Raw genomic sequence first — 72089 nt, 5'->3', positions numbered from 1 at the left:
CGGGGCAGGCCGAGCTAGGCTGGGCCGAAGGGGCAAGAGAGAGGGGGAAAGAAATTTGCCTCATTCATAAAGGCGCACACGGTGCAAATTCATGTGGAACTTGCTACATTGAAGAAACATGATATGTTTGTCGCCGACTTCCTCCACAAGATCATGGGCTTTCTACCAAGCTCGCCACCATTGACGCTCATCTACATGATGAGGAGGTCCTAACCTATCTGCTATCGGGGCTCCTAGACGACTATGACTCATTCGTCACCTCCATGACGATCAATTGGGCCACTCTCCCTCGTTAACATGTTCACACACCTAGTTGAATCTGAGGCTCGCCAACTCCAACATGTTGTTGAAATCATGACTAAGCCTTTGGTTGGTCCATCATTTGGAAAGATTTATAGCAATCTAAACTTAATTTCATACCATCTAGATTGAGTGTGTGTTGAATATATAAGGTTATATGTGTTTTAGACAAAGAGTTATATATGTTAAAGATAGAAGGTTACATATAGTAGGAAAAGGTCAAAGCCCCTAATCTTGGCAGTGCTATTACCTAACATATAAATGCTTGGGGCTACATATTTGTAGTAGATTTTGATTCAAGAGAAGCGCAACTATCAACATGTTTGTTCTCTAAATCAAGTTTGGGTTGGCTATGGCTTAGAAGATTGGCATATTTTAGCATAAAACAATTGGATAGACTCATCAAGCACGATCCAAACAAAGGATATATTGAAGGATGTGAAATTTGATAAGGATAAATTGTATATATTTTGTTAAACCGAGAAACAAGTTGGAAATACTTATCCCAACAAGAGTATGATGAGCACTAGTAGGACATTAGAGTTGTTGCAGGATTTGTTTGGAGCAGCTACACTATACTGTTGACACGGATTTTGGCCTCATCAAAATATGTGTTATGCAGGCTAAATGACTTCGATTAATGTGGCCTTTAAATTTCGATGCATACGAAATAAGCAAATGTTCTATAAATAAATAAATGAATATTTAAAGTAGCCATTGATTTGTAATGTCCATGTGCTCTAAAAGTTTAGCACACCAAGATATTAAAATATGTATGGCTTCAAATATATATCCGTGTAAATATATTACCAATAAGCAGTCATCATATAATGTGATTTTATATGCGCGCACTAATTGAAGATTTGTTGAAACTACTAGCGAAAAATATGATATGTGTAGATGACGAATTGATGGTATAAGTGTAAATAAAGCAAATATAAAAAATATTTAGCATAATTTTACCAGCATGTAAATATTGCATGTTATCAAAAATGAATAAAACAAAACTATATATATAAACAAATAAATAACAAAAAAAGATAGATAAATAAATAGAAGTGATGCACGAACGTGCACACGACCATCTCAGGTGTTTTCTAAAAATGAATAAAGTAAAAGGAGTATATATGAAATAAATAATATTGAACAATAAAAAAATAATAAATGAATAGGATCAATGCACGAGCGTGCATGTGGCCAACGTCCATCTCAGTGCACATTCCATCGTGCGTTGTCTCCAAATCCGGGAGACGTCTCCGCGCCTGCGCGCCAAACCAATCAAAACCCATCATTTGTTTTCTCTCTCCCGCCCAAGCCACAAAGCCAGTTTCTCCACGATCACGCACGTACGCACGCCAGTATCTTCCCGTGGCCTTCTCCCACTCACGCACACTTCAGTGCAACTGCTGCCTAGGCGCATGCTCCTCCAGCTTATAAATACACGACCGGACTGCTGGGTTCGGGGAAGGAGAAAAAATTGAGACAGCGTCGTCAGGCAGCCAGAGTACTGCTGCTCGCATCGCTTCCGCCAGGCTACTGCACCGACGCAACGCGAAAAAAAAGTCGTCAGGCTGCCTCTCGGCTGCGCCAAACGCCGCCAGGCTGCATCGCCGGAAGAGCTCCATCAACCTGCTGTCGACAATAAATTCTTCATCAAGCACCCATGTCTAAAGCATACCTTAGAGAGAAACTGGTTCTACAACCTTAAGGGCATACCCTTGAGGAAGGTCGCATCGTCGGGTTATACACAATCTCAAGGGCATACCTTGAGAGAGATCACACTGCACGGGCATATACGCCGTTGTGGCCTATCAGAAAGGTCTACTGCAAGGTAAGAAAAGCTCCCATGTTGATATACCGTTTCTTGTCTTCTTTGCCATAGTGGAAGAATTATGTTCTTCGACTCGTGTTGTTTATACGAAATCAGGAACAAGTGCTAAGGTCGATATCATGCCAAAAATAATTATACTCCACACATATGTATAAATTATCGTGAATATATGCGGTAAGTTGTACGTGGAAATTGAAATTTTATGTTAATAATGTTTAAAAAATATATTTGCGCGCTCCATCGGCAGGAAATTCCCCGTCAAGCACCTCTCTCTAAGGCATACCTTAGAGAGAAGCTGGCTCAAGAAACCTCAAGGGCATACCCTTGTCCCCGTCAACCACCTCTCTCTAAGGCATACCTTAGAGAGAAGCTAGCTCAAGAAACCTCAAGAGCATACCCTTGTCCCCGTCAAGCACCTCTCTAAGGCATACCTTAGAGAGAAGCTGACTCAAGAAACCTCAAGGGCATACCCTTGAGGAAGATCGCGTTGATCGCTCGTACACGCCATTGTAGCCTGCTATAAAGGTCTGCTGAAAGGGCTATTAATTAAATAAAGGAAAAGAAAGAAAATACATACGTTGCTATACATGTGTCTTCCACGATGTGTGCAAAATTTGGCTACAAAATAAACGATTCCCCATACCCATAAAAGTGTCTATATCTGACCAATCACAATAAATAAATTCTCTATACAATTGATTTTGTTCCCACCAAATTAATCAACTTTATATATCTTAATGAAGTTCGGCATAAGCTAGTCGTGCTTGTAATAGAGTAAGTCCAGGTACTGTCAAATAAATCCAGACACTCTCAAATAACAAAAAAAATCATCATCTACAGTAAAGAAACCAAAAAAAGGAAATCACATATATAGTCTTATGCGCATAAATGGTTAGCGTCTTTATATATTATATGGTCAACTAGTGCCTCATGTGACGCTTTCTTGACATTTGCGTGTAGACAACTATAGTCCAAATCAAGTTAATGGTAAAAAAACCCCACGACATAAACATATGCATTTCGCATGTCTACATTTTATAAATTAGCCTCGATAAATATATGCACCATGATAAAGTCCCGCTTATATGTATCGAGTTAAATCGTAACTGTTTTAACCAAAGCATTAAATGTATGTATTTATCCATGTATATAGCTTAAAATGAAATGCGGCAGATGTGTTGTGCCATCATCAAACCATCTGCACAAGATAAACAAAAAGTGTCAATTTAGTGTTGCGCCAAAATCAACACATGTTGCAATCACCCAAAACTTGTCAAATGAAATCATATAATAAAATAAACAAAATAATCTCTCATATGCAAAATTCTATATCCTATTTATTCGCAATCAAAGAAAAAACTGATTACCGAATAAATACCGTTTCCGACCGTTTTCATCCCTATTCATCTATACCTAAATAAATTGGTATATTTATGCTAAATCTCAAGCCATGGCTGCCAACGCTAGTCGACCTGCTATGCGCGCCATGGTTAAAATAACTAAATGTGTTACAAATATTGGAACAAGCCTAGCAAATAAAAAATGCACGCTTGGTTCATCAATTATCGTTCCGCCCAATTAATAAAAAAACAGCAACTCTATTAAGTATTTAAATTAAACTAAATAGGTTATATATGTAAGCTATGGTCAAATACTATATCATGGCCATATATCTGGCTATTATAACTAACTACATACACCATGGACGCCACATCATATCTTGCTAAGCCTAAATAAAAGTAAATAAATGATTTAGCTTGGCTTAAATAAATCTCACACCACATGTCAAGTGCATTCATAAACATGCGTCTCAAAACATCTTCATTCGTGATCTTATATAATCCGATAAGATTATTAAATTTAATCCTCAAGGTAAACCATATAAATATATAACATAACGTGTCTTCCATTAAAGAAATAAACGTTGACCAAATAAATCTTCTTGGTCTAACATGCATATGAGTCATATTATATGATTCAGATGCCTACCGCTCAAATAACTAGATAAAGATTGTATGCTAAGTTATCAAGGCTCAACGCCATGTCATAGCTTGAACAAATAACAAGATATTCATAAAAGTATGCATGAATTAAAATACATATATATTATAGTTCGACAGAGAATTGACCAAGCCAGCAATAAAGAGATATTTGTCAGCTCGTCAACAATGAGATCATGTCGTATCTGACATACGCATGCACCATCCACGACTACATAAGGCGAAGACTTTTTTTGTTTCTTTTGTAGTTTGTAATAGGCTAGCCATATGATGTAATTTTATTTTTCTTTTATGTATTCATGTTGGAACTCTTAATCAGGGGTTTTCTCTACGGAGATGTAATTAACATAATTTTTATGCAAATATAAGAATTATGGAAGTATGAGCCTGCAATACCTGTATTATTTACTTTATTATATCTAAATTAAAACTTGTCTCTGTTGACGTGGAGATGGTGCTTTTGCCGCCCGTTTTCCCGACATCAGATTCTGGCACGCCCGGTGGGACCTACTTTTCCCCTCATCTTCGAGTTCCAATATGATCACATAAAATAGCTTCGATATGCTATTATTTTTCAAATATGTGGATAAAAATATTCCCCACATATATTTCAAAATGAAACTTATATATGATCCTCTAAATGAAGGTATGGCTGGACGCGTTCAAGACTTCATCACGCTCCGCATCGGTTCGCTTTGGCTGGATGTGCCACTGGGACCTCTCCATGCTAGCGATAGTGCTGGCTCCCTGCGTACCACAGCTGCATCACCAGCCATGATTGGGCTTGAACAGGAGGTCAACTCCAAACCTCATGATGGATTCATTCCAGTTGTGTCTAAAGCTGCAAAGCGAAGGGCAAGGAGGATGGCTGCGAGGTCAAGAGTGTCAGTCTCCCAAGAACACCCTAACAAGGTGCACAAGGTTGCGTCCTCCAGCTCAGGTCCTCCTGGTTTCTCCAAGCCGAAGGTCAATAAATCTGTCGGCCTCAAGATAGAAGCAAGGTTTCGTCATACTACCCTTGGGGAGTGGTCTGTCTGCATCAAGCAGGCGCCTCCAACCAAGTTTGTACAGTCAAGGGCTTCCTCTACATCAACTCCAAAAGAGACAACTCCTACTTTGACACCTCCCAATATGCTGGGGGTGCGGTCATCAAAACTTGTTCCAAGCATACTTGGGGCACCACCAACCAAAATAGTGACAACAACAAATCCAATTAGTCCAAATGAAGAGGTGGTATTGGTAGATCAACATCAACATCCACAACCCTGTAATAAGGGAAAGGCCGCCATGGTGGAAAAGGAGGTTCTTCAACCGTCCATGGACAAAGGGAAAGAAGTGGTGATGGAATATAATACATCATCCTCTAAAAACGAGTCACATACTAGAACTCAGCTACGAGTTGAGGCTCCTGAGTTCATCCCATCTCCGGTCTATAATCCCGGTTTGGTTGAACATGGACGTGTGCTTAGGTGGCAAGGAATTGGTCTCACCAATGATGACATCAGGAAAGGTCATGTCGACCCAACTGCAACCCTTTCTGATCCCATATCATCAGAAATTATGGTTTCAAAACCTTCTGTCCAAGGTTCCATGTCACCGAAAAGGCATCGCCGCCACCGTCGAAATAATCGTCGTGCGCGAGCTAACCTCATTGTGGTCGACAGTGCTGCGTTGACAAATGCACATCGTTCATCCATTGTGGATATGATTTTAACTCAACACCAAGAAAGTTGTCATAGAATTCAAGATGCGGCAAGACGAGCCATGCAGGCTTCCTTGGAAAGAACCATATGTCAAGATTTGAATAAGTTACTCCCTGGGGTATCAATGTCTAGAGATGATATTAATGGTGAGATCATGCGGCGTGCTGAAGCATTTTCACAATGGCCAGAGTACCAAGAGTGGGTAAAGAGAAACCCACAACGCAAGAAGTATGTCAAACAAGCTGTTAATGTGCGCGCTAGTCGTGCTGCCAACAAACGAAGAGAGCTGGCACTTCCAGCTGACTCTCTGGCTAGTAGGGGGGATGTACTAGTAACTTGACATCCAACCATGCTCGCCCTATTCATGAAAGGTTGGTTGGACGGTCGAGAAGGTCAACATCATCACGCGCTCCCTTCTCAACTCAAAAGAGAACCTCTTCTAATTCATTCGAAGTCCTTTCTGCCATGCCGGTAGGGATTACTGAAAAGTATAGCGATGCTAGTCAGTCTTCCTCTGCTTCAGCTCATTTCAAAAGAAAGAAGCCTCGCAAGCAAATTCCTTCTGGTCATCGCCCGATAACTCGGAGTTTGTCAGGCTGTCGTTCAGATGATTCAAATGCTATAAGCAACGACGACTTGTGTTCCCCGCTAAATAATGAGGATGGGCCAAGCCGTGTGGAGCAAGTCCTTACAGCAAATGATGGCCACTCAGTTGAGCAGCAAATGGCCCAACTTATGGCTACTCTTCAACAAAAGGAAGATGAATTGGTTGCTCTTCGTGAACAAATGGCTCGTGAACAAGTGGCTAACCACAGCCATAATAATGACAGGGATGCCTCTACCAGCCATAACCAACAACGTTCTGAACCTGCACTCACTCTTGAGGCGATACAAAGAATGATTTCTGAGGGTGTGAGAGCACAATACATGCAAACACATTATTCCATGCGTCCAGGGTATGTGAAACCATATCCACCAGAAGTTGACATGGTACCCTTCCCAAACAACTATCGCCAACCACAGTTTAGTAAGTTCAATGGAACTGGATCTCCACATGAACATGTGGCTCATTTCTTAGCTGCTTGCCAAGACACCTCCCATAATGGCGCTCTCCTCCTCTGGCAATTCGTACAAACATTGTCAGGACCTGCTTTCACATGGTATAGTAAGTTGGCACCGGGCTCTATTAGAACATGGGAACAAATGCAAGATGCTTTCCTTGAGCGTTTCTATAGCACACAAAGGACAGTAGGGATCACTGAGTTGACCCAGACTCTACAAAGGGCCAATGAAAGGGCAGCTGATTTTATCAATAGATGGAGGAACTTAAGCCTTCATTGTCCTCAGCCCATTACTGAACCAGAAGCGGTACGAATGTGCATGAACAACTTGAGCCCTGACATGGCCATATATTTGCAAGGGGTGCGTCCAATCACCTTCGAAGAGTTAGCATCAAAGGCAACAGATATAGAGAACTATATGCAACATATCTCTAGGCAGGCAAGACCATATAATAAGCCTGTGATGGAAAGAAATGGACCACGGGATAAAGTTCCCAGTAAACCAAAACAGATGCAGGCCATGGAGGCTACAGTAGTCCCTCGAAAATTGCAAACTGGGGGCGTCATTGAAAGAAATCAACACAGAGGTGATGCATCAGCTCCTAGAAGGCCAACTTTGAGTGAGCGACAAAATCAAACATATTCCTTCCCTGTGGAAGAAGTAGATGATCTTTTCATAGGCTTAAGAGAGTTAGGCCTCATAGAACTCCCTAAGCCCAAAAGGCCAGAAGAGGCCTCTAAGTTCAAGGAACCGAATTTTTGCCACTATCATCGTATCTTGGGTCATACCCTTAAAGATTGCTTTGTGGTGAAAACATCATACAGAAATTGATAGATGAAGGCACCATAAATGCTGACCTCCTCAAAAGTATGAAGAAAGGAAAGAAGGTGGCTACATCAAATGTCGCCACTTTTCAAAATGATTTGGTGAGTCATACAACTTTAAATATGTCACCAAACTATGATCAATACATGTATGATCAATTTATGATGATATCAAACCCTGAGAATGTGAATGTGACTATGCCAGGATATCCAAAATAGCAAGTTGAGTCCAAGCATGAAAGCAAGGCTCTCCGCCGGTGGATGCACACCCCAAGAGGTGGAACCTCCACGCCACAAAGATCAAGAAAGCGTCGACAGCAATTCTCAAGACGACTTGCTCTATGACGAGTGATGGAAAAGGGTGAAGGCCCGTGCATCTCCTTAAATGTAGAGAAGCACGAGCACAACCCAATGGAGGAGTATGACACTTTCGCCATCGGAGTATTTGAAGATGATGATGAACCACTTTACTTCCCCGAGGAAGAAGTGCCAGAAGTTGATGAAATACAGCTTAGATCAGGCCGCCAACTGCCTAGTTTGTCTCAGCCACGAAATCCCCAAAATGAGAATGTAACTCCGAGAAGTGTGACTGGCCATGTATCAAATGTGTCGGTCAAGTATGATGTAGTTGCACACTTGAAGAAAATACCAGCTATGCTTTCTGTGTATGATGCCTTGTGTCTTTCTCCCGATTTGCGTAAAGCATTTGTTACTGCATTATCCTTTCCAGAAGATTATAGAGCCGAAGTTTCCCAAGTGGAAGCAGAATTAGCTCAAACTCAAAACATGACTTTTGCTGATAAAGATTTGTTATTGGGGAACAAGAAACATAACAGACCCCTTCTCATGCTTGGTGAGATTGATGACTTAGTCATTAACCGTATCATGATTGATGGTGGTTCAGCTATTAATTTGTTACCTCTGCGTACTCTTAAAAGAATAGGGTACTCCGCTGGTGATCTAAGCCAGTCTAACGTAATTATTCATGGTTTTAACCAGTCTGGCCAGGAAGCATTGGGAATAATTTCCCTTGTGCTAAAGTTAGAAAAGCTTGTGACATATGTGAATTTCCATGTGATTGATGCGGCTACCTCGTACAATGCATTGATCGGTCGTCCATGGTTGCATGAAAATAAGGTTGTTCCATCTACTCTCCATCAATGTATTAAATACAAAGATACCTCGGGGGACATAGTGCGAATTTTTGCGGACAAAAAGCCATTCACAGTGGCAGAGACTTTCTATGCTGATGCCAAATTCTATTTTGAGCCAGTTGATAAGATCTCAAAACCGAAAACAATATCATCGTCAGTTCAAGACTTGCCTGATAGGGACACTGGGAAGTCTTCAGTAAATCAAAAGAGATATCAATACATACCAAGCGACCAAAGAAGAAAAGGAGATCCAATATTTCGTGTTATAAATAAAGCACGCAATTATAAAGGTACCACGTTCCCAACACCTTTACCTCCTTTGGTACAATATAGAATAAATCAAGCGAAAATTGAGAAACACGATAAAAATAAGGTGGTTGCACAAGTCACATTACTGGATAGGGATGATGAAACTTTACCTATCGCCTTATATGATAATAGAGTGCTTTATATGATGCAACAGATGGACTATGATACATCTACTGGCCCTTCACTATGCGATGGCCGAGGGCAGCTTGCGCCATTTGAAAAGATGATGTCCCAAACTCAGCTTGATGCATTACATGAAGATCAAGCCTTAAAGGAAACAAAATATGGGCTTGGTTATGAGGTTCATATGACCTCTATCGAGCCAATTAATGCTACAACAGCATCACCCCAAATGGAAGATGGAAACCAGCCAACTATTGATGAGTTGGAGGAAATTAATATTGGTACACCTGATGACCCTCGACCAATCTTTATTAGCGAACATTTGTCTATAAAGAGTAAGAAAGAGTATCATAAATTTCTTTCTGCTAACAGGGATGTGTTCGCTTGGTCATATGAAGAAATGCCAGGTTTGGACCCAATGGTTGCGGTTCATAAATTGGCTGTAAATAAGGACACTTGTCCTATCAAGCAAGGGCAAAGAAGATATCGACCGGAGCTCCTTCCACAAATTGAAGCTGAAGTTGATAAACTCATAGCTGCAAATTTCATTAGGGAAGTAAAATACCCTAAGTGGGTTTCTAGCATTGTGCCTGTGCAAAAGAAAAATGGGCAGATTCGTATATGTGTAGATTTTAGAGATTTGAATAAAGCGTGCCCAAAAGATGATTTTCCGATTCCAATTTCTGAGATCCTCATAGATGCCACCATGGGATATGAAATATTTTCTTTCATGGATGGTTTCTCAGGATATAACCAAATAAAAATGGCCCCAGAGGATGAGGAGTTAACGGCATTTCGAACACCCAAAGGCATATACTGTTATAAGGTGATGCCATTTGGATTGAAAAATGCGGGCGCTACATATCAAAGAGCCATGACTATCGTCCTCGAAGGTTTATTATATGATATCGTTGAGTGCTATATAGATGATATAGTCGTAAAATCTAAGCATGAGCAAGAGCATCTAGAACATTTAGCAATAGTATTTAAACGACTTAGGCAACATAAGTTGAAAATGAACCCCATGAAGTGCGCTTTTGGAGTTGCGTCGGGCAAATTCCTTGGCTTCATAGTCACAAAGCGTGGCATTGAGATTGACCCAGCCAAAATAAAGGCAATCGTAAATATGCCACAACCTAGAAATTTGCATGAATTAAAAAGCCTCCAAGGTCACTTGGCTTATATTAGGAGATTTATCTCAAATTTATCCGGGAGATGCAAACCTTTTTCCCACCTGATGAAAAAAGGGGTCCCATTTCAATGGGACCAAGCATGTCAAAATGCGTTCGAGGATATTAAACAATATTTAACAAATCCTCCTGTCCTGTGTGCCCCAATCAAAGAGCAACCATTGATCTTATACACAGCGGCCATGCCTACCTCATTAGGTGCCCTTTTAGCACAAAACAATGACACAGGGAAGGAAGTATCCCTGTACTATCTCAGTCGCACCCTACTGGGGGCAGAGTGTAATTATCCTGACATGGAAAAAATATGTTTAGCACTTGTATTTGCTGCACAAAAGCTTCGCCATTATATGTTAGAACATACGGTACAACTTGTTTCGAGAGCAGACCCGCTCAGATATATTTTAAGCAAAATGACATTATCGGGTAGGTTAGCTAAGTGGGCGATGTTACTCTCACAATTTGACATTGTGTTTGTGCCTCAGAAGGCCATTAAAGGACAAGGATTGGCCAATTTCTTAGCTGCACACCCTATCCCTGATGATTTTCCCATTGACGATGATTTGCCTGATGAAGAGGTTTTTGCCATTGAGATACCTGATCATATATGGCAGATGTATTTCGATGGCGCAAGTCGAAAATCTGGCGCAGGTGCTGGGGTCGTCTTTGTGACGCCTGATGATGGAATCATTCCATACTCCTTCACATTAACCTCAGCGGTTTCGAATAATGCCGCCGAATATGAGGCTCTCATCATTGGCCTCGAAATAGCCCTTAGTATGGGTATAAGCACACTCCATGTCTACGGAGATTCTCAATTAATAGTTAATCAATTATTGGGAGTATATACTATTAAAAAACAAGGTCTTATACCATATTTTAGAAAAGCAAAAACGCTTATATCCATGTTTGCCGATTTAAAAGTTCAGCATGTTGTACGGAATAAAAATGAAAAGGCAGATGCACTAGCCAGTCTAGCTGCTAGCATGTCACTAAATCCACATGACACAATGGATGTACATGTGGAGGAACGTAGAGTCCTTCCTATATTGGAAGAGGAAGAAGACATATCATCCATCTTTGCAACAAATATAGAAACTTGTGAGATTGAGATGGGGGATTGGCGAACGCCATTCCTCGAATATTTACTCCATGGATACTTGCCCCTCAATTCAAATGAGAGGTCTAGGCTTAGGAAAAGATCAATTAACTACACCTGCATAAATGATACGCTTTATCGGCGTTCAAGTGATGGCATGCTACTTCGTTGCCTTGCTGGAGATGAAGTGATAGAGGCCTTAAAAGAAGTCCATGCTGGAGTGTGCGGAGCGCATCAATCCGGACCTAAACTACATTATCAACTTAAACATTTAGGCTATTATTGGCCTACCATGTTCGATGATTGCATGAAATTCGCGAAAAAATGTCATGAGTGTCAAATACATGGCAACTTTATACACCAACCACATGAACCATTACATCCCACTAACATGTCCTGGTCATTTGAAATGTGGGGGATGGATGTAGTTGGACCGATTCACCCACCATCATCCAAAGGACATAGATTTATTTTAGTCGCTACTGACTATTTCTCCAAATGGGCAGAAGCTGTGGCATTAAAAGAGGTAAAAGCTGAAAATGTAGAAAATTTCATAAGAACTAATCTCATATATCGATTTGGTGTGCCAAGTAGAATGATATCTGATAATGGGTCAAAATTTAGGAGTAAACAAATCGAGAGGATGTGTGCCAAATTTAAAATCAAGCATAGTTTCTCTACTGGATATAACCCGTCTGCTAATGGTCAAGCGGAAGCATTTAATAAAGTGTTATGCAAATTGCTTAAAAAGATGGTCTCACATAATAAGAGGCACTGGCATGAAAAGCTACTAGAGTCGTTGTGGGCGTATAGAGTTACGACGCGAACGGCAACAGGGATGACCCCCTACTCCCTTGTATATGGGGGAGAAGCTGTCCTACCATTAGAAGTACAAATCGCTTCTTTACGAGTTGCCATTCAAGAAAAACTCACAGAAGAGGAAGCGAGAAAATTGCGCTTAAAAGAATTAGACAACTTGGAGGAAAAGCGGCTTCATGCATTGCAAAACTTGGAGGCATACCAAGCTAGGATGTCTCGAGCTTTTGATAAGCGATTAAAAAGAAGATCATTTAAACAGGGGGACCTGGTGCTAGCAGTTATCCGCCCCATGAATATTACTCATCGAATAAAAGGAAAATTTGAGCCTAAATGGGAAGGCCCGTATGTAGTAAAGGATGTTTATTCAAGTGGTGCATATCGAATTATTTCTGCTGACGGCGAATATTGCCCTCCGCCAATAAATAGAAAATTCTTAAAACGCTACTATGCTTAAAAAATATTATTATTATAATGCTCCATCGCTCATGAGCTTAAACTGTTAGTGAGAAATAAATAATAAAAAATAAATCCATCATATGCTCCATCGCTCATGAGCTTAAACTGTTAGTGAGAAATAAATAATAAAAAATAAATCCATCATATGCTCTATCGCTCATGAGCTTAAACTGTTAGCGGGAAATAAAAAATAACAAAAAATAAATCCATCATATATGCTCCAACGCTTTAAGAGCCTAAACTGCAAGCGCCAAAAACAAATATAAATCCATCATACTCCAATGCTTTAAGAGCCTAAATTGCAAGCGCCAAAAAAAATCATCATATGCTCCAATCCTTTAAGAGTCTAAACTGCAAGTGCCAAAAAACACAAAAACCTTCATATGCTACATCGTTCATGAGCCTAAACTGCAAGTGCCAAAAAACACAAAAACCTTCATATGCTACATCGTTCACGAGCTTAGACTATCAGCGAGAAAAAAATTCACCATATGCTCTAACGCTTCATGAGCCTAAACTGTAAGCGACCAATATAACTATTGAGCAACATGCATGTGTGCAAAGGGATATGTGTACTCCTATGGCTCGAAAAAAAAAGACGTCGAACAAATTGTTGTGTTTCAGGGAGTTTTAAAAAAAACTTCAACAAGAGATAATGACTGCAGACACAAAATCCTATTTAAAAATGATTGATCAAACTTCGGTTATGAGCTATGTACAAAAAAATGATCTATATAGTCACAAGACACAATGTACGCCCTTGTCGGATAAGTATTATAATGGCATAAGATATAGTCCATTAAATGATAAATTAGCAAAATAATGTTTTGAGATCCGGATCCGTTAACATAAATTATTCTTCGCATCCGGACCTCGAGGGGGAATCTGTTGACACGGATTTTGGCCTCATCAAAATATATGTTATGCAGGCTAAATGACTTCGATTAATGTGGCCTTTAAATTTCGATGCATACGAAATAAGCAAATGTTCTATAAATAAATAAATGAATATTTAAAGTAGCCATTGATTTGTAATGTCCATGTGCTCTAAAAGTTTAGCACACCAAGATATTAAAATATGTATGGCTTCAAATATATATCCGTGTAAATATATTACCAATAAGCAGTCATCATATAATGTGATTTTATATGCGCGCACTAATTGAAGATTTGTTGAAACTACTAGCGAAAAATATGATATGTGTAGATGACGAATTGATGGTATAAGTGTAAATAAAGCAAATATAAAAAATATTTAGCATAATTTTACCAGCATGTAAATATTGCATGTTATCAAAAATGAATAAAACAAAACTATATATATAAACAAATAAATAACAAAAAAAGATAGATAAATAAATAGAAGTGATGCACGAACGTGCACACGACCATCTCAGGTGTTTTCTAAAAATGAATAAAGTAAAAGGAGTATATATGAAATAAATAATATTGAACAATAAAAAATAATAAATGAATAGGATCAATGCACGAGCGTGCATGTGGCCAACGTCCATCTCAGTGCACATTCCATCGTGCGTTGTCTCCAAATCCGGGAGACGTCTCCGCGCCTGCGCGCCAAACCAATCAAAACCCATCATTTGTTTTCTCTCTCCCGCTCAAGCCACAAAGCCAGTTTCTCCACGATCACGCACGTACGCACGCCAGTATCTTCCCGTGGCCTTCTCCCACTCACGCACACTTCAGTGCAACTGCTGCCTAGGCGCATGCTCCTCCAGCTTAGGGCCTGTTCGTTTTGCTCTCAATCCATGTGGATTGGGTGGGATTGGATGGGTTTCAATCCCAAACAAGTCAAAATCTTTCACAATTTTTTCCAATCCCATCCAATCCACATAGGATAGGAATAACCGAACAAGCCCTTATAAATACACGACCGGACTGCTGGGTTCGGGGAAGGAGAAAAAATTGAGACAGCGTCGTCAGGCAGCCAGAGTACTGCTGCTCGCATCGCTTCCGCCAGGCTACTGCACCGACGCAACGCGAAAAAAAAGTCGTCAGGCTGCCTCTCGGCTGCGCCAAACGCCGCCAGGCTGCATCGCCGGAAGAGCTCCATCAATCTGCTGTCGACAATAAATTCTTCATCAAGCACCCATGTCTAAAGCATACCTTAGAGAGAAACTGGTTCTACAACCTTAAGGGCATACCCTTGAGGAAGGTCGCATCGTCGGGTTATACACAATCTCAAGGGCATACCTTGAGAGAGATCACACTGCACGGGCATATACGCCGTTGTGGTCTATCAGAAAGGTCTACTGCAAGGTAAGAAAAGCTCCCATGTTGATATACCGTTTCTTGTCTTCTTTGCCATCGTGGAAGAATTATGTTCTTCGACTCGTGTTGTTTATACGAAATCAGGAACAAGTGCTAAGGTCGATATCATGCCAAAAATAATTATACTCCACACATATGTATAAATTATCGTGAATATATGCGGTAAGTTGTACGTGGAAATTGAAATTCTATGTTAATAATGTTTAAAAAATATATTTGCGCGCTCCATCGGCAGAAAATTCCCCGTCAAGCACCTCTCTCTAAGGCATACCTTAGAGAGAAGCTGGCTCAAGAAACCTCAAGGGCATACCCTTGTCCCCGTCAACCACCTCTCTCTAAGGCATACCTTAGAGAGAAGCTAGCTCAAGAAACATCAAGAGCATACCCTTGTCCCCGTCAACCACCTCTCTAAGGCATACCTTAGAGAGAAGCTGACTCAAGAAACCTCAAGGGCATACCCTTGAGGAAGATCGCGTTGATCGCTCGTACACGCCATTGTAGCCTGCTATAAAGGTCTGCTGAAAGGGTTATTAATTAAATAAAGGAAAAGAAAGAAAATACATACGTTGCTATACATGTGTCTTCCACGATGTGTGCAAAATTTGGTTACAAAATAAACGATTCCCCATACCCATAAAAATGTCTATATCTGACCAATCACAATAAATAAATTCTCTATACAATTGATTTTGTTCCCACCAAATTAATCAACTTTATATATTTTAATGAAGTTCGGCATAAGCTAGTCGTGCTTGTAACAGAGTAAGTCCAGGTACTGTCAAATAAATCCAGACACTCTCAAATAACAAAAAAAATCATCATCTACAGTAAAGAAACCAAAAAAAGGAAATCACATATATAGTCTTATGCGCATAAATGGTTAGCGTCTTTATATATTATATGGTCAACTAGTGCCTCATGTGACGCTTTCTTGACATTTGCGTGTAGACAACTATAGTCCAAATCAAGTTAATGGTAAAAAAACCCCACGACATAAACATATGCATTCCGCATGTCTACATTTTATAAATTAGCCTCGATAAATATATGCACCATGATAAAGTCCCGCTTATATGTATCGAGTTAAATCGTAACTGTTTTAACCAAAGCATTAAATGTATGTATTTATCCATGTATATAGCTTAAAATGAAATGCGGCAGATGTGTTGTGCCATCATCAAACCATCTGCACAAGATAAACAAAAAGCGTCAATTTAGTGTTGCGCCAAAATCAACACATGTTGCAATCACCCAAAACTTGTCAAATGAAATCATATAATAAAATAAACAAAATAATCTCTCATATGCAAAATTCTATATCCTATTTATTCGCAATCAAAGAAAAAACTGATTACCGAATAAATACCGTTTCCGACCGTTTTCATCCCTATTCATCTATACCTAAATAAATTGGTATATTTATGCTAAATCTCAAGCCATGGCTGCCAACGCTAGTCGACCTGCTATGCGCGCCATGGTTAAAATAACTAAATGTGTTACAAATATTGGAACAAGCCTAGCAAATAAAAAATGCACGCTTGGTTCATCAATTATCGTTCCGCCCAATTAATGAAAAAAAACAGCAACTCTATTAAGTATTTAAATTAAACTAAATAGGTTATATATGTAAGCTATGGTCAAATACTATATCATGGCCATATATCTGGCTATTATAACTAACTACATACACCATGGACGCCACATCATATCTTGCTAAGCCTAAATAAAAGTAAATAAATGATTTGGCTTGGCTTAAATAAATCTCACACCACATGTCAAGTGCATTCATAAACATGCGTCTCAAAACATCTTCATTCGTGATCTTATATAATCCGATAAGATTATTAAATTTAATCCTCAAGGTAAACCATATAAATATATAACATAACGTGTCTTCCATTAAAGAAATAAACGTTGACCAAATAAATCTTCTTGGTCTAACATGCATATGAGTCATATTATATGATTCAGATGCCTACCGCTCAAATAACTAGATAAAGATTGTATGCTAAGTTATCAAGGCTCAACGCCATGTCATAGCTTGAACAAATAACAAGATATTCATAAAAGTATGCATGAATTAAAATACATATATATTATAGTTCGACAGAGAATTGACCAAGCCAGCAATAAAGAGATATTTGTCAGCTCGTCAACAATGAGATCATGTCGTATCTGACATACGCATGCACCATCCACGACTACATAAGGCGAAGACTTTTTTTGTTTCTTTTGTAGTTTGTAATAGGCTAGCCATATGATGTAATTTTATTTTTCTTTTATGTATTCATGTTGGAACTCTTAATCAGGGGTTTTCTCTACGGAGATGTAATTAACATAATTTTTATGCAAATATAAGAATTATGGAAGTATGAGCCTGCAATACCTGTATTATTTACTTTATTATATCTAAATTAAAACTTGTCTCTGTTGACGTGGAGATGGCGCTTTTGCCGCCCGTTTTCCCGACATCATATACAAGTATTGGTGGCAATAAATATGGTTTAGGTAATTGTTGATGACTCCTCAAGATTCACATGGATATTCTATCTCAGTGACAATAGTAATGCCTTCAATATCTTCAAACCATTTGTCAAGGGAAGTGAAGTGGGTTTGAATAAAAAATCAAGAAAGTAAGAAGTGAAAATAGAAGTGACTTTAGAAACTCAAGAATGGATGAGCTATGTGATGACATGAGAATCAAGTATGAGCTTTCACCAAGTATACTCCTCAATTAAATGGACTTATCAAAAGAAACAATAGTGCCTTCATTGATATGACAAGATATATGCTTTGTGTGTATAATGTGAGTGATGCTTTTTGGGTGGAATCTATGAACAAGTGTTTCATGCAAGTAATAGGCTATATTGTCATTGGTTATTAAATAAGACACCATATGATCTATTGGTGGGTAGAAATACAAATATTTCTTATTTTAGAGTTTTTGGTTGTAAATGCTCTATCCTCAATAGAGGCACAAGATTAAGAAAATTGAGAAGAAACGTGATGCAAATTTTCTCCTTGGAACTCCACATCAAGAAAAGCTTATAGAATCTAAAACAAAACTCATGTCATAGTTTAAGAAGTACATGTGTTGAGTTTGATGAATCAAATGGCTCTCAAAATGAAGATGGCAATCTAGATGATGTGAGAGTTATTCAACTCAACAATGCAATAAAGAACATGACAATTGATGATTTAAAATGAAGAGAGGTGATAGATATGGAATATAACAAAGATCAAGTGATCCTCCAACATGTGCACATATCCATGACCAACCTAACACATGTAACTCTCATTATAATCAAGTACAGCACCAACAATAGTCTAGTCAATCTCAAGTTACAAATTCTCAAGATCAAATTATCCAACCGGTCACTATTACAAGAGATCATCCATTGGGCCAAATAGTTGGAGATTTGAGAAGTGGTGTTCAAACAAGATATTAATGTAATCAATATCCAATAATACTTCTTCAATCTTTGTTGGTTCAATGGAGGATACAAATGAGTAGTCTCATCAAAGCACGCTAGACTCACAAGATTGACAAACTATATGTAGAGGGAGTATTTCTTAGAACTCTCCATGTCCTTCTTTCCATTTCTTCCCTTCACAAGATTCCTGAGGCCCAATTTGAGCTGAGATGGATTCGTCCTAGTAGTGTTATGACTGCTCTCGTGTCTTGATTTATTTCGGCAAGTTTGTACTACTATCGAGCTATGGCAGCGACCGCTTAGGCGAGCTCCAGACAGGAATGGAGGCTGGAGCAATGAAGCGGGAGGACTTCTCAATGCCCCGTGAAAGGGAAATAGGGTTTAACTTTTTCCTATAACTAATTTTGGTGGTTGAATGCCCAACAGAAATAATTAGACTAACTAGTTTGCTCTAGATTATATATTTTCCAGGTGCATAAAGGTTCAACACAAACCAATAAAAAGATTAAAGAAAGGGTTCAAAAAGAAAGGAGCAAAGAAACCCAAGTGTGCCCTGGTCTGGCGCACCGGACTGTCCGGTGTGCCACCGGACAGTGTCCGGTGCACCAGGACCGTACACCTCCGAACTCTTCAGCTTCGGGTTTCTTCAGCACCACTCCGCTATAATTCACCAGACTGTCCGGTGCGCCAAGCGGAGCAACGGCTACCAGCACAACGATCAACTGCAACGAACACCTGCGAATGCTACAGTGCGTGCACATTGCGCGCAGAAGTCAGAGCAGGCGTCAGAGGCGCACCGGACAGTGAACAGTGGCTGTTCTGTGCGGCATCGGACTGTCCGGTGCCATAAGAAGACAAAGCTCCAACGATCGAAACCGCCCGAACCTAGGGATGTCAACGGGGCTGCTCCCCGTCGGGGACTGATCCCCATACTCGTCCCCGCCAAAAGTAAAATTCCTCGTTCCCTGTCCCCTTCCCTGCTCGCGGGGAGATTTTTCCCCATACTCGTCCCCGTCGGGTATACGGGGACCCAATGGGGAAAAATCCCCGCCAACAGCCCACTTAAAAAACATGTCCAGCACAATAAATCAACAGCATATTACATTTGCAAATATATAAACAACACAAATCATAGCAGCTATTACAACTATGGCATGGTACATCACAAGTCACTAATACAATAGTAAGTAATAACCCTAGTATATAGTACAGCCACAATGCCACATAGCAGTACCAGGCTACTAGCTATTACACACATGAATGATACACCAAATCCAAACACAAGTTCTGTTCATAGTCCATACTTCAAGATTACAGTTCCAACAAGAGTACATAAATAAGATGACACATGGCAGTATACCCTCAGCAGTATGTGGACTTGGCACATAAATGAACCTACAATAGTGAACATACAACAGTAAACATACAATAGTAAAAATTGGTTCCATGATTCCATGAACAAGTCACATTACCTCATCACAATGCTCCTAAGCTTCCATGATTGATCAATAAAATGGGCTATGATAGCCATGTAGCCTTTCTTTTGGTTGTCTGCAGTCCACATATCAGTAGTGATAGCAACCCTAGAGTTGTTTCCTGCCATGAAAGCAATGGCTTTCTTCTTTTCTATCTCATATTGCTTCATGATGTCATTCCTAAGGAAATATAAGTTAGCCAAAACACACTAAGTAGTTTAGTACAGTTAGCCAAAACTCAACATTATGACACAATACTACTTACCTAATAGTGTTCCTTGTCACCATTTTGAACAAAGGTTGAAGTGTGCTAACAAATCTTCTAAATCCTGTATGATCAACCATGCATAATGGGTATTCATGCAAAACCATCATAGATGCAAGCTCCTTTCTAGCAATTTCTCGATCAAAAGTATAGTTCTCCACTAACACTTTCCCTGTATCACGACAACCAAACCTCAATGAGCTTTGGCTAAATGTCTTGCTTTGTCCGGTCATTTTGCTTTTACTGTATGGACATGTCTTGAGATGATTGTGTAGATGTTTGGTTCCATTTTTTGTCTCTCCTCCAAGTTTCTTTGCGCACCAGTTACACTTTGCTTTAATTTTAACCCCTACTTTAACCCATTTGAATTCTTTCCAAACAGCTGAAGTCAACTTTCTCTTTGAACCAACACCACCTTCCTAGTCTTCATCATCAGAAACTTCAATCTCTTCCACTTCCGCATTTCCTCCTACTGCTTCAGAGTCATTAACAGATGGTAAAGAACCCTGTTGTGACTGTGATTCATTGACATTATGGTCATGATTGTTGTTGCTCGATGACATTATCCCAAGTCCTCAAGACCAACTACAAATAAATATATGGTTAGTGAAGAAATCAACTGCACGTACTGCAGATCTATGCTACACTGCTACTTTGGAATCACTGAATCAGCAGGAACAAGTTACCGGGAGGAAGTCGACCTGTTGTTGCTGGAGGAAGTCGAGCAGCCGAGCAGCATGTGGGCGCGTGGCCGGCTGGCTACGTCGTCCGCGTGGACGACTGGATCACTAGATGCAGGAGGATGCCTGGCCGCCTAGGATCTGCTCGACAGACGCGAGGCCCTGAGCTATCGAGCAGGGAGCACCAGAGCAGGCAGCGCGCTGCGGCCTGTGGGCTGTGGGTGAGCGGCCGGCGGCAGGAAGCATAAACGGGGCACAATGGAGCACCGGAGTAGGTAGCGCGCTGCGGCCTACGGGCGAGCGGCCGATGGCAGGAAGTCGAAACAGGGCACGGGGAGCACTGCAAGGCGGAGCAGGGCTGCAGGGGACTGCGGCACGGTCCACGGATGGTGCAGAGGGAGGCACGGAGCGCGTTGCGTGCCTGCGGGCGAGCGACCTGCGGCGGAAGCGGAAACGAGGCGCGGAGGGAGGCACGGTCGCACGGAAGCTAGGGTTAGCGACTTAGCGTTGTTCGGGCTGGGTTGAAGGGAAATGAGATCAGGATATACCATGCCGAGACACTGAATTATGGACCCACCCGTCATATCGAGTCCCCGACAGGTAGCGGGTTGGGTGGCCATAATTCGTACCCGGCCCCGCCATCCCCGATGGGGATTGGTTTTAACCCATTTCTTTCCCCGCGGGGAGTATTTTCTCCCCATCCCTGTCCCCAAATGGATGAATTCCCCGTCGGGGATCGAGGAATGGGGCCCCATTGCCATCCCTACCCGAACCCTAACGGTTAGGTGATGTGGCTGGCGCACCGGATAGTGTCCAGTGTCGCACCGGACTGTCTAGTGCGCCCATCGACAGCAGCCCCTCCCTAACGGTTGTTTGGTGGTTGAGGGCTATAAATACCCCCAACCACCTCCACTCCAACGATCCAAACATTCTGAACATTGCATTCAATACAAGAGTAATAAGACTCCACTCCAAGACACAATCAAAGCGATCGATCCACTCAAAGTCCCCAAATCAACTCTAGTGCATTAGGACCTGTGAGAGGATCTCTTGTGTTCATTTGTTGCTCTTGTTTGCTTGGCTTAACTTTCTTTTCTTTCTCACTTCTTACTCTCAAGTGCTTTGTAAGCAAGGCAAGAGACACCAATTGTGTGGTGATCCTTGCGGGGTCTAAGTGACCCGTGAAATTAAGGAAGAAGCCTTACTCGGTCTAAGTGACCGTTTGAGAGAGGGAAAGGGTTGAAAGATACCTGGTATTTGTGACCACCTCAACGGGGACTAGGTTCTTTGGAACCAAACCTCGGTAAAACAAATCACCGTGTCATCCGCTTTATTTTCTTGGTTGATTTGTTTTTCCCTCTCTCCTGGACTCGGATTTTATTCTGACGCTAACCCCGGCTTGTAGTGTGCTTAAAGTTGTATATTTCAGTTTCCGCCTATCCACCCCCTCTAGGTGACTTTCAATTGGTATCGGAGCCTGGTACTTCATTTAGAGTCTAACCACTTGAAGTGGTGCCGGGAGGATCCGCCAAGAGGGAGATGGAAACCGGCGATAAAGCCACAAGCCATGGGAAGGCTCCATCAAGGGAGTCCGGCGCCAAAGGAAGGGAGGAATCACCTCCCCACGTCAAGTCGCATCGGAGTGGCGACAAGAAGAAAAAGATGAAGAAAGTGGTCTACTACGAGACCGACTCTTCGTCGCCCTCCACCGCTGGCTCCGACGTCGTTTCCGTCACTTCTAAGCGCCATGAGCGCAAGAAGTTTAGTAAGATCCCCTTACGCTATCCCCGTATTTCAAAGCACGCTCCTTTACTTTCCGTCCCATTAGGCAAACCACCGGTTTTTGATGGTGAGGACTATTGTATGTGGAGTGATAAAATGAGGCATCACCTAACCTCACTCCACGCAAGCATATGGGATATTGTTGAGTTTGGAGCGCAGGTACCATCCGTGGGGGATGAAGGCTACGACTCGGGCGAAGTCGCTCAAATCCGGCACTTCAACTCCCAAGCCACTACTATACTCCTCGCCTCTCTATGTCGAGAGGAGTATAATAAAGTGCAAGGGTTGAAAAGTGCCAAAGAGATTTGGGACGTGCTCAAGACCGCGCACGAGGGAGATGAGGTGACCAAGATCACCAAACGGGAGACGATCGAGGGGGAGCTCGGTCGCTTCGTCCTCAACCAAGGAGAGGAGCCACAAGCTATGTACAACCGGCTCAAGACCTTGGTGAATCAAGGTTATTCTAAGATCACTCGTTTTTCGCAATCCTACGCAGGCTCAATTAATACATGGTGATAGGAGGTTATAGGAAAGTTTGTGAGCTTTGAATTGATGATCAAAGGCTCCAAACAAATCGTCAACTTGGAGCAAGGCGGCACCTCCACACCCGAGGTGCAACCCGCCGCATTCAACGCGACGGAGGAAAAGAAAGAAGAGTCTACATCAAGTAGGCTCCCCATCGACGCCTCCAAGCTCAACAACAAGGAGATGGCGCTCATCATAAAGAGCTTTTGCCAAATCCTCAAGCAAAGGAGGGGGAAGGACTACAAACCCCGCTCCAAGAGGGTGTGCTACAAATGTGGTAAGCCCTGTCATTTTATCGCTAAATGCCCTATGTCTAGTGATAGTGACAGGGATAACGACAAGAAGGGAAGGAAGAAAAAAAAAGAAGTACTACAAGAAGAAGGGCGGCGATGCCCACGTGTGTCGGGAATGGGACTCCGACATGAGCTCCACCGACTCCTCCTCGGACGAGGATGCCGCAAACATCATCGTCAACAAAGGACTTCAATTCCCCAACGTCAGCCACAAGTGTCTCATGGCAAAGCACGACAAAAGGAAGAAGGTAAAATCTAGAGCCTCCACTAAATATACAACATCTAGTGATGAAGGTAGCTCTAGTGAAGATGAGGATAATTTGCTTACCCTTTTTGCCAACCTTAACATGCAACAAAAAGAAAAATTGAATGAATTAATAGGTGCTATTCATGAGAAGGATGAACTCTTGGATAGTCAAGAGGAATTCCTTATTAAGGAAAATAAGAAGCATGTTAAGTTGAAGAATGCCTATGCTCAGAAAGTAGAAAAATGTGAAAATCTGTCTAAAGAGCTTAGGGTTTGCCATGAATCAATTTCCAACCTTAGAATTGAGAACGCCAATTTATTTGCTAAGGTTGAGAAGTTAAATACTTGTGATGATTCATTTACCAATCTTAAAAAGGATAATGCTAATTTAATTGCTAAGATTGATAAATTGAATGAATCAATTTCTAGCCTTAAAACTGAGAATGCTAATTTAATTTCCAAGGCTAGAGACTTAAATGTTTGCAATGATTCTATTTCCTGTCTTAGAGATGAGAATGCCATATTACATGCTAAGATAAAAGAATTAAAAGCTTGCAAACCCTCTACATCTACGGTTGATCATGTCACCATTTGTACTAGATGTAGAGATATTAATGTTGATACTATTCATGATCACCTTGCTTTAATTAAACAACAAAATGATCATATAGCTCAATTAACTAGTAAAATCAATGAGCATGAGATAGAAAATGAAAATTTTAAATTTGCTAGAAGCATGCTCTATAATGGGAGACGCCCTGGCATCAAGGATGGTATTGGTTTCCAATAGAGAAGCAATGTCAACCTTAATTCCCCCAAAAGATTGTCTAATTTTGTTAAGGGCAAGGCTCCCATGGTTCAGGATAACGAGGGCTATATTTTATATCCTGCTGGTTATACCGAACACAAAATTAGGAGAATTCATGCTAAGAAATCTCATTATATTTCCCATCATGCTTTTATGTATAAGAATGAGGCATCTAGCTCTAGGCAATCAACCCATGCTAAATTGCCTAAAAAGAAAACTCCTACTGCATCAAATGATCATAATGTTTCATTCAAGACTTTTGATGCTTCATATGTTTTAACTAACAAATCAGACAAAGTAGTTGCTAAATATGTTGGGGGCAAACACAAGGGCTCCAAGACTTGTGTTTGGGTACCCAAGGTGCTTGTTTCTAACATCAAAGGACCCAAGACTATTTGGGTACCTAAGAACAAGGCCTAAATTGTTTTGCAGGTTTATGCATCCGGGGGCTCAAGTTGTATTATTGATAGCGGATGCACAAACCACATGATAGGGGAGAAAAGGATGTTCTCCTCCTACGAGAAAAATGAAGATCCCCAAAGAGCTATCACATTCGGGGATAAAAATCAAGGTTTGGTCAAAGGACTTGGTAAAATTGCTATATCACCTGACCATTCCATTTCAAATGTTTTTCTTGTAGATTCTTTAGATTACAATTTGCTTTTTGTATCTCAATTATGCAAAATGGGTTGCAACTGTCTTTTTGCGGATATAGGTGTTACTGTCTTTAGAAGAAGTGATGATTCAGTAGCATTTAATGGAGTATTAGAGGGTCAACTATACTTAGTTGATTTTAATAGAGCTGAACTCGATACTTGCTTAATTGCTAAGACTAATATGGGTTGGCTCTGGCATCGCCGACTAGCCCATGTTGGGATGAAGAATCTTCACAAACTTCTAAAGGGAGAACACATTTTGGGGCTAACCAATGTTCATTTTGAGAAAGACAGGGTCTGTAGCGCATGTCAAGCAGGAAAGCAAGTTGGAACCCACCATCCACACAAGAACATAATGACAACGGACAGGCCACTGGAACTACTCCACATGGATCTATTCGGCCCGATAGCTTACATAAGCATCGGCAGGAGTAAGTACTGTCTAGTAATTGTGGATGATTATTCTCGCTTCACTTGGGTGTTCTTTTTACAGGAAAAATCACAAACCCAAGAGACCCTAAAGGGATTCTTGAGACGAGCTAAAAATGAGTTTGGATTGAGAATCAAAAAGATAAGAAGCGACAACGGGACGGAGTTTAAGAACTCTCAAATTGAAGGCTTTCTTGAGGAGGAGGGCATCAAGCATGAGTTCTCTTCTCCCTACACACCTCAACAAAATGGTGTAGTGGAGAGGAAGAATAGAACTCTACTGGACATGGCAAGGACCATGCTCGATGAGTACAAAACTCCGGACCAGTTTTGGGCTGAGGCGATTAACACTGCCTACTACTCCATCAACCGGCTCTACCTTCACCGAATCATCAAGAAAACATCATACGAACTCCTCACCGGTAAAAAGCAGAGTCTTTGGTAGCAAATGCTTTATTCTTGTTAAAAGATGTAGAAAATTTAAATTTGCTCCTAAGGCTGTAGAAGGCTTTTTACTTGGTTATGACTCAAACACAAGGGCATATAGAGTCTTCAACAAATCCTCTGGATTAGTTGAGGTTTCTTGTGACATTGTGTTTGATGAGACTAATGGCTCCCAAGTGGAGCAAGTTGATCTTGATGAGCTAGATGATGAAGAGGCTCTTTGCATCGCGCTAAGGAACATGTCCATTGGGGATATGTGTCCTAAGGAATCCGAAGAGCCTACACAAGCACAAGATCAACCATCATCTTCCAATCAAGCATCTCCACCAACTCAAGATGAGGATCAAGCTCAAGACAATGAAGATGAAGATCAAGAGGATGAGCCACCTCAAGAGGAGGACAATGATCAAGGGGGATATGAAGTTGATCAAGACAAGGAAGATGATCACGAGATTCAGGGTCAAAGACTGCCGCACCCAAGAGTCCACCAAGCGATACAAAGAGATCACCCCGTGAACTCAATTCTCGGTGACATTCATAAGGGGGTAACCACTCGATCTCGAGTCGTTCATTTTTGTGAACATTACTCTTTTGTGTCTTCCATTGAGCCATACAGGGTGGAAGATGCACTAAGAGATTCGGATTGGGTACTGGCTATGCAAGAGGAGCTCAACAACTTCATGAGGAATGAGGTATGACATTTAGTTCCACGTCCTAATCAAAATGTTGTAGGAACCAAGTGGGTATTCCGCAACAAGCAAGATGAGCATGGTGTGGTGACAAGGAACAAAGCCCGACTTGTAGCCAAAGGATATTCACAAGTCGAAGGTTTGCATTTCGGTGAAACTTATGCACCCGTAGCTAGGCTTGAGTCAATTCATATATTACTTGCCTATGCTACTCACCATGGCTTTAAGCTCTATCAAATGGACGTGAAAAGTGTCTTTCTCAATGGACCAATCAAGGAAGAGGTCTATGTTGAGCAACCTCCCGACTTTGAAGATAGTGAGTACCCTAACCATGTTTATAAACTCTCAAAGGCGCTTTATGGGCTCAAGCAAGCCCCAAGAGCATGGTATGAATGCCTGCGAGATTTTCTTATCACTAATGGCTTCAAAGTCGGTAAAGCCGATCCTACTCTACTAAAACCATTGCAAAAGATTTGTTTGTATGCCAAATTTATGTTGATGATATCATATTTGGGTCTACTAACAAATCTACTTGTGAAGAGTTTAGTAGGATCATGATACAAAAATTCAAGATGTCTATGATGGGGGAGTTGAAGTATTTTCTAGGATTTCAAGTCAAGCAACTCCAAGAGGGCACCTTCATCGGCCAAACAAAATATATTCAAGACATACTTACCAAGTTTGGAATGAAGGATGCCAAGCCCATCAAGACACCCATGGGAACAAATGGGCATCTCGACCTCGACATGGGAGGTAAGTCCGTAGATCAAAATGTATACCAGTCGATGATAGGATCTTTACTCTATTTATGTGCATCTCGATCGGATATTATGCTTTTCGTATGCATGTGTGCAAGGTTCCAAGCCGATCCTAAGGAAGTTCACCTTAGGGCATTGAAACGAATCATGAGATATTTAGTTTATACTCCTAAGTTTGGACTTTGGTACCCCAAGGGACCCACTTTTGATTTAATAGGTTATTCAGATGCTGATTGGACAGGGTGTAAAATTGATAGGAGGAGCACATCAGGGACTTGTCAGTTTCTAGGGGGATCCCTGGTGTCTTGGGCTTCAAAGAAACAAAACTCAGTAGCTCTTTTTACTGCTGAAGCCGAGTATATTGCCGTAGGTCATTGTTGTGCGCAATTACTTTGGATGAGGCAAACCCTCAGGGACTATGGCTACAAATTGAGCAAAGTCCCTCTCCTATGTGACAATGAGAGTGCAATCCGCATGGCGGATAATCCCATTGAACACAGCCGCACTAAGCACATAGACATTCGGTATCACTTTTTGAGGGATCACCAACAAAGGGGGATATCGAGATAGCTTATGTTAGCACCAAAGAACAATTAGCCGATATCTTCACCAAGCCATTAGATGAGAAAACCTTTAGCAAACTTAGGAATGAGCTAAACATTCTTGATTCTCGGAATTTTGATTGAAACATTGCACACATAGCTCATTTATATATACCTTTGATCATATCTCTTTTATGTCTACGAATAATATGTTTTCAATTGCATTTCTATGATAAGTCGTAGATTGAAAGGGAAATGGAGTCTTCGACGAAGACAAGGCTTCCACTCTACTCTATCGGTATCATTTACCCTTCGCCATCACTCCACACCACTCTTCGATTGGTATAATATTCACTCATATTTACTTGTACCAATGGGGGAGAAAGTAAATAGGGCTCACAAAGTCTCCGTTTTTGGCGATTAATACCAAAGGGGGAGAGAGTATTAGCCCAAAGCAAAAGGACCGCACCACCACCCAAAAATAATTTCAAAATTTTTGAAACAAAGTTTTCAATTGGTATCTTGTTATTGATATATTTCAATTGGTATAATTTCAAAACTAGTATCTAAAGTATAAGTTCCAATTGGTATCTATCAAAACCCTCTTGAAAACTAAGAGGGGAATTTATTCAGGGGGAGTTTTGTTTGGTCAAAGGAAAAGCATTTGAAACAGGGGGAGAAAATTTCAAATCTTGAGAATGCTTCTCGAAATCTTATTCTTATACCTTTGACTATTTGCAAAAAGAATTTGAAAAGATTTTCCAAAAGAATTTGCAAAAACAAAACAAGTGGTGCAAGTGTGGTCCAAAATATTAAATAAAAGAAAGCAAACCATGCATATCTAATAGAAGTATAAATTGGTTTAATTCTAAGCAACCTATGCACTTACATTATGCAAACTAGTTCAATTCTGCACTTATATATTTACTTTGGTTTGTGTTGGCATCAATCCCCAAAAAGGGGGAGATTGAAAGGGAAATAGGGTTTAACCTTTTCCTATAACTAATTTTGGTGGTTGAATGCCCAACACAAATAATTGGACTAACTAGTTTGCTATAGATTATATATTGTCCAGGTGCATAAAGGTTCAACACAAACCAATAAAAAGATTAAAGAAAGGGTTCAAAAAGAAAGGAGCAAAAAACCCAAGTGTGCCCTGGTCTGGCGCACCGGACTGTCCGGTGCACCAGAACCGTACACCTCCGAACTCTTCAACTTCGGGTTTCTTCAGCGCCACTCCGCTATAATTCACCAGACTGTCCGGTGCGCCAAGCAGAGCAACGACTACCAGTGCAACGGTCGACTGCAACGGACATCTGTGAACGCTACAGTGCGCTCACAATGCACGCAGAAGTCAGAGCAGCCATCATAGGCGCACCGGACAGTGAACGGTGGCTGTCTGGTGCGGCACCGGACTGTCCTGTGCCACAAGAAGACAAAGCTCCAACGGTCAAAACCGTCCGAACCCTAACGGTTGGGTGACGTGGTTGGCGCACCGAACAGTGTCCGGTGGCGCACCGGACTGTCCGGTGCGCCCATGAGAGCACCTAGAGGGGGGGTGAATAGGTGATCCTGGGAAACTTGAAAACTTAAGCCACAAAACTTGGTTAATTGTTAGCACAATAATTGCCAAGTGGCTAGATAGGAATCCTCAACAAAACACAATAACCAACAAGGATCAATCACAGAGATGGCACGGTGGTTATCCCGTGGTTCGGCCAAGACCAACGCTTGCCTACTCCACGTTGTGGCGTCCCAACGGACGAGGGTTGCAATCAACCCCTCTCAAGCGGTCCAAAGACCCACTTGAATACCACGGTGTTTTGTTTGCTTTACTCAATCCCGTTTGCGAGGAATCTCCACAAATTTGGAGCCTCTCGCCCTTACACTTGAAATTCACAAAGAACACGGAGCAAGGGAGGGATTAGCAACGCACTCAAGACAAGAAATCACAGTGACACCACGCACACAAGTCGCAAGGAGAGCTCACAACACAACTCAATGAGTTCACCACTCAACTAGAGCTCTAATTGCTATCGCAAAGAATCAAAGGCGCGGAATCGATGTCTTGGTGCTTAGGAATGCTTAGAAGATGCTTGGTGTGCTCCTCCATGCACCTAGGGGTCCCTTTTATAGCCCCAAGGCAGCTAGGAGCCGTTGAGAGCAATCTAGGAAGGCTAATCTTGCCTTCTGTCGACTGGCGCACCGGACAGTCCGGTGCACACCGGACACTGTCCGGTGCCCGATTTCCTTCCATAAATGGCGCAGTCGACCGTTAGCAGCCTGAGAGCCGTTGGCGCACCGGATATGTCCGGTGCACACCGGACAGACCGGTGCCCCCTTCTAGCCGTTGGCTCGGCCACGTGTCCCGCGCAGATCGCGCGGCCGACCGTTGGCCCTGCCGACCGTTGGATCACCGGACAGTCCGGTGCACACCGGACAGTCCGGTGAATTATAGCCGTACGTCGTTGATGGTTTCCTGAGAGCGACGAGTTCGCCTGTGAATGGCACACCGGACAGTCCGGTGAACCACCGGACAGTCCGGTGATTTATAGTCGTACACCGCCGTTGAAGTCCCGAGAGCAGCCTTTTCGCCAGAGCCAGCCTGGCACACCGGACACTGTCCGGTGCATCCAGACTGAGCAGACTTTGGCTGCTCGAGCCATCTCTTCTCCAACTCGATTTTTTCTGTTTCCAGCACTTAGACACAATACATTAGTCCATAAAACAATGTACTAAGTCTGAGAAACATACCTTTATCCTTGATTTGTACTTTGTCCACCTTTTTATACTAGGGCACTTGTGTTGGACACTAAATCACCAAAATACTTAGAAATGGCTCAAGGGCACATTTTCCTTTCAATCTCCCCCTTTTTGGTGATTTATGCCAACAACATAAAGCAAGTAGAACAAGTACAAAATCACTTCAAATAAAAACTCAAATTGTTTTGATTCAAATTTGACATATATGGATCATTCTATGCCACCACTTGGTTTGTTTTTGCAAATCAACCTCAAATTCCTATCTCTAAGTCAAATCCACTTGTAGAGACATAAAGAGAGGTTTTCCAAAGAAATTTGATCAAGGATTTCAAAAACTCCCCCTTTTCCCATAATCAACACTTCTCCCCACAAGAGACCAACTTTTGACACAGGAGACAATAAAAGAGTTTTGACAAACCAAAAGCTCTAATCTACTATTTTCAAAATTTCTCAAGTGGTAGTTGATCCATCTATCACTTTGGCCTTTATTTTCTCCCCCTTTGGCATCAAGCACCAAAACGGGATCAATCTTGGCCCTTTAACCCCATTGCCTCACCAAAATCTTCAAATAAGAGTACAAAGGCAATAAGAGTATAAAGATGAACTTGGAAAAGTTACTCTTTTCATCGGAGTGCAGTGGAAGTCTTGCATGGTCCAAGTCCACCTTTTCCCTTTCAATCCTCCTTTGAGACTAAAACAACCAAACTCAAGAACATGGTTAGTCTCAAAGGGTCAAGTTGTAGCACAGCTCCCCCTAAATATGTGCATCTCTTGCAAAAAGGACTTGTGAGGTCCAGGGAGTGTTTGTACAACTTGAGCACCACAATAAGCAACAAAATGCAGAATGAACATGATCAAGGGCATAAACACATGTATGCTACAATTCAATCCAAGTTCCGCGAATCTAGGACATTTAGCTCACTACGCAGCCTGCAAAAGGTCTTTTCATCTAGAGGCTTGGTAAAGATATCGGCTAGCTGGTTCTCGGTGCTAACATGAAACACTTCGATATCTCCCTTTTGCTGGTGGTCTCTCAAAAAGTGATGCCGGATGTCAATGTGCTTTGTGCGGCTGTGTTCAACAGGATTTTCCGCTATTCAGATAGCACTCTCATTGTCACATAGGAGTGGGACTTTGCTCAGATTGTAGCCAAAGTCCCGGAGGGTTTGCCTCATCCAAAGTAGTTGCGCGCAACACTGTCCTGCGGCAACGTACTCGGCCTCAGCGGTGGATAGGGCAACGGAGGTTTGTTTCTTAGAGTTCCATGACACCAGGGACCTTCCTAAGAATTGGCACGTCCCCGATGTACTCTTCCTATCGACCTTACATCCAGCATAGTCAGAATCCGAGTACCCAATCAAGTCAAAGTTAGACCCCTTTGGATACCAGATCCCGAAGCAAGGCGTAGCGACTAAATATCTAAGAATTCGCTTCACAGCCACTAAGTGACACTCCTTAGGATCGGATTGAAATCTAGCACACATGCATACGCTAAGCATAATATCCGGTCTACTAGCACATAAATAAAGCAAAGAACCTATCATGGACCGGTATGCTTTTTGATCAACGGACTTACCTCCTTTGTTGAGGTCGGTGTGTCCGTCAGTTCCCATCGGCGTCTTTGCGGGCTTGGCTTCCTTCATCCCAAACCGCTTTAGCAAGTCTTGCGTGTACTTTGTTTGGGAGATGAAAGTGTCGTCCTTGAGTTGCTTCACTTGGAACCCAAGGAAGTAGTTCAACTCGCCCATCATCGACATCTCGAATTTCTGCGTCATAACCCTGCTAAACTCTTCACAAGACTTTTGATTAGTAGAACCAAATATTATGTCATCGACATAAATTTGGCACACAAAAAGATCACCATTGCAAGTCCTGGTAAAAAGAGTTGGATCGGCTTTCCCAACCTTGAAAGCATTAGCAATTAAAAAGTCTCTAAGACATTCATACCATGCTCTTGGGGCTTGCTTAAGTCCATAGAGCGCCTTAGAGAGCTTACACACGTGGTCGGGGTACCGTTCATCCTCGAAGCTAGGGGGTTGCTCCACGTACACCTCCTCTTTGATCGGCCCGTTGAGGAAAGCGCTCTTCACATCCATTTGGTACAACCTGTGACTTGGGCATAACCTTTTGCCACAAGTCGAGCCTTGTTCCTCGTCACCACCCCGTGCTCGTCCTGTTTGTTGTGGAACACCCACTTGGTTCCCACAACATTTTGCTTGGGACGAGGCACCAGCGTCCAAACTTCATTGCGCTTGAAGTTGTTGAGTTCCTCCTGCATGGCCAACACCCAGTCCGGATCTAGCAAGGCCTCTTCTACCCTGAAAGGCTCAATAGAAGAGACAAAAGAGTAATGCTCACAAAAATTAACTAATCTTGAACGAGTAGTTACTCCCTTGCTAATATCACCCAATATTTGGTCGACGGGATGATCCCTTTGGATCGTTGCTCGAACTTGGGTTGGAGGTGCCTGAGGTGCTTCTTCCTCTTCAACTTGAACATCCTGTGCTCCCCTTTGATCATGCGCCTCCACTTGAGGTACCTGTTCGTCATCTTGGGTTGGGGGATACACCATAGTTGAGGAAGGCGGTTGATCTTGCTCCAAATGTTCCTGAGGCCGTACATCTCCAATCGCCATGGTGCGTATCGCGGCCGTTGGAACGTCTTCTTCATCTACATCATCAAGATCAACAACTTGCTCTCTTGGAGAGCCATTAGTCTCATCAAATACAACGTCACTAGAGACTTCAACCAAACCCGATGATTTGTTGAAGACTCTATACGCCTTTGTATTTGAATCATAACCTAATAAAAACCCTTCTACAGCCTTGAGAGCAAATTTGGAATTCCTACCCTTCTTCACTAGAATGTAGCATTTACTCCCAAATACACGAAAGTACGATACATTGGGTTTGTTACCAGTTAGCAGCTCATATGAGGTCTTCTTGAGGAGGCGGTGAAGGTAGACCCTGTTGATGGCGTGGCAAGCCGTGTTCACGGCTTCCGACCAAAAGCACTCGGGGGTCTTGAACTCTCCAAGCATAGTCCTCGCCATATCTATGAGCGTCCTGTTCTTCCTCTCTACCACACCATTTTGCTGAGGTGTGTAGGGAGCGGAGAACTCGTGCTTGATCCCCTCCTCCTCAAGGAACTCCTCCACTTGAAGATTCTTGAATTCGGACCCGTTGTCGCTCCTTATCTTCTTCACCTTGAGCTCAAACTCATTTTGAGCTCTCCTTAGGAAGCGCTTGAGGGTCCCTTGGGTTTCAGACTTATCCTGCAAAAAGAACACCCAAGTGAAGCGGGAAAAGTCATCAACAATAACTAGACCATACTTACTTCCTCCTATGCTCAGATAGGCGACGGGTCCGAAGAGGTCCATATGTAGCAGCTCCAGAGGTCTTGACGTGGTCATCACATTCTTGCTGTGATGTGCTCCTCCCACTTGTTTACCTGCTTGACAAGCTGCACAAGGTCTATCTTTTTCGAAATGAACATTGGTTAGACCTATCACGTGTTCTCCCTTTAGAAGCTTGTGGAGGTTCTTCATCCCCACATGTGCTAAGCGGCGATGCCACAACCAGCCCATGCAAGTCTTAGCTATTAAGCATGCATCTAGACCGGCCTCTTCTTTTGCAAAATCAACTAAGTAAAGTTTGCCGTCTAGTACACCCTTAAAAGCTAGTGAACCATCACATCTTCTAAAGACAGACACATCTACATTTGTAAATAAACAGTTATATCCCATATTACATAATTGACTAACAGATAGTAAATTATATCCAAGACTCTCCACTAAAAACACATTAGAGATAGAATGCTCATTTGATATTGCAATCTTGCCTAAACCTTTCACCTTGCCTTGGTTCCCATCACCGAATATGATTGAATCTTGGGAATCCTTATTCTTGACGTAGGAGGTGAACATCTTCTTCTCCCCCGTCATATGGTTTGTGCATCCGCTGTCGATAATCCAGCTTGAACCCCCGGATGCATAAACCTGCAAGGCAAATTTAGGCTTGGGTCTTAGGTACCCAACTCTTGTTGGGTCCTACAAGGTTAGTCACAATTGTCTTAGGGACCCAAATGCAAGTTTTGTCACCCTTGCATTTGGCCCCTAGCTTCCTAGCCAATACCTTCTTACCCTTTATACAAATGGCAAATGAAGCATTGCAAGCATGATATATTGTAGATGGTTCATTAACTTTCCTAGGAACATTAACAACATTTCTCCTAAGCATATTATGAACAACATTTCTCCTACCAACATTTCTATCATGCACATAGGAAGAACTAGAAGCAAACATGGCATGAGAATCAAAAGCATCATATGCATTATAACTCCTATAAGCATTTCTATATTGTCTCTTGTCATAATACATAAAGGCATGGTTCCTTTTAGCACTACTAGCCATAGGGGCCTTCCCTTTCGCCTTGGTGGAGATGGGAGCCTTATGGCTTGTTAAGTCATTGGCTTCCCTCTTGAAGCCAAGTCCATCCTTGATTGAGGGGTGTCTACCAATCGTGTAGGCATCCCTTGCAAATTTTAGCTTATCGAAATCGCTTTTGCTAGTCTTAAGTTGGTCATTAAGACTAGCTATTTCATCATTTAATCTAGAAATTGAAACTAGGTGTTCACTACAAGCATCAATATCAAAATCCTTACACCTAGTGCAAATCATAGCATGTTCTACACAAGAATTAGATTTATTTGCTACTTCTAATTTAGCATTTAAATCATTGTTAACACCTTGTAAAGTAGAAATGGTTTCATGACAAGTAGATAGTTCATAAGAAAGCATTTCATTTCTTTTAACTTCTAAAGCATGGGATTTTTGTGCCTCTACAAATTTATCATGTTCATCATACAACAAATCCTCTTGCTTTTCTAAAAGCCTATCCTTTTCATTCAAGGCATCAATCAATTCATTGATTTTATCAATTTTATTTCTATCTAGGCCTTTAAATAGACATGATTAATCTATTTCATCCTCATCACTAGATTCGTCCTCACTTGAAGAAGCATAAGTAGAGTCTCGAGTACATACCTTCTTCTCCCTTGCCATAAGGCATGTGTGGCGCTCGTTGGGGAAGAGGGATGACTTGTTGAAGGCGGTGGCGGCGAGTCCTTCATTGTCGGAGTCGGACGAGGAGCAGTCTGAATCCCATTCCTTGCCAAGATGAGCCTCGCCCTTTGCCTTCTTATAATTCTTCTTCTTCTCCCTCTTGTTCCCTTGGTCCTGATCACTATCATTGTCGGGACAGTTAGCAATAAAATGACCAAGCTTACCGCATTTGAAGCATGAGCGCTTTCCCTTGGCTTTGGTCTTGCTTGGCTGTCCCTTGCGACCCTTAAGCGCCGTCTTGAATCTTTTGATGATGAGGGCCATCTCTTCATCATTAAGTCTGGCTGCCTCAATTTGTGCCACCTTACTAGGTAGCGCCTCCTTGCTTCTTATTGCCTTGAGAGCAAGGGATTGCGGTTCGTTGATCGGACCATTCAAGGCATCGTCCACGTACCTCGCCTCCTTGATCATCATCCGCCCGCTAACGAATTTTCCAAGGACTTCTTCGGGCGACATTTTGGTGTACCTGGGATTCTCACGAATATTATTTACCAAATGAGGATCAAGAACGGTAAAAGACCTTAGCATCAGTCGGACGACGTCGTGGTCCGTCCATCGCGTGCTTCCATAGCTCCTTATTTTGTTGATAAGGGTCTTGAGCCGGTTGTATGTTTGTGTCGGCTCCTCGCCCCTTATCATCGCGAACCGTCCAAGCTCGCCCTCCACCAACTCCATCTTGGTGAGCAAGGTGACGTCGTTCCCCTCATGAGAAATCTTGAGGGTGTCCTAGATCTGCTTGGCGTTATCCAAGCCGCTCACTTTGTGGTATTCATCCCTGCACAATGAAGCTAGAAGAACAGTAGTAGCTTGTGCATTCTTATGGATTTGCTCATTAATGAACATAGGACTATCCGAACTATCAAAGTGCATTCCACTCTCTACAATCTCCCATATACTAGGATGGAGAGAGAATAGGTGACTACGCATTTTGTGGCTCCAAAATCCGTAGTCCTCCCCATCAAAGTGTGGGGGCTTGCCGAGTGGAATGGAGAGCAAATGTGAATTTGAACTTTGCGGAATACGAGAGTAGTCAAAAGAAAAGTTCGAATTAACCGGTTTCCTTCTCTCGTAGTCGTTGTGGTCGTCGTCCTTTTGGGAAGAAGTAGACTCATCGCTGTCGTCGTAATAGACGATCTCCTTGATGCGCCTCGTCTTCTTCTTCTTCCCTTCCTTCCGTCTATGGCCCGAGCCGGAGTCGGTAGGCTTGTCGTCCTTCGGCTCGTTGACGAAGGATTCCTTCTCTTTGTCGTTGATCACGATTCCCTTCCCCTTAGGATCCATCTCTTCGGGCGGTTAGTCCCTTTGTGAAGAGAATAGCTCTGATACCAATTGAGAGCACCTAGAGGGGGGGTGAATAGGTGATCCTGGGAAACTTGAAAACTTAAGCCACAAAACTTGGTTAATTGTTAGCACAATAATTGCCAAGTGGCTAGATAGGAATCCTCAACAAAACACAATAACCAACAAGGATCAATCACAGAGATGGCACAGTGGTTATCCCGTGGTTCGGCCAAGACCAACGCTTGCCTACTCCACGTTGTGGCGTCCCAACAAACGAGGGTTGCAATCAACCCCTCTCAAGCAGTCCAAAGACCCACTTGAATACCATGGTGTTTTGTTTGCTTTACTCAATCCCGTTTGCGAGGAATCTCCACAAATTTGGAGCCTCTCGCCCTTACACTTGAAATTCACAAAGAACACGGAGCAAGGGAGGGATTAGCAACGCACTCAAGACAAGAAATCACAGTGACACCACGCACACAAGTCGCAAGGAGAGCTCACAACACAACTCAATGAGTTCACCACTCAACTAGAGCTCTAATTGCTATCGCAAAGAATCAAAGGCGCGGAATCGATGTCTTGGTGCTTAGGAATGCTTAGAAGATGCTTGGTGTGCTCCTCCATGCGCCTAGGGGTCCCTTTTATAGCCCCAAGGCAGCTAGGAGCCGTTGAGAGCAATCTAGGAAGGCTGATCTTGCCTTCTGTCGACTGGCGCACCGGACAGTCCGGTGCACACCGGACACTGTCCGGTGCCCGATTTCCTTCCATAAATGGCGCAGTCGACCGTTGGCAGCCTGAGAGCCGTTGGCGCACCGGACATGTCTGGTGCACACCGGACAGTCCGGTGCCCCCTTCTAGCCGTTGGCTCGGCCACGTGTCCCGCGCAGATCGCGCGGCCGACCGTTGGCCCTGCCGACCGTTGGATCACCGGACAGTCCGGTGCACACCGGACAGTCCGGTGAATTATAGCCGTACGTCGTTGATGGTTTCCCGAGAGCGACGAGTTCGCCTGTGAACGGCACACCGGACAGTCGGGTGAACCACCGGACAGTCCGGTGATTTATAGTCGTACACCGCCGTCGAAGTCCCGAGAGCAGCCTTTTCGCCAGAGCCAGCCTGGCACACCGGACACTGTTCGGTGCACCACCGGACAGTCCGGTGCATCCAGACTGAGCAGACTTTGGCTGCTCGAGCCATCTCTTCTCCAACTCGATTTTTTCTGTTTCCAGCACTTAGACACAATACATTAGTCCATAAAACAATGTACTAAGTCTGAGAAACATACCTTTATCCTTGATTTGTACTTTGTCCACCTTTTTATACTAGGACACTTGTGTTGGACACTAAATCACCAAAATACTTAGAAATGGCCCAAGGGCACATTTTCCTTTCAGCCCATCGACAGCAGCCCTACCCCAACGGTTGTTTGGTGGTTGAGGGCTATAAACACCCCTAACCACCTCCACTCTAATGATCCAAGCATTCTGAACATTGCTTTCAATACAAGAGTAATAAGACTCCACTCTAAGACACAATCAAAGCGATCGATCCATCAAATTCCCCAAATCAACTCTAGTGCATTAGGACTTGTGAGAGGATCTCTTGTGTTCATTAGTTGCTCTTGTTTGCTTGGCTTGGCTTTCTTTTCTTTCTCACTTCTTACTCTCAAGTGCTTTGTAAGCAAGGCAAGAGACACCAATTGTGTGGTGATCCTTGTGGGGTCTAAGTGCCCCGTGAAATTAAGGAAGAAGCCTCACTCGGTCTAAGTGACCATTTGAGAGAGGGAAATGGTTGAAAGAGACCCGGTCTTTGTGACCACCTCAACGGGGACTAGGTTATTTGGAACCGAACCTCGGTAAAACAAATCACCGTGTCATCCGCTTTATTTTCTTGGTTGATTTGTTTTCCTCTCTCTCCCGGACTCGGATTTTATTCTAACACTAACCCCGACTTGTAGTGTGCTTAAAGTTGTAAATTTTAGTTTCCGCCTATCCACCCCCTCTAGGCGACTTTCACCCCGCACCTGAGCATGCCTCCATTGCCCATGATTTGTAGCAGAAATAGGGGGCTAGCTTTGGCTCTAGCGAGACAAGGGTGTGTCACCATCATTATCCTTTCCTGTTTGTTAAGCGAGAAGCGAGTGAGAAGAACAAACCTACGCGTTTCGCACATGACGCACGATGACCACGGAAACTAGTATTGATTTGGTGATCATCAGATTATGCGATAGATGTGTTTTCGACTGTTGTGTTCTACTATTCTAAGCATTGGGGAGGTCACTAGATTGATAAACTATATGTAGAGGGAGAATTTCTTAGAACCCCCTGCCCCTTTCCCTTCCTTCCCTTCATAAGATTTCTTAGGTCCACTTTGAGCTGAGATGGATTCGTCCCAATAGTGTTCTGGGTGCTCCTATTTCTTGATTTTTACATGAAGTTTGTACTGCTACCGACGATGGCAACAACCGCTCGGGCGAGCTCCGGGCGGGAATGGAGGTTAGAGCAATGGAGCGAGAGCGAGAAGACTTCTCAATGCCTTGCCTCTAGCGAGATAATGCCTTATGGAGGTGTCATCGCCATTACCCCCCTCTGTTTGTTAAGCGAGAAGCGCGACACAGAATAAACCTACGTGATTTGCTTTATATAGTACTGCCTCCGTCCACATGAATTTGTCTTTTTATGTTTGTCCTAAGGGCTTGCTTGGTTGGATTGTGGCTGTAAAAAAGCTGTTGCGGGCCATGAGATGTGAAAAAAGCTACTATGTGTTGTGAACGGCTAAAATGTTATAAACCGTTTGGTGAAAACTACTAAAAGCCGATAAAAATTCTTCTATTCATATTTTTACAGTTTCATCCGAAAGCCGCTAGTCCAGAGTTGCATTCAATTTTGCACTACGAGAACGTCGGCTTTTAGTAAAAATTGCTTTCTGGATCCATCCATTTGATTTAGCTTTTAGGGACAAAAGTTCAAGCTAAACCAAACTAAACACACGTCAAACTATTAACTTTGATCAGCAACAATATATATAGGATTAAATCATTTTAAACTAAAAGAATTATAGTTTAAGTTACGATGAACTTAGTAATTTTTTATGAAGCATATAGGATAACCGGTCAAAACAACAAACTTATGTGGGGAGTAGAGAAGAGGTATAAAGGGAAATGGTTGTTCAGAGTATTATGGCGTGCTCCCACGCTTCGTAATAAATATATAAACATAAATAAATGGAACAATTGGATCTATACCATTAAAAGATCCAAACTTTAGATATATACCATGGACCCCACATGTCATTGACTCATGTGGACCCACATGTAAGTGAGATAGTAATGGTATGGATCCAAAGTGGTGATCTTTTAATGGTATAGATCCAAATTTCCCTAAATAAATTGTGGGGGAAATCTCAATTCGCTTGCCGCAAAACACAGCACTAGAAAATCGATGACCTAAATTCCATAGAGAGAGCGAGAGAAAAAAATCCCAATCCATCCACCCTCGCCGCGAGATCGCCGGGCGCCGCCATGTCGACTCCAGCCGCCGCCTACTACGCCGCCGCCGCGCGCAAGCAATACTTTTGCTACCAATGCAACCGCACCGTTCTCATCGCGGCCTCCGCCGCCGCCGCCGGGGAGCTCTCGTGCCCCGAGTGCCACGGCGACTTCCTCGAGGAGGTCACCGTCCCTGCCCCCACCTTCATCCCGCTGCCCTTCCCGTTCCCCTTTGCCCCCACCACGATCCCCGCCGCCAGCACCACCCCGGCCCCCGCCCCAGCAGCCGGCTCCGGTGGGTCCCCTTCCTTATCGTCCTCGTCCTCTTCCGCCGCGACCTCCCCTTCCCAGCCCAACGACATCTCCTCCATCCTCAACTCCTTCCTGGGACTAGGCGAACAACCCATCAGGGTCGGCGGCTCTGCCTCGCGCGCCGCCGCCGGCACGGCCACCCCCGAGAACGAGCCCGAGCCCTTCGACCCGGTCATGTTCTTCCAGAATTACATCCATAGCCTCGTTGAGGGAGGCGCCAACATCCAGGTCCTCCTCGACGACGCCAGCGTCACCCTCGGCTCCGGACCCGGCCTCGGGCGTATCGGCGGGGCAAGCTTTGGGGATTACTTCGTCGGCCCAGGCCTCGAACAACTCATCGAGCAGCTCGCCGAGAACGACCCCAACCGCTATGGCACGCCGCCGGCTGCCAAATCGGTCCTCTCCTCGCTCCCCGACGTCCTCGTGACTCATGCCATGGTCGCAGCTGCGGAGGGCGCTGAGTGCGCCGTCTGCAAGGAGGATTTCTCGCCTGGAGAGGTGGCCAAGCAGATGCCCTGCAAGCACATCTACCACACTGACTGCATTGTGCCGTGGCTTGAGCTTCACAACTCGTGCCCCATCTGCCGATTTGAGCTGCCTACTGACGATCCTGATTACGAGGGGCGGAAGGGCACTAATCCTCAGCCGGCTGTTGGTGTGGCTGCTGCTGCATCTGGGAGCTCTACTGCTGCTGAGGGACAGATGGAGGAGAGGCAGGAGAATCCAAGGGTGGTTGAGAGGAGGTTCAATGTGTCGCTGCCGTGGCCATTCAGTGGACTGGGAGGGCAAACATCGCAGCAGGATGGGAACAGTGGAGGCAGTGGTAGCAACTCACAAGGAAATGCACAGGATGGTGACCCACCCAGCAACAAGAATTGATCACAAATCAGCTGGAGGTATTTTCAAAATAAAATTCTGCTACCGTTACTAGATATACTAGATATATAGTTTTTCATTGTTCAAATCACAGCGCCACAGTGAGGCCATGCACTGGCTGGGCGCCTGGACACTTAGGCGTCAATTAGGTGTCAACAGTCTAGCAGGACAACAGAAGGTCAGCAGTTAGTATTTGGTAGCAATTTAGAGATTAAGAGTACAAGTTCATACTTCATAGCAAACAAATATAGGTGCAAACATGATGAGGTATAGAGTGGTAGACCATCACCTAATCGATATCTAAGCCCATATCGTTTAGGCCACCCTCATTCTCATCAATTGGAGTACCATCATGGGGAGGAGTAGGCGGTGGTTGGCCATAGTCATCCTCAACATCTAGATCATCGGCAACAACAATGTCCAGATCATAGGCTTCCTCTTCTTCCGATCCTTGCTCTTCTTCTTCATTAGTTGAGGTAGAAGTCAAACCACGTCGATGAGTATGTCCTAGTCGTCCTAGACAAATTGCGGCCTTCAAGTGACTGTGATGCACTGATAACTTCATCAACATGAGACCAGAAAAAGATCATCTCCAGGATGTACTTGATCAGTACTCATCATTTCAACCCATTCATTGTCCCATTAAAACTCTTATAAGATCAAAGGATTGAAATTTGTCACTTCCACACACATCTTTTTAAACCTTTCCATAATCTTCAACCTTTGGTGCTCCAACTGGTTCGCTTCTTTCAATGGATCTAGAAAAGTAGTCACTAATGAGTAACCACTAACCAACTATCAAAGAAACACAAGAACTCAAATAGGCTTAGTTACTTGCAAATTTGAAGATAGTCCAATTGCTTTCACAACCAGACTACTTGAGGCTGAACTACAGAAGCCAAGGATGTGTCTTGCAAAATTTTGAAGCTCTCAATTCAGGCCGCCAAAAGCATCCCACCAACAACTGAAATGTTTATATCTATGTTAGAGAACTAGCATGTTCAAAACTAACTAAAATAAATGCATTAGAATTTTAAATTACTTACGAGGGTTTTTTGTTGCTTCAATTCCATTGCTTTCCAAAGCTTCTCATTTTCCCATAGTCATCCGCTTGGTTACTTATTTTTTTCAAGCACATCATCATCGGTTACCATCTTTTCAAGCACATAATTGAAAGTGATTAGGAGCCTAGAAGCATGGTCAGCATCATTCGTGATGTCAAAAAACTTATTTGGATTCAAAAACAATACAGCCCCATGTAGTTTTTGCTCCATTTGGTGCAACCACCTCGTGTCAATGATATCCATTACCTTCTTTAGTACCCTAGGCTTGCTTCCAAGAGATGTATTTATCTCTTCTATAGTAAAATCCATAGCAGCAGAAATCTCTGGCATGACAGGCTTCTCATCCCTATTAACAATCCTCAACACAATTAACAAAGGCTGAGATGTCCAAGCAATCCTCCGCAGCATGCCAGAATCGTATAGAAAGCAAAGTCTAAGTTTTCTTCCCCGCGTCTGTGGAAGTCAATTTGGACCTGGACCAATCATCACTTACAAAAAGTTGTCTCAAAGCATCCTTATGCTTGTATAACCTCTGCAAAGTGAGAAAAGCAGTGGCAAATTGAGTGGCTGCGGTGTGATAAAGCATCCTTACTCAGTTTCTATCATCTTAAAACAAAATGAACTCAATGATTCTATTGTGTTTGCAGTGATAAAGCGAGTTTTTACCTGTAGGCAGAATGGTGGAGCTTCTTTAAGGGCAAGGAGGGCCATGCCCCCCACTAACATCCTAAGTTTGTTTAAGCAATAGCTAATTTCACTACTTAATTGCTGTATGCAATGCTAATCTACACTCTCCCATTGGCCCCCTCACAGCTCCTTTGGGAACTCCACTACTGCATGTAGAGATTATTGGTTCAATTGAAACCATGTCACGAGAAATTCCCTGATTCCAGTTGTAAATGTAATGTTTGAACAATGAATGGTAGTACTCTCTGTTACCCAAAATGCACTAGATCAATTGCCTTACATACCAAATTTGTTGGCGAAGTTTTTTTGGGGGGTTTACAGTCTTACAAGCGTACTTGTTAAATGGAACAGTCTTAGTTTTTGTCCAAATGTTCACTTTTTGCTAATCACAAGATTAAGGATCAATTCCTTGTCTGAAGCATAGGAAACTTCAGGAATCTAATGTGAAACCTATGCTTCGTCGCTTCCAACCCTCTCATGTCAATTTTGATATTCACCTGCTTTCAGGAGTACATTGATATGTCCTTATAGAAAGATACTTTCTATAAGAAAATATCTTTCTTCAGAAAGGTTCTCTATTTTCTTATGGAAAAGGAACATTTTTGGTTATACACAATAACCTCTAACCCTATATCTAGCATAACTGTAGGATCAATTGTCTTGTTGAGAAGATATGATTTGCAAACCAACATGATTGTATGTTCTTAATTGCCTGCCTGGAAGGCTATAACTTCTGCACCAAAATTATCTCTAGTGTTCTTTTTTTCCCCTAGTTATTAACCATCCTGTAGAACTTATAGATTCCACTTCCATCATTTTCTGTCAGTCCCTTATTGTGATTTCTGGAATGTTTTTAATATGCAATTACCATTTCTAGACTAGGACTAACAAAGCTAGTATACATTATAAATATGACCCCTCCCTTCTTCAGAAAGGGTAACAAAACAAGCAGAAAAGTTCTTGCAAGGTTAGGGTGTTGTTTTTATTTGTTTGCACCATTTAGTTTTATACAGACATCTTCTCGGTTTAGCACTTCACAATTGGCTACCTACATGGCTCCCTCTCCCCGCAAATGTGGAGAGGCTGCTTCAAACCCGATTTGCGGAGAGGCTGCTTCAAACCCGAGACCTGGTGACTAAGTGAGACAGCTCTCACCAATACACAAGGCCTGCTCTTTAGGTTTACTTATTGCATAAATGCATAGTTAACCAATATATGGTGATAGATTGAAAGTAAATGATGACTTGGATTGTTAAAACACTCAGAATTGCATATTATTCTACCCATACTTTTGTTTGTATCCTTCCTTACCTTGTAACAAATGTTAATTTATCGACATTTGGATTGAATGCATGAATTCATCGCAATGGAACATTCATATCACTGTATTGCTCCTTGGAACTGCATTTCTGGTCTTCTAGTTGAATCCTAGGATGGGTTCTAGTTTTACAATATTTGAATTGGTTTTTAGTTTTTTTTATGAATTGATTTTTAGTTTGTTGTTACTCCGTATTGGTTGATTCAGAAATAAGTCTCTACAGAACCATTCACTCAGCATGGAGTAGCTTTGCTAAGAGTTTCAGTCTTTATGCATTTTACAATCACTAAACCACCTTGCAAGTCGATAAAAAAAACCACAGGATTTTCTCATTTTCCATTGTTTGATATTTGATGAAGTGTGCGTCCAACAAAAAAACAGAGGTCTAGGCACATCATCCGTAACACTAGCGATAATGTCTCAAAGCTTTCACAGTGAAATCCATGATTTTCCTGGGCACATGTTGTATTTTGTAAAATATAAGAAAAGCATGGAGAATCTGGTATTATCTAGCTGACAGTGACTCGAACGTAGAAAAAGTCAATAACTGGAATGCTTCATCTTGGATATATATTGCTTAAAAGAAACCACCTGCACTGATGACATTTGTAAACTGTCTCAGGAACATGCTAAGTCATTCTGCGTGTAAGATATTATACTGTACTTAAGAAATACCGGGCAGTTGTATGGGTCGGTTTATGTTAGCTTCAGGTTGTTAACCTTTGTTTTTTTTATTATTACCTTAACTGGCAACACCTTCCTTTTCTCTGTCTGCACTATGGCTCATCCTGCCCCTTCTTTGCACCACGACATCTTTGATTTTTGTGGTTTCGACCAACTAGTGCTAAGAAAGATTTCATCTGGTTGCAGGTTACACCTTGTGGCGATCCGTTGAGAAGTCTGCAGTATTTATGTGTCACCATGACTTCTATACCTACAGGAATTTACAGTCTATTTGTTATGGAACAATCGTTTTGTTTTACTTCCCTTTGTCGCTGTTGGTTAGGTCATGTAGACAAGGCAGCGAAAGCTGCCCTGCAGCGGAATCCGCGCGTTGAGAGGGTCGAGACTTTGTGTAGATTTATTGGTTGGTCCTGGTGTATGATGAAATGGTGAAATCCCAAATCCATGCCGTGCATGCTAAAGGGCAATGTGCTTGCGTGCCAACGCCGGCCCAGGAGTCCATAGTGACTGGGCAGAGTCGGTTCAAGTACATACGTTGGACAGAGGGAAGGATGTGCGAGCCGTAGGAGTTCACCACCCTATTTCAAACCATACTTTACAAACAGTGCTAAACAGAACAATACTTTGCATGGTCGTTTACAGGGCCTGTCAGAGGATGGTCTTAGGCACTTCTGGTTGGAAGAACCCAATTGCCCAACTAAACACCGCTCTCAACTAAACCCTAAACCCAAGTACCAAACTAAGGCCCTGTTTGGCACAGCTGCTGCTTGTTGAAAAAGCAGCTTATCTGAGAAGCTAGTGAAAAACAGTTTCTGCTTGTTAACTGCTTTTAGTGTATTCTGAGAAGCAGCTGAACTGATAAGCTGCTGCAGAAGCTGCCTGTTTGGCAGAACTTCTACTTAAATTTGTGAAGAAGCTGAAAATAAGCTGTGCCAAACAGGGCCTAAGACGTCACTCGGGTCATCAGATGTGAACGTCTGCATTTAAATCGTCTTCAGTCCGCATAGATAGACCTCCTCCTTTGGTAAACTACAGGGACTAGACGTGGAAGGCACAGGTCAGCTGCCCTGAACTGCATGGAACTTGCACCGAGATTGATTTGCCGCTGCTAGAGTTGAATGGCCGTGATTCAAATCCGCAACTGCTCGGTACCGTGGACACAGGCCAAGCAAGAGAACACATTCGAATAGCCGAGTCAAGTCTCGATACCCATACGATGTTTATCTATCTAGCTATCGAAATCTGAATACATGCTTTCGTTTTCTGTCCCTTTCTATACGAGATGTTATGTCCAATATATTTATAACGGAATTCAAATTTCCATGGTCCATAAACTGTTTTTTTTCCTTTGGCTGTTTCGTAAAATAACTTGTTGATCACTAGAAACAACATACATATCCAGAAAGGTGAAAGTGGAAGCGTAGCAAGCATGCTTTATTTCTGTAGGGACGATGAGTTCCTGATCTTATTCTTTTATCTTTTTTGTGTGTGTGTGGAAAGGCTAGCTGTATTTGGATTGTGCAAATCATGGAGAAGGCATTTAATTCCTCGACAAGGTCACAAGGACAGTAAACTGAGAGATAGAAATAGAGTTAGTTGGTGACCTGGCGATGCAGATTGCCAGATTGAACGAGGTGATTGAATCGGCAACGGATTATTGATCAAAAGCAGCATGATCGACATGAAACGTTAGATTAGCAGCAATGGGGCCAGGCCAGACCAGGCCTGCCTCCCTCCCTTTTTGGAAATCTTCAACCGGACGCTTGAAAACGAGTAGTACATATACTCACTCCGGTATCAAAATACAAGAGCGACATGGTATATAAAATATAGTTTTGACCAATATTTTTTTAAATACAAATAAACTCTTAATATATTAATACTTTTGCAAAAGTACTTTTATAATAAATGTAAAATAATTTTTATGATAGATTTGTATATTAGATTTCAAAACTACATAACAAAACTGTTATAGTAGCCAGAGTTTTATATGTTTGACTCAAACCTTATAAAAAAATGACTGCTTTCTTTAAGGGACGGAGGGAGTGGGTAAATTTGTTTACGCGGGACATAACCGATGGCCAGGTAAATGGAGCAGGCCAAACGGTGATCTCGCGGTGCGGCTCGCCGCGTCCACCTCTCGTGGGCGGCCCCGCCATGCTCCCCCTTGGGTGTGCTTTGCTACGAGGCTCTGAGCAAGGTGCACTCTGTGCCTTTCCTTTCCTCTCTTCTTGGTCTTCTTCGCTCCCCCCTCCCCGCTTGGTCTTCCTCGTGCTGGGTGGTGGATTTGTCTCGTTTGGACTTCCGGCCGGGTTCGTTATTTGAGGCTGATGTTAGGCGCCGATTTTCTTCTCCTGTATGCTCTGGAAGTCCGAATTCTCCGTCGGCCTTTTGGTCGGCCTTTTGGCTAGTTGTCTCGTTTGGTAGATGCATCTTCAAGCTTGACCCGGTTTCGGTTGGTCATCTTCTTCAAGCTGCTTTTGGTGGTTTTGCCAGGGGATTCAAGGTCCTCTCGCTTGCTGACCGGGTTTTCCGCTTCACGGTTTCTTCCAAGGATGTTGGGTTCCACATTTACAACTCTAGATGCATTGTTCGTCCGGAATTCAAAGCTTTCTTCAACTTGTGGAACTCTGGTGGACCAAATTGGAATTATAAATTCAGATTATTCCTTTAAGAGGAGAATGACAACTGGTGGTTTGTTAAGGGCAGGAAAAAAATCTCGTTCGCTGATATGGTTAGGCGTCCGCCGTTGACCGGTGCGAACGCTGTCCCAATTCTTCGTCATAATCTTCCTTCCCGCTTCGCTGGAAATTTGAATGCGTCGAGGATTTCTGTCTTCAATAGATTGGGATCCTCCTCAGGAGCTCGGGGCTCGAGGTTTCCAGTCACCGCTTCGTCCTCGGGAGCCCCGTCGCGTGATCTTCATCGCAGGCTTGTTCCTTCAGTGGGTCTTCCTAGGCTTAACGGAAGCATGATTGGACGCGGGCGTCAGGGCCGTGATGATTGCTCCTTTTCAATTTCAAATTCAACTGCTGGGCTCCCCAGGATTCGTAGGCTTCATTGGTGGCCCATTTTGCGTAATGGGCCTCTCAGGCCTGGGCCTGGCCTTTCGGCCCCCCCCCACCCTTGGGAGGGCGGATTTGTCTGGTTCGGTTTCGTCAGCGTTTCTCTGCCAGTTTTGTAAAGCCAGGGGGCATTTGGAATTGTTCTGCAATCGTAAGAAATCGGATTTTGGATTTCCCCTCTCCTCGTTCCCTTCCTTCGAAAGTAATTGCCTTTTGGAGGGGTCGTCTCACCTCTTGGACTTCGGGTCCTGGTTCCGCCCTTCCCCCGGGTCCCTGACGGGTGGGACCCCTCCCACCTTTACCTGCTTCGGTGAATTTGCCAGGGCGGTCTTATTAAAAATATACGAACAGGCGCCCGAAACGTCCTTGGAGCTCTCGCTGGGTGTCACTTCACCAAAACCCCAAACCGCTCCTTTGCTCTTGGCTCTCCGGTGACCCTCTGAGAATCTATCAATGGCGTACCGGCGCGTAGACCCGGAGCCGTTCCTCCCACCAGGCTTCAGCGCCTCGGTGGTCCAGCATCGTGGGATCATGGTCAGGTCAGTCTCGCAGCGTTTATCGCCAATGCATGAGGACTGGGCGATTATCAATATTCATCCTTTGCCTGAGCACGAGGTCTTGTTCCCTGCGGTCAGAGATGTGGTCAGGGAGTATCTTGTTGAGCATCGTAGGGTCGGTGTTCGAGCCATTCAGCGCTCGCACTTGGGGCAGGTGATAGTGCAGTTTCGTAGTGTTCTGGAGCGGGATAATTTGGTTCTGCTTGGCCCCCAGCAATATTTGGATGCTACTTTCACCGCGGTCCGTCATAATGACGCTTGGAATCACCGAGCTCTTCTTTTCAACCATGAGTGCTGGCTTATGCTTCTGGGGTTTCCATTGGATTATCGTTCTTCAGAGTACTTGCAGGCCGCCATTGGGTCGTTTGGAAGACTAATTCTCTGGGAGGAGGATCAGAGTAATATCTCTAGAACTTTGCTTCGTGTTCGTGTCACTTCACTTGATGAGGTCCCCCAATTTATTGTTTTTTCGGAGGCTGAGGGCTTTGCTGGTGACTCCTGGACTGTTCAATGTGAAATTATTCAGCAACTCATGCTTGGTGGGCAAGCTCAAGATGAGGACCCCATCCCCCCGGCCCCCGAACGAGGATGGCCATCAGCTCCCCCTGGTCTTCTTCGGGCTGGGTCAGCCCATGCCTCCGACAGGGCTTGACCTAAATTTCCCTCTGGAGCCTGCGGGTGGAGAGCTGCCGGCTCAGCAGGATGGCTTTGGCCAAGGAGATTGGGACCAGTGGATTGTGAATGTCCAGCCCAATCAGCAGGTCCCGCAGCCCATCTTGCCAGAGGAGCAACCCATTCAGCAGGAAGAACTACAACTCAGTAACCAGCACTCTGGCTTGTCGTCTGATAGCTCCATTGATGCTGGTCAGCTTGCACCCCTTCCGAATGGTCATTTTGTGGAGAATGGATATGTGCTGCTTGGGAATGGATTTGATATCAATGCTACCCCATTCATTGGTCCTCAGGAGGTTGATGGACCGGTGCCTCAGGTGGACCATGTCCATGATATGGAGGACTTGCCCCATCAGCCCATGTTGGTGAGCCTAACAATAATCACCTTCAGAATTTAGAGATGAACTTCATGCTCTCTCAGGAATGGCAGCCTGACCCCGTTTTCCAGATGTTTGAGGAGAGAAAAAGATCTGCCCAGTTCTCTAGGCTCTAGGCCAAATACTTTGCTCCTGCTGGGTCGGCTGACCACTCGGTGGACATCCCTAAGAAGTGGGCACCTTTTTTCCTTTCGAATCTGCTTCAGCCTGATGCTTTCAATTGGTCGAAGACCTTTCTGCTGTCAGATATTCCCCCAACTTTGCAGGAGCAGGGAATGAATTCCCTCCCTTTTGTGGTCCCTAAGGAATGTCCGAATGATTCCTCCCTGGAGGATGTCATTTCTGGGATCTCCAAGGATTCTGACAGTCGTGGTGGGCCGTCACCAATCATTGTGGAGTCAGAGCTCAGAAGAAGCAAACGATTGAAAGAATCACGTGCTGGGTTCAGGCATGGGGCCTGCCCAAAAAGGAACTGCCTCATGTGCCAACATAACTTCGATGCCCCCCCGCTATCCTCCAAGGTGCTGCGGAATCTGGGCTTTAGGTTTTGTAACCTGTCTGAGGATGACCTTTCTGAGCATAGGTTAAAGCAAAAGAAATCGACTGTGGGATCTGTTGGTCAGCGGAGGATTGGCAGGAAGGATTTGGATGATGGAAAGACTGATGATTCATCTGATGAAGATAAGTAAGACAAACAATAGGCGGACGATGGGTGATCTGGGCTCCGGAGTTGGCCCCATTAACTTTTGGGTGTGCTTGGTTTTACTTTTGGTTCATGCAGGTCTTCTGGATACTTGGCTAGCACCTATGCGTGCTTGTTTTAATGTTTTGTTAATATTTTGCTTGTGGACTGAATCTAGCTTTACCCACTGGTTTGGGTATTGTTATGCCCCAAAAACTTCTTGTTTACTCAATGAGTAATCCCAATGTTGTTAACTTCCTGGAGTGGTCTGTGCTGAGCCACAACGTTAGAGGAATTAACTCTACCGCTAAGTGGAATGCTATTCGTTGTTCTATTCGGGATGCTGGTTGTGAGGTTATTTGTTTGCAAGAAACAAAAAGGAGTTCTTTGACTCGGCATACCTTAAAAACTTTTGTCCTGCTCATTTTGACTCATTTGCTTTTGTACCCTCGATGGGGAACTCAGGAGGATTTGTTATCATTTGGAAGAGCTCAAGGCTTTCGGGGAATGTTATCTTTCAAAACAATTATGCCCAGTCAGTGGAATTTACTTCAAATTTGTCGGCTTGTTCCTGGATTATTACAAATGTTTATGCTCCTTGTACCCCCCATGGGAAAATTGATTTCCTCAACTGGTTGCATAATATCAATATGCCTTCTGACAAACTTTGGCTTCTCGTTGGTGATTTCAACTTAATCCGTCGGCCAGAGAACAGGAATAGGATTGGGGGTGATACTAACCTTATGCTGAAGTTCAATGAAGCAATTAGCAACTTAGACTTGATTGAAATTCCCCTACACGGGCTAACGTACACCTGGTCGAACAGACAGCGGGAACCTCTTCTTCAGAGGCTGGATTGGTTTTTCATCTCTCAAGAATGGTCGATTTTCTACCCGGACTCCCATGCTAAGACAATGTCGCGAGACATCTCCGATCATGTTCCTTGTTTGGTTTCCTTTAAGTCTAGAATTCCTAAACCTAAGTTATTTCGATTTGAGAACTTCTGGCTTGAATTGGATGGTTTCATGAATCTTTTCCAAACTACATGGAATGGGCTCCCTAGCATCCCCGACAAATCTAAAAACCTGACTGCCAAGTTCAAGTATGTAAGGAAAGTTCTGAAAGATTGGCAGAGATCGCTGCCAAAAATTGATAAAACGGTGAAGAACATCAAGCTGCTAATTGAGCTTATTGACAACATGGAAGAGCATTGGGATCTATCTATTGAGGAATGGAATTTCAGAGAAATTCTGCAACAAAAGGTGGCCGAATTGCTTAACATTCAGAAAATCTATTGGAAGCAGCGTGCGGCTATTAGGTGGGTTACTGATGGAGACATTTGCTCTCGCTTCTTTCACGCCCATGCCACCATTAGGCACAGGAAAAATTCAATTGCTACCTTGACTGACGACAATGGGATCACTTTCCTCGAGCATGAACATAAATCTGGTCTTCTCTGGGACGCTTTCAAGTGCAGATTGGGTTCGTCTGACTTTTCAGGCATTGGTTTTGACCTCTCAGAACTTTTAACTAGTAATGAGCAACTTCACGAGTTAGACTCACCGTTTACTAAATTGGAGATCGATAGCATTATAAAACTTTTACCTTCGGATAAATCTCCGGGTCCCGATGGTTTCAATACAAATTTTATCAAGAAGTGCTGGCATGTCATTGCTCCAGATTTCTATGATCTTTGTGATAAATTCTATCATGGTGAGGTCTGCCTTAGAAGTATCAACGGGTCCTTCATTGTTTTGATCCCGAAGATGGAGAATCCTCAGAAAGTGGGGGATTACAGGCCAATTTCACTTCTAAACAATAGTATGAAAATCTTAACGAAGCTGTTGGCAAACCGTCTGCAACCGTTCATGTCTCGGTTAATTCACAAGAACCAGTATGGTTTCATCAAAGGGAGGTCTATTCAAGACTGCTTGGCCTGGGCCTTTGAATACATTCACTTATGCCACTCCTCAAAAAAAGAGATCATTGTGCTCAAGCTGGACTTCGAAAAAGCTTTTGACACTGTTGAGCATGAACTGATTATCCAGGTTCTGATCCACAAAGGTTTCGGTCCTAGGTGGATCAACTGGATTCGGAGCATCCTTCTCTCTAGCACGTCTCCGGTGTTACTCAATGGTGTTCCTGGTAAGCCCTTTCATTGCAAGAGAGGTGTTAGACAGGGTGATCCTCTTTCGCCTCTGTTGTTTGTCCTGGCAGCTGACCTTCTTTAGAGCATCATCAATAAAGCTAGGCTGTGGAATCTTCTTAAGCTCCCTTTACCGGATATTGGTGACCAGGATTTCCCGATTGTTTAGTATGCAGATGACACTCTTTTGATTTTGGAGGCATGCCCTAAGCAACTTTTCTTCCTCAAGGCAATCCTCAACTCTTTTGCTTCTTCTACTGGCCTGAAGGTTAACTATAATAAATCAAATATGTTCCCTATAAACGTGCCCCCTGAAAAAATGGCGATCCTGTCCCGTACCTTCAATTGCCAGATTGGAGAGATGCCAATCACCTATCTTGGTTTGCCTCTGGGCCTTGCGAGACCCAGAAAGGAACACTATTTGCCTCTTATTCAAAGGATTCAGAAGAGGCTGTCCTGCTCCTCAAACTTTCTGTCTCAGGCTGGGCGCTTGGAATTGGTAAATTCAGTCTTCTCAGCCCTACCAACGTTCTTTATGTGCACGCTCAAGGTACCTAAAACCATCATTAAGGAAATTGACATGTTCAGAAAGCACTGTCTGTGGAGAGGAAATGACATTAATTCCAAGAAGCCACCTCTGATTGCTTGGAATGCGGTTACTCAGAGGAAAGTGAATGGTGGACTGGGGGTTCTTCACTTGGAAACCCTGAACGAGGCTCTTCTAATCAAATTCTTGCATAAATTTTTCAATCACAGTGACTTACCTTGGGTGCATCTCATCTGGAATAAATACTATTTGTCTCGTGGTCTCCCTGGTCATAGAAACATTGGCTCTTTCTGGTGGAAGAGCATGATCAAGCTTCTTCCCAACTTTAAGGGACTGGCTCTCCCTGTTATTGGCAATGGCAGATCAATTTCGTTCTGGGATGATCAGTGGAGTCAGAGCATCCCGAGGCATAATTTTCCAGAGTTATTCTCCTTTGTCAAAAACACAAAATTGACTATTAAAGAGGCCAAAGAGCAGGAGCAGTTTGATGGTTTTTTTCATTTGCCTATCTCTGAACAAGCGTATGATCAATATTTGGTGCTGAAGGTGTCTTGGGAGCAAATTGTCCTCAGTGACGCCCATGACCGTTGGCGGTACATTTGGGGGTCTGACAAATTCTCCTCTCAAAAAGCTTACATATTTTTTATGGGCCAGACGCAGATTCACCCTATCTACAGACTATTATGGAAAAGCAAATGTCAGCCTAAGCATAGAGTCTTCTATTGGCTGTGGCTTAAAAATAGGCTAAATACCAGAGATATGCTGAGAAGGAGAAACATGGAGCTGGATTCTTATTCCTGCGAGAACTGTCTATGGCAAAGAGAGGAGACTCTCTATCATCTGTTTCTCAGATGCAATTTCGCGAAAGCATGCTGGAACTCAATTGGCATAACTCCGCCCAGAATTTCTAATCCTGAGGAGGCATCAGCGAACCTTAAACACCAGCTTAACGTTCCCTTCTCTATGGAGATTATTATTCTCATGACTTAGAGCATCTGGAAAAGCCGAAACGAGTGGTTGTTTTCAAACAAAGATCCTTCGGTGCATCGCTGTACGCAGGAATTCAGCAAAGAGCTGCGGTTGATCATACACAGAGCGCGGGGGAACTTTGACACCTCTATCCCGAATTGGCTGAGTCTGTGGCAGGCATAGGAGTAGTGCTTCCTTATTCATTTCTTTTTAACGTTTGTAAAAAGACTAAGTTTTAACGTTTTCTTTTCGCTTCTTTAATAAAATCCTCAGTAGTGGCCTCCTCTCCTAATTCTTCAAAAAAAATTTGTTTACCCGGGATGACGAATTGCCTGTGCGCGCGCTCTGGGCAAGCCGCCAAGTTTATGCTTTCTCTGTTCCATGTGTGCAAAGTGCAAACACAATCCGTTTCAGACGCGAGATCGAGCACCGGAGGAGACAGAGATTGAAAAGCGATGCTTTCTGCTCCATGACGCAACACTCCTTATATATAAGTTATAAGTAGTTCCTTCCCGACACACACCACGTGGAGTCCGTTTGTTCACAGCTCGCTCGCGGGACGGACGAGCTCTTGCGTTGCGTGCAATGCAATGCAATTGTCGTCGGCGCTCGCAAGGCGACGGCGAATTGATGACGCAAAAAGATCCTTCATGGCGGGTGGCGGAAGCCTTTCCAGCCAGATCGATCGCCGGGTTTCGGTTGGCGGCTGCTGCTGCTGCACGCACGTGTCCACGGCCCCGTACCGTAGCGCGCATGTGCGGCCGGCGGGTGAGGTTGCGGCTGATCCGATCAGCGGCACGACGCATTGCTCCTGTAACCCAATCAATACAGCAGCGTCGATTGCATGCGTGTCTCGCCTCTCTCTAGCCAATGTGGGTGGGTGGGTACCAAAATTCACTGATAAGCTTGCTAGATCACTTCACTGTGGCCGTGCATCTTAGGTTACACGACACTCCTGCAGGCGTACGTAGGTCAATATATAGTAATCGGAAGCTTAAGTAAATTAAATAAAAAGAATATGAAATATAACTCGGTGGCCAGCCGGGGTGGTCCGAACTTGAAACCCGGCCCAGTTGCGCTCTCATGTTATGCCCAGCAAGCGCTAATGCTACTGCTAGATCGAATCCACATACAGGAAGAAGCAAAAAAAATAATAAATACATGGAGATGCGGGGTATCGATCCCCGTGCCTCTCGCATGCTAAGCGAGCGCTCTACCATCTGAGCTACATCCCCATCTTGTTGAGCGTCTTTGTTTCAAGCTCTAGACACTATGGCTCGGCGCACGTCGATGGGATGGGAACACTGCGGGCCGCGGCACTGTTGGATCGAAGCCTCACGTCAGATCCGCATCGGCGACTCCTTGCAACCAACGCGTGGGCACAACAAGCACAACACCAGCCAGGACGGATCGCATCGCATCGTGTTCCACGCACGACCGCCCGCCCCCACTGCACTGCAGCTGCAGTGCCCGGACCCGGACCAGAGGAGGTCGACGCGGACGGACCAGCGGATGCGCGCCCCCGAAACGTACCCATCTAGTATATCATAGAGGAGCTGGAGAAGGACCGCGCGCGCGTTCCCCCAGCTGACGAGGGGGACGGAAGAAGGCAGATCAAGAGCTGGCCGCCGGCAGCTAGCGACATGTCGATGGATGGATCCCCACCCAGTTCATTCCATCCATCTATAATGATGCATGCGTGTAGGTAGTAGGTGGCGATTAGCATGGCAATTAGCTAGGGCGCGCGCGTCTAGCACACAACGCAACGCACGCATCAGATCGCTTGTCCGCCTGGTGGCCTGGCCTCGTGTCTCGGCGGCAATCTCGAGTGGGACCGGCTCGCTCCTCCCTCTCCCTCTCCCTCTCCCTCTCCTTCCGCATATGGCTCACCGGCCTGTGTCATGTCAGGTGCATGCGGCGGCATGCCACACCGGGTGGGTGCACGCGGATGGGCGCGCTGCAACACCTGCACGGGCACGCATCATGGATGCATGCATCCGCGCCCGCCGCGGTGCCGGATGTGGCCTTTATTTAGCCCTGCGGCCACATGAACCCTCATCATCATAGAGCGCCACAGACACGAACACGATCGTGCGGACTAAACAATCATTAAACTCTCCGGGAGTTCCTCAATCACCATAGTTCCTAGCTCTCTTTTCACCGCCGCTTGATTCTTCCCATTGTTAAATCCTAAGATGCATACGATCAGTTTCTAAGCCCCTAGAATACCAATCCGCAGAAGGATGAAAAATAGAAGAAAAAACCTCCCCGCGAGGGGCGCTTCTCTGTAGGGTTATCGCGCTTCCAGTCACTCCCTGTAAGGGGAACAACATGCACCGAGATCTAAGCCACCGTAGGTTGTCGCGCTTTCAGTCACTCCGATGTCTAGGCGATAACCCCTCTCTGTAGGGCTTATGGTTTGGACGAGTACCAAAGTTAACTATACTGCGACCCCTTAATATTTTATATATAGCATCGTATGAACGGATGGCTCCAACCGAGGTTAATGTGGACTCTCCCAATCAAAAACCTCGATCAAGAAGAAGGACAATTGAGTTAAGTCTGATCCAGTCACTGACGACACACCCAACACCTATATATACATATACTCGTATATTCGTTGGGAGCGCGACAGTGCTTCGCCAAGAATTTGACCACAGTTAAGTAAGCTAACGACACTGCAACACCGTGTGTATATATGTACCTTCAAGCCAGCAGCGGACATAATATGAGAATACCGTGTATATATCCGGTCCTGCTGCTAATCGTATGAATAATGGATCATTAATTCATCACACCACTTTATTATATATCAATCAGCAATCAGTCCCAGTCCTTTTCCTCCTATATACTAACTAGATATATGCCCGTACGTTGCAACGGGTAATACTTATGCAGACATAGGTCATTGTTTAATGAGTAATCAACCGTCAGGGTGACACTTGTGTATGTATAGATCATTGTTTAGTGATGTTATCAACCAAACTTCACGTGTCGGGTCAATATGCGAGGGAGGTGACATTGGGAGGCAGGCTTGGGGGGCAGGGCGTCGGGTGTGTGGGACCGCGAATTGCGTCGGGAGGCAGATTGGAGGGTGTTAGGTGGATGGAGGCCACGACATGTGGAACGTGGCGCGGTTAGAGCGAGAGGCGGGAAGAGGTGGAGGAGGTCGAGTGCGGACAGTTCTGCCAAAGTGGCCTTAGGTGAGTCATGACTGCGTCTGCTACCTGGGCTTAGCCTCGGATGAGTCGTGATTGCGTCTGCTTCCCGGGCTTGGCCTCATGAGTCGTGACTACCTGTCCCGCCCGAGCTTGGCCTCAGACGAGTCGTGATTATGTCTCCCGCTCGAGGGTGGCCTCAGGCGAGTCGTGACTGCGTCTACCGCCGGGCTTGGCCTTGGGCGATTCTTGACAGCCTCTCCCGCCCGAGAATGGTCTCGAGCGAGTCGTGACTACGTATCCCGACGGGGGTTGGCCTCGAGCGAGTGGTGACTACCTGTCCCGCCTGATGATGGCCACGGGCGAGTCGTGACTACTTATCCCACCCGGGGTTGTCCTCGGACGAGTCGTGACTGCTTATCCCACCCGAGGATGGCCTCAGGTGAGTCGTGGCTAACTGTCCAGCCAGGGCTTGGTCTCAGGTGAGTTGTGACTGTGTCTCCAGTCGGGGGGTTGGCTTCTGGCGAGTCGTGACTGCCTGTCTCGCCAGAGGATGGCCTCGGGCTAGTTGTGATTGCTTGTCCTGCCTGGGCTTGGCCTCGGGCGAGTCGTGACTGCCTCTCCCACCCGAGGGTTGCCTCGGGCGGACTGCCTGTTCTGTCTTGGCTTGGCCTCGGGTGAGTTGTAACTTTGTATCCCACCAGGGTTGGCCTCGGGCGAGCTGTAACTGTGTATCCCACCCGGGGTTGGCCTCGGGCAAGTCGTGATTGTCTGTCCCGCCCACGGATGACCTCAGGCGAGTCGTTACTGCCTGTCCCGCCTAGGCTTGGCCTCAGACGAGTCGTGACTGTGTCTCCCGCCCGAGAGTGGCCTAGGAAGAGTCGTGACTGTCTGTCCTGTTTTGGCTTTGCCTCGGGCGAATCATAACTGCCCCTCCCACTGGGGTTAGCCTCAGGCGAGTCGTTACTACCTCTCCCACCCGATGGTGGTGGGTCACGTGGGTCGGCGGAGGTAGGCCGATCGTGGGGGCGGCGCGCTCATCTCCTCGAGGAAGCTATCACCACAGGAGGAGAGGGAGACAAGGAGGCACTACATATTTGTGACATGTCTTTAATTGGATACACCTACAAAACAATTATAAATATTGCATAAAAAATAAAATACATGCAAACAATAACCGTGTAAATTTTAAACTCATATTTACCGTGTCATGGTCTAGATAAAGTAAAACCCTTCATTCAACACTACATATTTGTGACTTGTCTTTAATTGGATATAGCTCATCTATTTTAGTTTCAACATTACTGACTCGCTTTAGAAAGTTGAACTAAAAAGCATTTTCTATGTGGACACGACCTCCATATTGGCACTTTAGATGATCTTGAGATTTTATTAAATTTATGCAATAGTCTATCACCTGCAAGTGTGTAAGTTGTTGTTAAAAATACCAGAGTGGGTAAAAAATTATACATACCAGGGTCACCAAATGAAAAACTAAGCATGAATTACCTCATCACCTAGATATCGTAGTTGAGGTTTAATGGAAACCAACATGAGTCGAGTTGGCTAGTGGGTGGGAGCCTATGCTCAAGGCCTCCAGGATTAGTAGTAGAGATTATTGTTTATTTCTAAACACTAATATACGTGTGGTAAGGTGAAGCTGTGGTACAGGTGTCCACATTAAATTCTTAATATAGTAGTATAGATATAGATGTACTAATGGTTAGCGGAGTAGATCACTTGCAATTATTATTTTACGACAGTTCAGAGTACCACCCATAGCTTTATACATGAATGGGATTAGGATTTAGGAGGACACATGCGCGTTTGAAAGAGATACATGGCCAACTTCAAACACAGCATACGGTCAACACACGCCCCGCTCACACCTGACTGCATGAACTGTCTGATAAGGACTTTTTTGTTCAGGTTTAGAGGTGGCTTCGAAGTTGGAACTTGGAACAGAGATTGCAATGGAAAACATGGAGTGGATTCCTTTTCAAAAAAGGCCTAGAACTGTGAAACCTACTCAAGAGGTGATTTGGAATGTTGCTACAATTTAATAAAGATAACAGCTTCAAGCATCACACATACAGATTATGGAGGCTACATATTTTACAAATACAGATCAAAATCTAACATACTCTAGTAACTCCATCCTTGTCATAGGATGTGAGGCACGTAATCGAACTACAAGTCGTACTTTGGTCCCATGGCCAGCTTCACTGCTTTAAGATGGTCCTGATTCAGTGAACAATGGTATGAATGAGATGCTTCTAACGATGTCAAGATAACTCACATAACGCTAGTGCATTCTGCATAGGAAAAAAACAACGCTTACCGAAACTGAGAGGTGACACGCTGAATGGGCCATCAGTGTCGTTCATTGCAGAACCGTTGTTTGTCTCCCGTAAGTGACAGAAATGAGGGTATTGACTTCAGTATCAAATTCCTACCACCTTTTCGGTTTTGGGAACTACTGAGCGCATTGTGTGGCAGCGAGACCCATTTTCCATTGGGTGAAGTAGTCTTGACACGGTTGTTAAGAGAATTTGGTTCTTGTAGGATATCAGGCATCTACTCATCGGCACCACTGACAACAAGCTTGTATGATTTACAAGGTTGTAATGTTGCAGTAGCTTTCGAAGCAGATGGATGGGAGTTCACACTCCAAGGTTTGGATGGTCTGGGTGGTTTTACACTTGAGAAATTTGCAGTTTGAGCAGAGAACTGCACAAAAAATACTTGGTTATTACTTAATCAAATGCAGAAGCAAATATACTAAGCATACTCAAGGAGAGAAATATTTAATAAGCAAACCTGCAAAAATCAAAATGTGGTGTTATTGGGACAAGGTTCAGGAGGGGCTGATCTTCGCTCTGTACATTTGCTTTTTGTTGATCGTTCTCTTTTCTTGTTGAGAATTCTATTTGTTCACTATCTTGTTTCATCTCTTCAGGGAGTTCAGTCTCAGATGATGCAGCAAATGCGAACGAAACAATAATAATCAGAGGAATGACTAAACCACGGTGCCTTGTTCATTCCAGAGTTAAGAGTAATGTGGGTGTGGGTTAAGTTTTAGCCGGTACTCCGTATCTATCTCAGATGAGAGTATGCAAATGTAGATATATCTAGGAAACAAAAGTTGATTATTCAGAAAATCTGAAACGACAAAAGATTGCAAAAACAAAAGGATGCTCTCTGAAATCAGATGTTTTTTCCTTTACAACCACCACCTATGCTGTCGTAGAAGAATTTTGTTTGAACATGAACCTTTCACCTTTTTACATAGAATAGAAGTCCTGATACACCTATTTTAAGGAAACTCGCTACCAAAATATCCAGAGTGTCATGTTTACGAATTACAGTGGTGTCTAATCCAAATTAAAATCATAGGCAAGGTAATCTGATTGATGTTCAGTGCATAGAAACACTTTTTAATGAGAACACCACTGAACTTCTATTATTTCAAGGGACACATCAGAAGTTATTAGCATCATAATATAGTAAGTCAGAAAAGATGTCCCGGGATGGGACTCACGGACTGTACATGTTCCTAAATTTGAAACGCTAAATGCTCACCATCTCTTCTCCCAAAAGCATTTTTGATACTCTCACATCTGCAGTTGCTGGAGCATCCAACACCTCACTTTATTCAACCAAACATTTAAAACATAAGTAAAATCCAATAGGTACAATTTCAGATGAGATCATCTCAACTTCAATGAAGTACCTGATATCATTCACGGTATTTCTTGAGACAACTTGACTTCTTACAATATTTCTAAAGCTGGAGTATTATTAGGCTTAAGCTACAGTCACATTAATCATTTCCACATCAATCATAGGCTTAAGCTGTTTGCCTTCAGTGCCATCACGTTTTGATATGATGTCTAGTTCAACTTAGATGCCTGGTCAGTGTTTGGCATCACATGACCATACAAATTATGAAGAGCCTTTTCTGTTAATGCATGAGAAAATAACTCAACAAATCCATACCCCTCTGACTGTCATGTTTGCCTATTGCGGATAACTTTTATTGTAACCACCTACAAAAATATAAGATAGAAAAATATAATAAGATTACAAGTCAAAAGGTTTTGGAAGCACAAACACACATAAACAGAAAGAAGAAATAGTAAGTGATGCTTGATTAGCATTAACCTCATATGTATCCAATAAACATACTTTCAACTATGTTTGAAGAAAGGTTCCTATTAGCTAATACTCCTAGCTAGTAAAAAGTATACATACAAGTCGCTTTGTCCATATATTTTTGTGCCTGTTGCTTGTCTTGATTTATCACCACCGACACCCCGCTTCTACATAGCAGGGTCAGTGGTAACTCTGGCGTAGCATGGAAGTTCACTCACAACTCTACCAGTAAACTGAGCATGCTAAACTGTTAATGAAAAACAAACATCATGAGATTCACAGATAACATCAGCAAAACAGATAAATGGAATGGTACAATGTCAATACCTATTGTAATTGTAGTAAAACAAAGACAAAGAAAGGAGCAAGGATCAATAAAACTTACATGCTGAAATAGCCCTACCACTTGGCATCCTGCACAAATGGACAAAAAACGAAAAAAACATGTTAGAATCAGTCTCCAATCAGGCACATGAACAGACGACTAATATATTAATATTCATACAAGTTAAGGGATATAACTTTAAAATACAGTGTTGTAACTTCTAGTGTTATTTCTAATTCTCTCCCTAGATTGCAATTGAGTATCTCCATAATCATCATGGCAATCTGCATACCAATAACCGACATATTTTTCTTGAGGAAAGTCCCATTTAAATCTCAGATTTCTTGATGAATTACACTCATCGCACAAGAATGAGCAGTCACACAAAACCTACCTAGCTGGAATCTTTCCCAATCCAGAAATGGAAGTAAAAAAATATAAACACATCCTTTACATGTCATCTAAAAATGGGACATGTACATTGCATTAATAAAAAAATATCGTTTGTGTAGGGGAAAAGAGAGAACGCTGGTGCCTCTAGAAAAAAGGAAGGTTAAAATTATTTAACATACTTGAATGATTATCTAAACAAAGACATTGAACTTAGTTCAATCAAACATGCTAAGATACACAGAAAACTACCAAAATTTAACAAAACTCTATCCAAATGTACTGAAATGTAAGCTCCCAAATTCAAAATATGTACTTCCAGCTTCACATCAAATGCAAGAGCTCCAGATCCATACATTTCCAGACCAAGTCATCAAAACGAGAAGGAAGTCACACAGTATGACAAGTGGCCATTTTCCATGCTATCTATCTCGAAGCTCTGTTATAACGCCATCCAGTTGCTATATATTAAGCATGCAAAGTTGAACAATAATTAGCATGCACTGCTTAATTCTCGATGTCAACATGTTGAAATTTAGGGCAAAGTGGTGCACAGACCTGGGTCAAACTGAAACCGCCCTCCACAAAATTTTGTTGATATAGTGCAATATTCGCACCATCGACTATAGCTTGGTAGTCTTTATTTGCTTCCAACCACTCCTATAACAGTCATAACCAGCATGTGAGATTATGTTCACAAATGGGTATTGTTTAAAATACAGGAAGAACCAAAGAAACAAAGTTACATCAATAAGCAAGATCTATTGGCATACGACTACAATTCATTAGCTATAACACAAGTTATAAGTGACAGCTTAGTCTAGTTATTAGGATCTAGGATCAGCTACATGAAGAAGCAGTTAGAACCCCGTTTTATCTGAAGGATGGGCAAAACAGGAAGCAATTTCTAGGTGCACAAGGATGCCTCAAATATGTGGCTCAATTCCTCAGCTTAATTCCTCTAATGTACATAGGCTCATCGAGCACCCAATCATGTTTACATACTTAAAGCACACATCAGATCACCATTAGTAGTTAGTGTAAAATATGGCAGAATGCACCATCTTCCCGTCTATTCCCCCCCATAATATTGTTTCTCCGTGATTTAGCAAATGAATAATCAACTTCAGTTGGCAGTGAGATAACCAGAATGCCAACCTTAGCCATTGGGCCATAGAAAGTTGAGAGGTAAGTAATCACAGGTCACATCTATCAGCTATCAGACTATCACTACTACTGGGCCATTTATAGTCGTATTCGCTACTCTACTCACTACGAAAGGTATGGTATAGGTTCCCGTAGAGTTCAATGCTTTCCAAGGTCTGATTCGCTAACTAAATCCCCTAAACTGTAACAATCGGCAAAAAATCTGTTTCTATAGCGGTACATGCAGAATCAGCAAATAAATCATTGAATAGAAAACCAAGAGGACAGAGGTTCACTTACAGCTCTGATGTAGGGGGAGTCCTGGTGCTTGAGCAGGCCGTGCATCTGTTTGACGGTGAGCTTCATGGTGAATAACTTGTAGAGGAGGCAGAAGGCGGAGGAGGGCCCGCGACAGTTATCGGTCATCCAGGGCTCGACATGGTCCACCTGGTTGTAGATCTCGTCGACGACCTTGTGGTAGGTCTTGTACTTGAAGAGCTCCTTGAAGTAGTCCGAGGAGAGGATGTTCACGGACAACACCTTCTCCATCAGCCCCTCGATGGAGAACTATATTCTACCATGGCATTAATGCTATGTAGGAGTCTGAAATTGAATACCAAGATACACATTTAGTTTAGCTTTGTGAACTATTGGAAACAGAGGTCACTATGTTGTATTTTGCTACAGAGCAGGATATTTGAGTTTTTTATAAATGTCACACAAGAGAATTAAGAATCTGGTGATATTTGACACTGATTCCGGACTTCTTCAGTTCTTGCATTGCATATCCTCATCCAGTTCTTTACCGTTATCATCCACCATGTGGGCACTTGTTTTTAACACTGGACTATTCAGGTCCTTATCTTTTGGTGCTCATTTTTAGGACATATTACTTAGAGATCAAGGTAGTTCAAGTTGGGGGGTTCTCAAAGAGAAAGAAATTGTTATGCAACACATATCCCACAGGCTCAGATTTTCAATGTGAGTAGGTTTTAGTCTTTATTCTTGATTTTCTTTTGTCCTTCTTAATTCTTTATTTGTCCTTCTTAATTATTTATTCTGCAAGCTCCATCTCCTTTTATGCAACTTCGATGGCTTTCCTTTTGCTGAAGAGGCAAGCTGTTCACAAGGTAGAAAATCTTGGGTAAGGACCATAAAAACATTGGTGTGTTTACAGAGTACATTTTCTAGGTGTGTTTTTAGGTTTGATTTCCAGATCCATTACATGGAGTTGTAGTGTTTTTCCTCTTTTTTGCAATCCTTATGATCTGAATGTAAGCTTTGTGGGAAATATGATCTGACTACTGAGGTTATTATGCATTTCACAGTTCAGACATAGGTTGGAAAAAAACAGGCATTTCAGTCATAGAATACAGAAAACTAAAATGGTTGAACCTAAAAGATCTGAGTAAGCAAAATTACCTACAACTGTAAGTTGATGCTCTTCCTATTCAATGCCTTATTCATCATCATCCTGCTTGTATTTATTGCCAACTTGGCATTCCCTTTGAGCATCAGGGACAAAAATCTTGCCTTCATGGTGCATTCTGCTTTTTGCTTCTTTCTCTTCCAACTTTTTCCTCAAGGCCTCATAATATGCATTTATGTATTCTTCCTATAGGATAAAAATACAAAATAATATAAAATTGTATGAATAGTAGACTCTTTACTATAAAGTCTAGTATATGTTCATTACTGAACTGACCTGTACACTTTGATCAACTTTCAAGTCATGTCTCTTATCATGTTTGGCTTCATATTTTTCAAGTTTTTGTGACTCAATTTTCTCTACTCTCTGTTCCTTTGTAAGATTCATGCCATCTTTGATCATCCATGGAGGTTAGACTTTTAGTTCAGAGAAATATTTACATGATTCATCACCTTCTATCACACCATATTTCAAAAGATCAACTTCAACCTAAAAAATGAAATAGATATCTCACTGTACAAGAAAAGGTATGCCCATAATGTAAAGTGCAACAAGATAAGCACATTTGGGGTGACTCCATGTTAAACAAATAAATGCATTAGTGAGAACTTTTTTATGGGGATGCCATAACATCATTTAACGAAAGGTACAAATGTGAAAACTTCTAATTGAATTCAAGGTGTTTTTCTTATTTTGATGGATAGTAGGGAAGAGAACTTTTGTGCAGATAATGGATTAATATGATTCAAAAGTTCATTTTGGGATAAATATGTCAGATATACAACCAATAAGGTATATGGAAGTCTTACTGTTGTTTGTCCAATGTGTGGCATTGGTGTACCATATTGCTCTTGTGAATTCCTAGAAAAAAATAGTTGCAGCAGGGTCACCAATTGCAAGGACACCAATATTTTCTCTTCCCCATGTTTATAGACTCCCAAACTCAGACGCAAGCAGATTCTTCACTTTATCAAGTTGTGCAACCAATGTCCAATGGCTTCAATTGCTCCTAATATAATAGAAAAATAATATACAAATCTCATTCAGATTCTTAAATACTAAGAACAAGATTCTGTGACACTTGTTGATAGATTAGTATATGTGCAATCACCTCCAAACTGTTGCATATAGAACACGATTCGTTCTTTTCCAAGAAGAACAAAATGCAATAGTTTCTTTTATCAAAATGACTTATATTATGAATTTCTCATCCAATCACTTGTAGTGATATCAGTCAAAAACTATTTCTTGACTCTAGGCAAATACAATAAATTTAAAGCTTATGTAAGCTCACCCACGGGCTCCGCTGGCGTCGAGAAGCCCCCATAAGCCAGAGCTCCATGTTGTTTTCATCCACATTGTACACCAAAACAGATCGACGGGCCCTTGTGGCTACATGACAAATATGGTTTGCATGGCTACACATCTTGGTGGGACCTTGTGCCATCATAGAATATGGTTTTGTGGCCATTCACCATATAATGAATGAATGAATGGAACTGGGAAGCAGAATGCCCATTAGACAAGCTGCTCTAATGTGTAAATGAGCAATGTTGTTCGGATAGGTCAGAGGAGGGGGTGGGAATACCTGGTGGATGCTCTTCACTGACGAAGAGATCGACACATGGAGCGCATCCATTGACTTTATCTGCTGTTGCAACTGAGTAATTTCATTATCTAATCTGGAATCAAGAAAAAAGAGGCTTTAATTTTTAAAGCATGTAAACATGGACACGCAAAAATGGAACTACAAACACCTTCAACTGCCCAACAGAAAAGACAGAACCTTGCAATGTCAGCATTTATCTTTAGCCCTGAGATCGCACCCTGAGCAAACTGAAGCAGCTCGTCACGTTTTGCCTGGAAAAGAACATAGAAGCCAACATTACAGTTGATGCATTTTATGCTTTTGCTGCCATCTAATAACACCAGGTAGAAAGTACATTTTACATGATTTATGAAGATAGCTAAACGATCAAATAACTCATATACATGAGTACATGGTTTAATACTGAGAACTGATAAAATAAAAAAGAAAATTCATACCAACACTTCGTCACTATAACTTGAGAATAACCTTGCTAGGTCCTTTACACTACTTAAGAGTGCATTGTGCACATCCTTCCCTCCCGAAAGGCACATTCTGTAATGAAGAATCATAACATTATATGTTGCTTGAATAGAGGTAACATGGAAAAATTCAAAGGGGTTTATAACTCATATTAACGTTCTAAATGTAGTACAGGGGGCGGGCATCTGTAAAGACAATCAAAAGATAATGAACTTGTCATGTATACAGTAATACATTGCACATTTTTTGTACACTGGACTCGAGACTTGTTATGTGAGAACCAGACACGATCATATATGAACAAAAAAATTCAAGAACAAAGTAACAAGACATCAAATGGTCGAATAACTTGCCCAAAAACTTCTGAGACCAGTGAAACTTCTTCCTCAGTTGGGGCTTCCCTAATCTGATCATAGAAGACGAGTCAAAATTTTGAAATTACTAAACAATGGTACCTACATGGCTACATGGTGGCAACGACAACGAGACCATTGCAACACCAAATTGAACAGCCACAAATCCAACTCACCAAGGAGAGAACAACACACTCGAGGGCTTGACTGTAGAGGAAGACATGGAAAAAGTTCATCGGCTCCACACCGCTGTCGTAATCGATGTACAAATCCTGCAACTCCCGCGAGCACAGGTGGTTCGGCGCCTAATGAGTCGGGATCACGTAATGCAATCCAAAAAATTCTGCAAACCAAGCGAGTAGCCAGGGAGGGATGCTGACCAGCAGGGACGCAGCCTGGTCCGGATTGTCCCCAAGTTGCGGCTCCCGAACCACCATGGTCACGCGCTGGGTCTCCTTGAGCGCGACGAGCCACCGGCGCAGCAGCTGCACCCGTTCGTCCCCTTTGCAGGAGAGCGCTGCCTCTTCCAGCCTCTTCGCTGCCACCTTCGTGCTCTTGTAACTCCGGCTCCCCTGCTAGAGAACAGAGGGTACTAGGGGAGGCCGGCATGGGAACGGGAAGGGGAAGGAGGAGGCCAGTATGGGGAGGGGAGCAGTGCCGTCTGCCGATGACGTGTACCAGGCGGATCAAGGCGAAATCTACGAGATCCAAGTGAGACAAGCCCCGATTTGAGCCCACGGCAGCGCAAATCGAGGAGGATTGAGGAGGGACAACATGGATCGGAGCCAGAGCGATGGAAGGGGAGGAAAGCTACTCACCGAATCCATCCTCGATGAGGTAGTTGAAGGTGTGGCTATCGCAGTTGTAGGTGAACTTGTTGCGTGCGCCACGAACACGTAGATCAGCGACTGCTGCCCCATCGTCTCGCCTTGTAACACCCAGTTTGTAATATATATATAATAAAAGAGGAGAAAAGTCATTTCCTATATTTTATGTGTGTGTTGAATCTACTTATCATCACATGTGCACACCATATTTAAACAACAAATGAATAATAAAAAGATATACCATTAAATCATGCATCATGGTGGAATTTTTATTTTTGTGTGCATTTTTTGTGACAGAATCACAATAATGTAAAAAGGAAATGTGTTAAATATCCAAATGGGGATTTAAATCCTAAAACAATCCTAGAATTAAGAAAAGAGAGAAGAAGAGAAATTAATAGGTGAATAAAAATAAGTATAAAAATATATATTATTCTTATACATATTGGATTTGTGTAATTAACTCAAAGGAGGAACTCATAACCAAATTTAAATTCAAGTTTGAATTAAAAAAAAGAAAGAAAGAAAGGAACAAAGGGGAAAATAAAACCAGAAAAAGGAAAAAGAAACCCCACGGTTGGGCCCCAAAGCCACCAATTTGGCCCATTTTCCCCTTCAACCCCCGCGCCAGCCCATTTCTGCCCATGCTCCACACGCGTGCCTTGCCGCCGACACTCATGGCCCACTGGCCAGCCTCTGACTTTCACGCACGGATCAAACACGGCCACTGGTTTGTGGGCCCGCGCTGTCAGCTTCAACCTCACGCTGAAGCTGTCGCGTGCCTCTGCCATGGATTCCGCGCCTCCGTCGCTCGCTGACGTTTGGGCCCTGCGCGCCAGCCATCTCTCTCAAGCATCACCACGGGCGCGGGGGATTCACAACCAACTCCCTGGTGGCATAACAGTATTGGTAACACCCATCCGAGGTCTTCGCTGACCGCCATGAAATGCGGAAGGGCGAGAGCTCGGGATTCCGTTGAGATCCACAACCACCCGCGGATTCCGCGCTCGGCGCGGCCATCCTTTCCCGAAGACCTCGAGCGGCTCGGGGTATAAAAAGGAGCCCGGGAATCACACACCGCCGCATGAACTCTGCTCCGCCTCCGCGCCGTCGACCTGCGTCCCTGTCACTGAGATGGCCTCAAAGTCAGTACAGGGAACTCCACAGTATAGCTTGGATAGCGTCCATGGCCGTGACAGGGTGGATCGACCACTGTGGCGGCATCAATTGCTCATCGGAGAAGGAAGGCCGCCGCGGATTGCGTCTCTCCGTGGACCGCCCTCACCTCGACGTCACGGCTGGTAGGAGCTTACAACCTCGATTCGTTTTAATCTTGGCATCGTGTTGCGGTAGTCGGGGTGGTAAATTGTGGACCGCAGCGGAAGAAGACCCGGCGGCGGCGAGGTCCGTCGTGGTGCCTGGGCGGCGGCGCCATGCTCTGGGCGGTCGTGAGGTGGAGGATGGCTGTGTGCCGTTGGATCCAGGGGCATCGGTCATGATCTAGTCTGCGTACCGGTAGGGATAGGATGGGTCTGAGCCATTGGATCTCTAATCGTGCGGTTGGCGCGAATCATTGGTTTAGAACTGATCTCGTTCGCAGATCTCGGAATCAACGGTTGTCGTTCGTCTGTGATCGCGCGTTGTTTCGTAATAAAATGATCTAATCTGGACGGTTGATTTTAGATCGTGCGGCTAGGATTGGCCAATACCCCTTCGGCCACCACTTTTTGCATAAGACTCCCTGTCCTTTTTATGAATAAACCCACAGTCCACCGCGGGGTAAATCTGAGTCACGGGAATACTTACGTAGAAGCCCTTGTCTTATATGGTAATTGAGGCGCGGTTTAGGAAAATGGTAGATCAGATAAATTGATTTATAAAAAGAATTTCTTATATAAAAACAATTCCAGAATCTTGTTAAATCCATAGAAAATTCATATTAAGCCCAAATTGATCCATTCTAATTCCTATAATTTTGTAATAATGTTGTTTATCACTTAGTGTCACTGTTTTCACATGAAAGTCACATTAAAATTTATATCCTATTTAATATTGTGCAAAATACATAAACCTTAGGAAATTTATAATTTCCCCGTTTTAAATCCGATTTGACTCGTTCCAGTTGCGTTAGTCTCGTAGCAACGCGTAGACCATTATTATTCAGTTTGTTCTTATGTTTGGTGTGATGTTAATTTTATCTATACCATGTTTGTTTGTATTGCTACGACTAGCGCGAGGACACGTGTCATCTGAAAAGCAAATTGGTACCTGGAATCTCAAGTGCCAGGCAAGTTGTGCCCTTGATCACTTCTTTTTACCCACTCATGTTCTAATTAATCATAATGATCTGCATAGGTTAATTTTGATGGGACCCAATAGGTTACCCTAGTTTGATTATCTTTATACCTTGTTTACCACTGAACTTTTTGGGTAGTACTCGCTAGTGCTTTATGTGGTTTTGGGTATGAAGATACATTATTCATGATTATACTTTTGTTATCCGTTGTTATTTACTGTTCATGATAAGATCATTATGTTAATTGGAACATGGAGCGACCACCCGGGAAAACAGTGCTACCACAAGGGTTTAATGGGACGCCCTTGGCCGATTAATTAGGAAAGCTAGTGGAAGACTACCTTACCCGAAAGGGGCAAGGGCAGTAGGGGAGTGGTCAGTGTAGGGAGGCCCTCGGGAGGATTTTGCTGCGATGGCGGTCCTGCAAGGGATTCCTGCATTGGAGCTTCCTATAAACTGTAGCGGGTTTTCTGAAGCTAGTGGAACTTTGTAAAGGCCTCGTAGTGTTACCCTGCCTCGCCTCCTCGGTAGAGGTGTATGGGAAGTCACGATCCCTTGGCAGATGGGTAACATGACTTGTGGGTAAAGATGCGCAACCTCTGCAGAGTGTAAAACTGGTATACTAGGCGTGCTCACGGTCATGAGCAGCTCGGACACTCACATGATTAATCTATGGAACTTAAATTCAATTTGTCATATGCATTGCATCGCAGGTGATGTTGTTACTTCTGTTCTACTATTTAATTGGGTTGGTATTTACTTATACTTAGTAATGGCTAATAAAATTTTGACCAACTTTAAAAGCAATGCTCAGCTTCAGCCATCCTCTTTGGTAAGCCTTACACTTCACATGAGCTCCCACCTTTGGCGAGTTCATACACATTATTCCCCACAACTTGTTGAGCGATGAACGTATGTGAGCTCACTCTTGCTGTCTCACACCCCCACAGGTCAAGAACAGGTACCGCAGGATGAGGCGCTTGGAGGATGCTGCGATGTGTTCGTGAGAGGTCTAGGCCGTCGTCTCCCAGTCAACTTTGGGTTGCTGGACCGTTGTCTCCTTATAATGTAATTATTTATTTTGTATAGAACTCCTGTTATATATAAAGATGTGACATTCGATCCTGTGCCACTATACATCATATG

At 43.3% G+C, this 72089-nt stretch overlaps 2 protein-coding genes, 2 non-coding genes and 1 pseudogene across 5 annotated transcripts; 1 reads left to right on the top strand and 4 right to left on the bottom strand.

Moving 5' to 3' along the window:
- Positions 1-19674: 19674 nt before the first annotated feature.
- On the bottom strand, positions 19675-21523 carry LOC109939444 (zinc finger BED domain-containing protein RICESLEEPER 2). 2 transcript variants are annotated; one of them, XR_002261901.2, is made up of 4 exons: positions 21017-21523; positions 20331-20915; positions 20063-20245; positions 19675-19985 (listed from the first exon to the last, which is right to left on the bottom strand). XR_002261901.2 is itself a non-coding variant. In XM_020537632.2 (3 exons), the coding sequence occupies exons 1-3, from the start codon at positions 20561-20563 to the stop codon at positions 19832-19834; spliced, it is 570 nt and encodes a 189-aa protein (XP_020393221.1). In that variant the 5' UTR covers positions 20564-21523; the 3' UTR covers positions 19675-19831. The 2 variants fall into 2 exon arrangements, 1 of the variants encoding a protein (XP_020393221.1); XM_020537632.2 differs by having other exon boundaries at positions 20331-21523.
- Positions 21524-40788: 19265 nt separating this feature from the next.
- LOC100192058 (putative RING zinc finger domain superfamily protein) lies at positions 40789-46236 on the top strand. Its single transcript, NM_001137481.1, has 2 exons — positions 40789-42045; positions 45965-46236. The coding sequence occupies exon 1, from the start codon at positions 40871-40873 to the stop codon at positions 42026-42028; it is 1158 nt and encodes a 385-aa protein (NP_001130953.1). The 5' UTR covers positions 40789-40870; the 3' UTR covers positions 42029-42045; positions 45965-46236.
- Positions 46237-55955: 9719 nt separating this feature from the next.
- On the bottom strand, positions 55956-56028 carry TRNAA-AGC (transfer RNA alanine (anticodon AGC)). The gene has a single exon. It is a non-coding gene; the product is annotated as a tRNA-Ala (tRNA).
- Positions 56029-62505: 6477 nt separating this feature from the next.
- LOC103628090 (uncharacterized) lies at positions 62506-66755 on the bottom strand (annotated as a pseudogene).
- Positions 66756-67025: 270 nt separating this feature from the next.
- Positions 67026-67537, bottom strand: LOC103628089 (uncharacterized). The gene is made up of 3 exons (XR_002261900.1): positions 67443-67537; positions 67183-67256; positions 67026-67078 (listed from the first exon to the last, which is right to left on the bottom strand). It is a non-coding gene; the product is annotated as an uncharacterized protein (transcript).
- Between the last annotated feature and the right edge of the window lie 4552 nt (positions 67538-72089).

The sequence above is a fragment of the Zea mays genome, chromosome 5 (assembly GCF_902167145.1).
Source record: "Zea mays cultivar B73 chromosome 5, Zm-B73-REFERENCE-NAM-5.0, whole genome shotgun sequence".
In the NCBI taxonomy this organism is placed as follows: domain Eukaryota; kingdom Viridiplantae; phylum Streptophyta; class Magnoliopsida; order Poales; family Poaceae; genus Zea; species Zea mays.
The sequence above is the reverse complement of the archived record's forward strand: the minus strand, read 5'-3'. Positions and strand labels throughout refer to the sequence as shown.

Coding starts and splice junctions, on each gene's coding strand:
- LOC109939444 (XM_020537632.2), bottom strand. CDS start 20,563: ATGACCGGACAAAGCAAGACATTTAGCCAAAGCTCATTGAGGTTTGGT. Junction 20,246..20,330: donor GTGACAAGGAACACTATTAG/GTAAGTAGTATT, acceptor ATATTTCCTTAG/GAATGACATCATGAAGCAAT. Junction 19,986..20,062: donor CTTAGGAGCATTGTGATGAG/GTAATGTGACTT, acceptor TCACTATTGTAG/GTTCATTTATGTGCCAAGTC.
- LOC100192058 (NM_001137481.1), top strand. CDS start 40,871: ATGTCGACTCCAGCCGCCGCCTACTACGCCGCCGCCGCGCGCAAGCAA.